This window comes from Acomys russatus, chromosome 8 (assembly GCF_903995435.1).
Source record: "Acomys russatus chromosome 8, mAcoRus1.1, whole genome shotgun sequence".
In the NCBI taxonomy this organism is placed as follows: domain Eukaryota; kingdom Metazoa; phylum Chordata; class Mammalia; order Rodentia; family Muridae; genus Acomys; species Acomys russatus.
Window position 1 is genome coordinate 20,524,700 of NC_067144.1, and position 72,089 is coordinate 20,596,788.

The 72,089-nt window shown below is 44.7% G+C and overlaps 1 protein-coding gene across 1 annotated transcript; it reads right to left on the reverse strand.

The window, feature by feature from the left end:
- Positions 1–16,404: 16,404 nt before the first annotated feature.
- Positions 16,405–56,119, reverse strand: Cd86 (CD86 molecule). Its single transcript, XM_051150546.1, has 6 exons — positions 55,999–56,119; positions 42,332–42,381; positions 33,203–33,538; positions 30,015–30,311; positions 17,177–17,219; positions 16,405–16,549 (listed from the first exon to the last, which is right to left on the reverse strand). Exons 1-6 carry the CDS (start codon positions 56,025–56,027, stop codon positions 16,405–16,407), a joined length of 900 nt encoding a protein of 299 aa, XP_051006503.1. The 5' UTR covers positions 56,028–56,119.
- Between the last annotated feature and the right edge of the window lie 15,970 nt (positions 56,120–72,089).

The following is a 72,089-nucleotide window of genomic DNA, read 5'->3' on the forward strand; positions in this document are numbered from 1 at the left end:
GTAATTATATTTTAATTAAAATACACTTTAATAAAGAAACTTCTCTTAGTAATGTGTAGAATAGCACAATAGCAAAACCCAATAATAACATAAAAAACTTTCTGATATAGTTACCATATGGCACAGGGGACACATGGAGAAGGTGATTTTCAGTGACTGTAGTGCACATTTCTTTTTCAAGCCCATAAATAATACTTTTGATCATATATTGAACCATAAAGAAGTCAGAACAGAACCAAAGTCTAGATCTCATGCAAATCATGTTTCTGACCACAACATGGTTAACCTAGGCCTTGGAGAACTAAACACAACAATGTGAAATCTCTAAGTGTTCACTAAACACACAAAATTCAGTTATAAAAATCCCACGGGTAATACAAAAAAATCACAAGGGACTTTAGAAAATATTTTGAACTGAGTAATAATGAAAAAGCTGTATAACACACCTTTTTGGATACTGTTAAGACAGTTTTTAGTGGGGGGAAATGACACCTTTTTAGTAGAGCAGTATAGATTGTCTGAAAATAAATAGATCCATCAATTTTAAATTGTTAGAAAGGTGGTGGCAGTGCATACCTTTAACCCCAGCACTCAACAGGCAGAGGTGGGTGGATCTCTGAGTTTGAGGACAGACAAAGCTACACAGACTAATGCTTCTTAAAAACCAAAACCAATGTAAGAACATTAGAAAGAGAATAACCATATAAACAAGAGAAAGCTGAAGGACAGAGAATCGTTGCTAAGGAGTGGGGTTGTTGCCGGGATGAACTTGACCAAGAGAATCTTAGGCCTTTGGGATTTTTTTTAAATGGATGGGGATGTGGTAGAGTTTGGAACTTCATCCTAGAAAAGACCTGGATTATTGAAAGCAGAGCTTAATGAGTCATTCTGGTGGGGGCTGAGAAGACAAAAACTCAGAAAGAAAAATGGCTAAAAGAGAAATCCAGCTCATGAGGTTTCAGAGAAGACCAAGGGGCCCACTGGCTAGAGGTAGTTCATGGTATATTCTGGGAAAGACTCTGTCTGCCTTCTGTCTGTGTCCCAAGGACTCGGCTGATTTGTTTGCAAGAGGAAATGTCTAGACAGAATGCCACTAAGGTTGTACGATGGTTTCTGTTTATGTCACGGTTCCTGAAGGCCGCTGGGGCCAGGCAAAGTGTGTCAGGTCCAGACTCACTATAAGGAGACTCTGAGGGGACACTGTGTAAAGTTGTGAGGATGAAGCCTAAGTTTAAATAGAGATTCCAGGATGTCAGAGATGGCAGGGCCATGGGCTATCTGCTGAGGAAAGCTGTGGGCGCAGAGCAGAGCTCGCCCGAGAGGTTATGTGTGCCACAGGAGTCAGAGCTAGAGAGGCAAGGCTTCCCAAACCCCAGATGCCAAACATGGACCTGTTGGGTTTGATGTTTGTCCTCCTGGGTTGTGGCTGGCCTTTTCTTGCTATTTTTCCTATTTTGAATTGGGATTTTATTCCATGCTGTGGCATATTGGAAATGTCCCAGCTTTTTTTTTTTTTTTTTAATTTCATGAGAGATCACAGTTAAGAGGCTGTCCTGAGTGAGTCTCCGGGGAGATTTGGACTTTGGACTGTTAAATGTTGCTGGAACTGTTGAAGGCCATGTTAACTTTTGAGATTGGACTTGAGTACATTTTTGCATTATGAGATGGCCATAAGCCTATGGGGACAAGGGGTGGATGGTCATGACTTAAAAGTGACATGTCTGAGCATCAAAGCTGAGGTTTGCGATGGCTAATGTTGATCACCAGCTTGGCAAAGTCTAGCATCACTTAGGTGACAAATTTCTTTGTATACCCATGAGGGTTTTTCTAAATTGGATCAGTTGACTCATCCTAAATGAGTGGCACAGTTCCATTGCTTGGAGTCCCTGACTGAATAAGAAGAGAAAGCAAGCTGAGCACAGGAGTCCAACACTCAGTGCTTCTGACCACAACGCAATGCTATCAGCTGCCTCATGTTCCTGCAGCCACCCTTTCCTGTGATTGTAGGATGTGGCTTCAAGCCCACAAACTATGAGACAGAACAGACCCTTCTTCCCTATCTGCCTTCTTTCCCTCCCTCCCTCCCTCCTTCTCTCCTTCTTTCCTCTCTCCCTTCCTTCCTTGCATTACCTTTGTGAGGTATTTCGTCACAGTGATGAGAAAATAGCCAACACAGAAAGAAACAATAGATATGCAAGCAGAAATTAAGGAAGTGGGAAACAGATGTACACCGGAGAGATCAACTAATCCAAAAGTTCATAATTTGAAGAGACAAATAAATTGAGAAAGTTCTGTTGGGATTAAGGGCACATATGAGAGAAAGATCAGGAAGAGAGGTAAAGATCAGGAAGGTAAAAATAATTAATGCCATGCATAAGATTCTTGCATGGATTAAAATGATAACAAGATTGCATGAACAAGTTTATGTCCATGCACATGAAAATTCAGATAAAATAGAAACATTCCTAGGAAACCACAACTAAAAATGATCCAAAGAGAGGGAAAAACTTGAATAACCTTGTTGCTGAAGAAATTGAATTAACATTTAAAAACTCTCCTAACAGGAAAACCATACGTGGAACGGGGCTTCATCCGAGGTCTAACTAACAATTATTCAGTGGAAAGTCCAGAATCACCCAAACTCTTCCTGAAGGTACAAGGAGGTATAAGTGCCCACACCTCACTACCAGGAGCAGATGCACCATTGATATCAAGAGTGGACTAACATAGTACAGAGCAAGGGCAAGCGTCAAGCAATGTCTCTTGAAATGGGTGCAAAGACCTGAAACCAAGTCTAAAAACAAAGACAAAGAATAAAGACCAAGTTGATTTTATCTAACACAATTGAAGACCTTCAGGAACACAGTATAATTTATTATGTTTTCAGAATAATATGGAAAATTATACTTAAAAATGACGTGAAAAAGATGAACATACAAAGGTTTTTATTCACATTTGATCTCCATTTATATTAACCACAAAACTCTTCAGCCAGGATTAGTATGAACTTAGCATGATGAAGACCATCTGTAAGGACCTCTACCCACACATGATGTCGACATTGGAAGCATTTCTTCTGAAAACTAAGAGAAACCAATGTTTCCTGTAATCACCACTGTAGTGGTAGCAAGCAAGAAAAAGAAGGAATAAAGCTATCACTCTCTTTGATGACATGTGCACACACACATACCCATGTACACATGGACCTCTTACACACAAGTAAAAAAATAAAATAAAAACAAAACACAAATTTAAAAAATGTTAAACCAGGAGCAGACCTTATGTCTGGGGCCATTGGCAAGTCTGTCAGATAGTTGTACAGGGATGTGCTGTGGATGGATGCAGTCTGAAGATGCTATGAAATGTATCTCATAACACTAACCATCTTTAGTCCATGAGAAAATGGGAGAACATATGGTCTGGTTCTGTTTATATAAAACTAGACTAAACTACTGTTCAGAATTGACGCACAGGCTTTAAAAGAAATAAAACAAGGAGGTTCATAAAAACAAGATGAAGGTAACTTGATGGGCATCCTAGATGTCATCTTGATTTTTCTTTGGTCCTATTCTTGCCCCCAGCTCCCCACGATGATATAATTTTAGCAGAATCCTAATGCGGCCCATTTCCTTGCCCGTAGAAACACGATGCTCCATGAGACTGAAGCTTCCTTGCTTCTGCTTCAAAGTCGCTGTTCACCTCACTGATGATGCCATTTCTGGAACTCAGTTGCTGCCTCTGCCCATAGTATGCCAGGATCTTCTTATTCTCATCGACAATTAAAAGGACCATCTATCAACCACGCCTAATGAGAGCAGAAATTCCTGGATCCTCAACAATGCTTTATTCTCTACCCCCAGTTTGGCCCTTATCAGTTTGGTTAGTAAAGCACCTTTCCTCTAGAGAATGAGCTGCCACTGCAGCATTCCCTAATTCCAATCCCTCTAATCCCCTTTCCCCCTGAGTTCACTGAACCACTCAGGCACTTCTAATTCACTAGCTATGGACATTCTTCTATTCCAGGACTCCAAGAGTTATGCCGAGAGAGTGTTGGAATTGTCACTCAGGGCCCTCTGAAGGGCAAATCCTTCATTCAGACATTTGCTGTCCTGCTTCTGATCCAGCAGCCCCAGGGTTGCACTCCAGACAAGCTTTTCTGGTCCCTGCCTGTGACCTTGAGCCAGAGCTCAAAGCAGCTCTTCAGATGTACTTCCTTAGCATGCCTCCTACTTCTGACAATGACCTCAACAAAGCCCCAGGGAGCCATCTAGGAGCCAGGGGAAACCCCTGAGGAGGGTAGGCTTGTGAAGCTGCCAGATCCAGCAAGTGAAAATACATATGTAAAAGACTAGGGCACTAAAATCTATTCACTGTTTATTGTTTGTCTTGAATTAAAGTTTAACAGGGCGTTCTGCACTTTATCTGGCCCACATAACACTTCCTTAGAGCCTTCAAACAATGGAAAGGTCCTGTTTCCAACAAGAGGAAGCTTGTCTCTTCTGCAGACCCAGAAGAAATTCAAAATTCCCTCAGCCCATCTTTGAGGGTTCCTGCTCTCCCATGGCCGGAGACCAGTGTCCTTAATGCTTGAAGATGTTCAGATTCTGGCATTAGTCTGCTATGATTTTTTTTTCTCTCTCTCTCCAAAGAGTCAGTGGTGGTTACTGACAGCTATCCGATTCCACCGTCTTTTTAGTCAATTTCCTTCCAACTCCTCAAATATATCTTGACTAGATCAAAGCTCCTAAACCTAACAACACAGAGCAACCACCCGGGAGCTCCTAGAGTGCTCATAGCTGAATCCTGCTCCAGGAAAAGTGATGCAGTTGGCCTTGGGCTTAGGCAGTTTTTAAGAGCATCTCAGGTGACTTTAATGGAAGTCATCTGAACCACAGCCCAAGGGCATTACACCAATCACAGCATGCCATCACAGCCCGCTGCAGGGAAGTGTCTATGAAATCCACTACCATGGTGTCTTAGTCTGTTCCTGCTGCTACAACAAAACACCTTAGAGTGGGAAACTTGTAGGTGACAGAGATCCATTGCTTACAGCTCAAGATATGGGGACATTGTAGGTCTGGTGACAGCTTGCTTTCTATTTTCTAATACAGTGCTTTGTCACTGTGTCCCCAAATGGGAGAAGGCAGAATGACAAAAAAGCTATGGCTCTGCCTCAACCTCCTTCCTAGTGCACTGTCCCTGTTCCTGTGGGCAGAACACCTCTGCTTTGGCCACGTCTCACAGATCTCCGCCTCTAGCGGAGTCACTATGGATGGTAGGTTTCCACATATGTGTTTTGGGAGGACACATACCATCCAGGTAACATTAGTTCTGCCATCTAGCTCAAAAGACAATGTCAAAATCCCACCCTTAGCATCTCTTGTAGGTAGGCTGTCTGTAGTGGATGTAAACATGTTTTTGTTTTGATCCCAAGTATGGGATGAGGAACAGACTTGTGAGGGAACTAGAAGAAGAACCAGCTCATGTCGGGGCTTGGTTTTTGCCAGCTAAAACACATCTTAGTACAGACTCTGAGAGGGTGTCTGTATATATATATATATACACATACCCAAAACAGGAGTCGGGGGGGGGGGGCTTTTTGGGTGTTGGTATTGTTTGGCTATTCATTGCTCCACTTAGAGACACTCCTGGAGAGACTGCTCCAGAGAATGCTTTGGGGCTCTGGGTTCCGGGTGCTGTTCCAGGTTCCAGCAGCAACTTTGGTTAAATTGCCGGTCTGCTGAAATCCTGCTGACTACGCCAGGGGAATCTGAGTCTATCTAAAAGACCTACTTCTCCCGTTCTCCTATCTAGGGTAGGTGGGTTGGAAGGGAGGTATAAGGACTGAAGAATCTCAAATGAAGTGGGTTTGGAAAGGGACAAAACCTACAGCTGTCCTGGGCGCGAGCCTACGGGGCTCTCCAAGTGATGTCTGCAGAGCGAACTAAGGAAGAGGGAGTAAAGGGAGGCAGCTAGACAGCAGGGATAAAACTCATCAAGAATGTGGTCCCCACTGGGGACTAGCATTATAGCCTGACTCGGGGCTGGGGAGCTACAGCGCAGCAGCCCTACCTTGAGGCAGAGGGGGTGACCTTTTGTACCCCTACATTAGTTAATCATTGGCTGAGGTCTGTCCCTAGATGGGTGAGAGTAGCTTGAGGCACAGCTCCTTAACCAGGACCAGGCCTAAGGAGGGAACGGCATAAAATCTGGGTGGGTTCTCCAAACCCCCGTAATGACAATGATGTTATTTTAATGTGATGTTTTTGAATAAATCGAATCAATCTGAAAATTTGCGATGAACAAAATCAAATTTTAAAGCAAGACTAAAGGCCTAAGGGAGAAGCTTCCTGTTTGGCCAAGGCCACTTCTCAGAGAGGAGGGAGCTAAGGGTTATCTGTGACCCCTCATAGCTTCTCGGGGACAGCTGCATTGGCCAAGTGAGGCTGGGTGAAAACCAGTGACATTTTGTTTCGGTACTTTCCCCCTATTCTGTATACGTTTGCCTTCATTCCATTCTCCCATGATTCTTTGGAGACAGCTGGGGAGAACAACTATTTAATTTGTATTGATTTAATCTATTTAATAATGTTTAAAAACCTCTGCATCTGGAGACTGCTTCCAGAACTTTGACCCAAGCAAGCTCAAACAGCTTTCTCTTAAGAAGAGTCATGTTGGAACAAACAAACAAACAAACAAACAAACAAACAAACAAACTGCTCAGGGAGACAGAAGCCAGAGTTCTGGAGTCATCTTCCCCAGCTAAGTAACAGCTGTCAGTTTCCTAAATGTCCCCTCCCCCTTGACAACAATTCCTGATCCCTAAGTCAAACACTTAAACAAATTCTCTCTCCCTTTAGGAGGATGCTTCCCAAGCCCCCACCACTTCTCCACCTCTTTCTGACATCACTTCCTGTGCTGGAAGGTTGTATGTCACCCTGACACAGGCTAGAATTATCTAAAAGGAGGGAACCTCAATTGACAACCTGCTTCCATAAGATCCCACCATAGGGCATTTTCCTAATTAGTGATTGATGGGGAGGGCTCCGCAGATTGTGGGTGAGGCCACGCCCTGGCCTGGTGGTCCTGGGTTCTATTAGAAAGCAGGCTGAGCAAGCCAGTAAGCAAACGATTACTCCTCCACAGCCTCTGCATCAGGTCCTGCCTCCAGGTTCCTGGCCTGTGTGAGTTCCTGCCCTCGCTGCTTTTGATGATGAGCTGTTACATGGAACTGTGAGTGAAACAAACCCTTTCCTCACCAAGTTGCTTTTTGCTTATGGAGCTTCATAGGACAACTTCGCACCTCATAATCGCTCACAACTCTCTTAAGGTAGAACCAATTGCCATTTCCTTATCCTGCCCAGACAGCAAACACAAACATTGCCCCTTCGTTCTGCTACACCCAGAAGTTTCCTTCTGCTCTTAGTTACAACAACAACAACAACAACCACCCCTTTCAGTGTAAGGTCAGATATAGGAATTGATACAAGCCAGACAAACACTGTATCACTGAGCTACACTCCAGCCTTCCTTAAGTCCGTTTACTGTCTGATGCCCCTCCTTGACTTTTGTTTCCTTTACTTGTGCTGGCTACTTTTATGTCAACTGGACAAAAGCTCCAGTCATTTGGGAAGATGAAATCTCAATCGAGAAAATGTCCCCACCAGATCAGCCTGTAGGCAAGTCTGGGGTACATTTTCTTGATTAATGATTGAGGGTCCAGCGCACTGTAAGGTGGTGCCCCCCAGGGGTGGTCCTGAATGCTATAAGAAAGCAGGCTTAGCAAGCTATGAGAAGCAAGCCAGTTAGCGGCATTCTTTCCTGGCCTCTGCACCAGCTCCGGCCTTGACTTCCCTTAGTAATGGAGCGTGACTTGAGAGTTGTAAAGCGAATTAAACCATTTCCTTCCTGCTGCTTGTGGTCACAGCAATAGAACCCTAAATATGGCACCTACTCTTCTTAAATGACTTTGAAAGATTCTGAAGGCCAATTCAGGCTTTCTCTATTCACCAAGATACTGTCTATAGAGCTGTTTAAGATTTTTGTAGTTGTGTATGTGTGTGAGTGTATGAGACCCATGTGTGTGCAGGAGCCCACGGTGGCCAGAAGAGGGCACTGGATCCCCAGGAACTGGAGTTACAGGTGCTTATCAGCTGCTATGTGGGTACTAGAAACAAACCCGGGTCCTCTGCAAGAGCTGTTAAGTGTGGTTTCCGGCAAAGAAACGGGCATTTCTCTGGCTTCTTGTAAAGCTGTTTGCACACAGAGTACCGAGCTCTGCCCTGAGCACTGCTGCTGATGACAATGGTGGTGATAGTGACAATGATACTATGTTGTCACTTGGCTTAAACTTGGAAAGGTGTGACAACTGTTTCCAGTGCCCCATCCAAAGATCAAGATTCTCCTCATATTTCACATTTGCTTCCTGCTGCGCATAAACCACTTGAGCACTTTTTAGATATGAGTGCTTCCTTGGGGGAAATGGAAATTCTCAAGACTCACGGATCTGCCCTCTGTTTAATAATTCCCACAACACATTTTTGTCCTCTTTTCCTTCCAACCAGAACACTCTAAGCCCGGAGGACATTCATGCATGTTAATATACATGGCTGCTTTGGACAGGGGCTGTTTTTTAACATTAAAGGTGGCATTCCTTTCCCCTTTTCCTTTGTAATTACCCAGCAAGAGTCTTAAAATATAACCCTTAAACTAAGAGTCTTGGAGTCCAACCTCACACTGAAGGTTGGAGGGGAAAAAATGAGTAGATCACTACAAAGTGCGTGAACTCATTTGTTGCTCTCCCCAGCCCCTTTTCCTTTCAGTAGGACAGACTCGATGTTTCCTCGGCTCTAATATTCTTAATGAGGTTGGAAGGTCTGAAGCCTGGGGGCAAACATGTGAAGTGTGTGGTTAAAAAGTGGCAGGTGGACTGGGGGAAACAGCACGGAACTAGTTTGTGTTACAGTCAATGGAGGGCCATACCCTGACATGTTCTAATAATACGCTTCAGATGCATGTGTGCTTGGCAGTGACGGAAGGAAGTTGGGCCCTGGGCCCTGCTCTGTGCTGTGTGTCTGGTGGTCCGTGCCTGCCGTTTCCCTTGCCCTAGTCCTGTGCTGGATCTGCAATTGACAAGTGATCCTTTTACCTTGTGACTAAGCTAAAGAGTATGGTTTCTAACCCGATTTCCAGTTTGCTGACCTTGCCTGGATTACCCAGACTTTCCAACGCCAGGTTTTAGAGTTTCACCCTTCCTGTTCTGATTTTATGCAGAAAGCTTTGTGATCCCCAATTTCCAGGGCCCTCTGTTTGCATCGATGAAGCCCATCTGTCCCCTTCTCTGGTCTGGCAAACGTAGGTATCCAGATCCGTGTGGATGTGTCAGGGGGCTTGATCTTGTTCATTAACAGGAATTCTGATCTTGTTATGCTAACTGTGCCAGCTTCCTAACTGGTTTCCCTGCCCGCTCTCCCAAACATGACTTCTCTCTAGCCCAGCAAGCAGTTCTTAGCCTATAGGTTGACCTTTCACAGGGGTCACCTGAGACATTTACATTACAATCCATAACAGTAGCAAAATTGCAGTTATGTAGTAGCAACAGAAATAATTATGGTTGGGGGCTACCACAACACGAAGAACTGTATTCAAGGGCTGCAGCATCTGGAAGGCTGAGAGTCATTGCACTAGACCACGGGTTCCTAAAATCTTGCCTGGCAGCTTCTGTCCTTGGGACCCTTTCTCCATTTCCTTCAGCCTAACCACTTAGTTACTAAATATAAATTTACGTTACATTTAGTAAGAACAGAGCATCCTGCCACTGTAACGGAGAAATAGATACTCTCGAAGTCAGGGGGAAAAAAAAAAGAATCAACAAAAGGAAGATAAAGAGATCCTGGGAAGGGGCCTCAGTCAGTGGGGGTGGGGCAGTCCAGAGTGCTCCAAAATTGCATGAGTCATTATCTCTGGTTGAGAGGCTGAGAGGCAGGTGCACTGTGAGACAGATGTGGAAGGGACTGTGAGAGTACTTCTGGCTTTCAGAAGGAGATCCAGAGGCTGGAGGCTCTGGGCTTAGGGTAATAAGAATAAATCTACCCTGAGGGCTGGCTGCTTCCTCCTCCTCCTCCTCCTCCTCCTCCTCCTCCTCCTCCTCCTCCTCCTCCTTCTCTTTCTCCTTCTCATTTTCACTATACTGATGCTTCCCCACCATACCCAACCCCACCCTGCAGAAGCAAAGGATCCAACTGTTCCTTGGATACGGCTCTTCTTGTTTCACTTTCTCTCCCTTTACTTTCTTTTCTCCCTATTTGAACTATAGTGCTCACTTTTTAAAAACTGTTGTTCCCTAGCAGTCCCGAGGATCGAACCCAGGGCCTAGCACATTGCTAGGAAAGCACTTCACTACTTAGTGACACAATCATCCCATCTTTAGGATTACCTTTGATTTCATGAGGTAAGCGGGCATTTTTTTTTAACTATTTAACAAACAAGGAAACAGAGTCAGAGAGACGAAGTTCGCAGCCAGGTCATATGACACGGTCACGTCTGACTGAAAGACCTTGCTAGGATAGACGTACACTTCTTGATGCCCACTTTCTAGCTCACCTAGCTAATAGGAGGAGTGGAGGGACAGACATAGGGCTGATGTAAAGCACCCAACAAAGACAAGGGCTGAGTCCTGCTCATGGCTTCCTTTGCTGCCTGACGATCACTTTCGATTCTTACCTGTTTCTTAAAATAATAGAATGGCTGTCTGGATGCTCCGCACATTTCTTCCATTTCTGATAGACTGTAGGAACAACTTAATGGGTTTTTGCCCTCTACTCTGGGGAATTAGGAACCTCACAAATTCACAGTGTGTAACTGTGGGATCAACAGTCTATGCACAATCAAGTCAAGGGTAGAGAAATCCCAGCTGCATGTGAGCTAGCAGCATGGCCAGGGCAGAGGGCCACTTTTAAGCCAAGCTCATGCCTCTTTTTCAAAGGAATGTTTTCACAATAGTAGCATAATAATTTTTTTTTATCATGTAACACTTGTTTATAAAAATACTCCATTGTATTTGTGGACATATAAATAGGGAAGATGGTTCTAGAATGAGGAATTCAGGGGCACTTTGTTTGTCTTGGAAACATCATTAGTAGACACAGTGTCTATGGTTGACTTAACCTTACCATTTTGAATTAGACACTTCATGTATAGATTCTTAAAAACACTAGAAGGTGTGTCAGGTGTGACTCTTTTCACAGACACCAATAAGAATTTATTAATTACTGTAATTGACATTGTAGATGAATAGGAATTTTTTTTTCAAAAAGTGGGAGCTATTAAGTGCTGATTCGTAACATGCAAAACCTACTGATCTGGGTCTCTTTGCTGTCTCCTTCATCGTCCACACCTTTTCTCTTGAATGTTAGTGCACTGTTCACCAGAGAGTATCTTCTTTAGGATGCATGGAGAGCATTCAGAAATCACCGTCTCCACAAGGAGCTGCAAACCCGTACATTCGGGCCCAGAAATCTTGCTGTAAATGGGTATGTTTCCTTTTCTGTTCCACCCTTGCCATACCCCGCACATCCGTGTGCGTGCCTGTCCATAAATGTTTCCCCATTTCTCTCCAGACCCTGCTTCCCAGTCGCCGTGGTACCTAGCCCTCATCTCCTGAGAGGACAAAGGGCTCTTGGATTCCTTTTTTGACCTCTACAAGTATATGTTACCATGAAATGGAAGTCTTTTTTTTCCTTTTCTTTTCATTAACAAGGACTTTTACCAAAATGGAGTGGTAGCTACATGGTAGAGTGTTCTCCTGAATAGAGGTCTACGTATTCTTTAATCCTGCTGCTACTGGCTGGGAGGAGCCCATCTGCTGTCAATACACACCTCCCTGGAGGCTGAGAAGACTGTTCAGTTGGATCTTGCTTGTGTGCTTGCTTGTGCTCAATTAGGTTCCTCCACTCTTATGTAGCTCAGGAGGCCCTGCCTCGGGACTAGTGCTGCCCACAGTGGGCTGGGTCTTCACATATCAATTATCTTGAGACAGTCCCCCACAGACACACCCACAGGCTAACCCAAAGTGGGCAGTCTCTCCCTCAGATACTTCGCAGGCCACTGTTGAGTTGGTAACTGAAGCTAACCACCACACTAGCACTATGGGCAAAATGGAAATTGATACACTAAAAAGATACACAGGGTCTTGCCGTTACTCCATTTTATGGATGAATAAGTTAGGTAAATCTATCCAAGGCAATTTAGATCCGAATCTAGATCTGTTTGAATCAGGAAGTTATATTAACATGGCACATTCTTTCTTTCTTTCTTTCTTTCTTTCTTTCTTTCTTTCTTTCTTTTTTTTGTTGTTGTTGCCACTTATCTTTTGATTTTATTTGTTTATGCATTTATTTTTAACATAACGAGTCTAACTAGTGCGCCCTATGCACACACCGGTGTGGAACCACCCACTGGGACATGGGAAACCTGCCAATGACCATCCACAAAGAAAAGTGACCAACTGTCCTCCTCCAGCAACCGCCAACTCCAGAAGCTCCTCATATGTGCTGGAATTTTGTGCAGGTGACCACACCACAGTTGCTCAGAGGTCACATGTGAGAATGGATCTTTTTCTGAATTGTAGCAAGAGCGATCTACTTGAATAAAGTCTTCACACATGCATGTACACACACACACACACACACACACACACACACACACACACACACAGTGGTCACATGCACTGTGTGAGAGGGAGGGAGGGAGGAGAGAGAGAGAGAGAGAGAGAGAGAGAGAGAGAGAGAGAGAATGTAAGACTGTGTCTGTGTAAAGTTTTGTAACATCAGAGTGGCATGTCTAGGGAAAACATCATGAACGGGATAACTCTATTCCTTTGGGGCGTTTTAGTTAGGGTACAGTGAGAGAAAGGCTGATCAGTCGCATGGTTCTTGGAATGAGTAGGCAAGGGGCGGGCCCATGCTGGAGGAGTACTTTCCGGACCTGCCCTGGTGATGAGAGGGAGGAAGGAGGTTTGGAAGCGGGTTCTGTGGGCAAAGTCAGAAGGTTGTGTCAAAGATGACTCTTGGCTTTCAAACATAGATTAGGAAATGTGAGGACACTGCGTAGGGGAAACTGCCTCAGAATGACAGAGGGAGGGGAAGGGAGGGAGGGGTTCAAAAGGATAACAACAAATGGCAGTGTGGAGGGGGCCGTGGGAGGTCAGCAGAGTTGTTTCACTTTCCCCATGACCAAACTCCCTTTACTCATCTCATCACGTGCCTCCTTAGCCACATTTCCTGTCTTCTGAAGTCACCACCTCTGGGCGCCGAGAATGTGTAGCACAAGATGTGAAATATGCAGTCAACCCGGGCCGGCAAAATGCTGTTTCTTCTACACCCCACCCCGAGGGAATAGACAGTAGGGTGTCCGTGGGGGTTGCGGGGTGGGGAGACTAAACGGAAGGGTCAGCAACAGATGCTAAATTACTCTCTTATCTCTCTGCTTTGGTTTATTCATGAGCAAAATGGGCACAAGACCCCACAACTATTATCCCATGAGTGTCATTGTGAGGACTGGGCGGGACAGCACCAGGGAAGGTTTTGAAGAGCAGAGCATGTGGCAAACAGGCAGTGTTAGCTAGTGCCTTACCTGATGGACTCCTTTAGCTGGATTTTACCCTGTCCCCTCAAGATGTGGGGCACAACAATAGTAGAAAATTTAATATGCGAAGGACAGATGTTCTCACTAAAGGGTGTGTTAGCATTTCAGTCTTCAAACCAATGTGTATTGAGGCACCGTCTTCAGTGCCTGGGTCCCTCTGGTGAGGAACCTAGACACAGCTCTGTCCCCAACCAAAGTCCAGACAGTTTTCTTCTTCCGAATATTGTTGGCTTTTCTCACATTATTTTTGTGTGGCATATGTTTTTATATTACTATTTTATAATCAGAGTGGCTTTTTTTTTTTTTAGGAAATCTTTTTACATTAAGCATTTGCTTATCATGTGTATATACATAAAGTCTGAAAACTGCTCAGTATGAAAGGTTACAACCTTATTCTGAGGTTTGGTTTCCTACTGGCACTCAGAAAGTCGATTTTACTTGATTTTTAAAGATGTCTCATTATTGAGACATATATTTAGGCAAACACAAGCCTCATTCCTTATATAGTGAGTAGAGAAGACATAAAACATAAAGAAAGAGGATTTGGGAGTAGTCAGAGACTTTTAGCCACAGAAACATGAGGCATGACTGTTACTACTGGCGTGGAAAGGGGAAAAATGTAAACTTGAATAAATGCAAGAAAACTTTATTGAGATCAACTCTGTACAGAACATGTTAGTAACAGGCCAAATCCTAAGAGTCTGCCAGGCAGTCAAAATATACAAAAGGAAACATTAAGCCGTGAGCCTACTCACAGAACAGTCTACAACCCCCAGGGCCCTTTATGTAAACAGTGAAGAACAGTTTTATTTATTTATTTATTTATTTTCTGCTTGCACATCCCCAAGCCCTCTTTAAGTTTGCATGGTGACTGCTCCATGCCTTATCAACACGCCATGTCCTACCATTTTTCTATGAGGCTATTTCTCCCTTGTATACAGTTTTCTTATCTTTGCTTTCTGTTTCCATTGCTCTTAGTCCTTTGAACGGCCAAGCCACGCTCGCTGGAACATCTGCAGGCGAAGGGAGCCTCCAAGTGTTGCGATTTCTGCTTTTCCTATTTCCACTCACACCTTGGCCTGAAAGAGCCTTGGCCTTTCTCTCTGCATCTCATCAGTGTGACTTCCCTTCTCCATAACTTGACATCCAGCTGTATCTGAAACACAGAGATCATTAAAGCACCTGTTGAGCCCGAGGTGACTACTATCTGTGTCCATTAAGACACACTGTCTATCTCTGGCTTCTTGGTCGTCAAAAGACTGGGCGGGGCATTCCTTCCGTGAGCTTCTGTTGGTTGGACTCTATTGGTTTCCCCCTATTTTGGTTGTTTTGCTGGTTTGTCCTTGCGCAGCTGTCCCCAGACCATCACCAGCTTCTCATTTTCTCAAGAGGAGAAATAAACGGAGCATGTCTTGCTTTCTCCTGGGCTGCCTGGTAAGGCTCGTGAATTGCTAGCTGGACAGGTGGATTCTCCCAGTGTCAATGGCAGCCCAGATAGGAGTGGCTCTTGGATCTGGGGATGGCCCATCTCTGTGTTTCTTGATCTCCCAGCATTGAGAATTCTGTGCTGTCACCTGTGCATGACTTAAGGCACGGTATTCATTACTGATCCTGAGAAAGGGACAGCGTTCCTTGTAAGTGCTGGGTCTTTCTCCAGAGTGTTGTGGTTGTGCTAAAATAGTCTACACTCTTTTCTATTTTTCGATATTAACAGAAGCATATCAAATACTATCAAACACAGCACTCCCAGCCCCAACTGAAGAGGCAGTTGTAAAGGCGCATGTATACGAGATGAATTGGGGTGTCACTTTAGAATTCAAGACAGATAAAAGCCAGTATTTCTACAACAAAGAATTCCATATAAAACACTGTGCAAAACGAGGAGACGGCTGATCCAAAATGTTATTCCCGGGAAAGGAGCTGTTTCAGCGCACTTGGCCTATGAAAGTGAACTGGGTTAAGCAAAGCAAGGCAGAGAATTAGTGTCTGCTCCTGGCGTAGGGAGCAGAGGGAGTCTCACAGCACCACCTAACCTGATGACTATGTTATCTTGACTTCCGGGAAATCAAAGAGTTTGCCCCCAAACTTGCAAAGTAAAAGGGATAAAATGTGAACACTGTCATGAATGTTGTCCTTTAGTTAATCAAGCAGGGTGTTCTGGCCATTTGAGGATGCTTTTGGATCGTGGGACGATGCTGGACTTCTCATTTCTGGCACACAGATTTTTTAACTCTGGAAAAACCAAAAACCAAAAACAAGAAGTGGGGTGAGGTTTCCAGTAGGACCACTTTAGGTAGATTTCAGAGATAAGACACAAATTGGAGACCTCTGCAATGTCACCAAATAGAAACAATGTATTGAAACAGAGGAGGAGACAGAAAAAGGAAAGAAAGCCAAGCCCCACTGTCACCCAAGCCAGGCCCCACTGTCACCCAAGCCAGGCCCCACTGTCACCGTCACCCAAGCTTCCCTCAACACCTATCCTTTGCTTCTTCTGCCTGGTGCTGGTCCTCACCCGGCCTTTGTGCTGTCTCCGACACTTTCCCTCTGCACGCCCTTCGAGAACAATCTGAACTCAGCCCTACAAGGTCAGTAGCACCTCAAAACTTCGGCTCTCTACCCACAGTTCCTGGAGTGAGTCTTGTTGCTAGTGCCTGGTAAGTTCCTTATAGACTGGAGTTAAAACTGTCTCTTCAACCAGGCTCTTAACTATTCAGAACCAGGCAGTCAGTGTCTTGGTGTTCTGGAGCTCCCAGCTCCTCAGTAGGGATGGAGAAACGGACAACCCCACTGCGTCATGTTGGCGGAGGACTGGTCACCAGGAATGTTTAGGTACACCAGGCATTGTGCTGGCTTCTGGGGGCAGTAGCGCAGCAATGCTTTCAGCTGCCATGGTTTCTGCCTTCTATGGAAGAAGGTTAATAGTGTGTTTCCTGAGGCAATTTCAGGTGAGTAAGGAGCCTCATGATATTAGAGCAGGTGGACATGAGTAGGTTTAGGCAAAGGTTTTTGAGAAAGTGCTAATTGCCAATAGGGGCAAGAGCTGAGGAATGGGGGAGAAGGAATGGTGGAAGCAGCTTCCAAGAGGTGGACAGAGCAGGTGCAAAGGTACATGTTATTATTCATTGCTTCTTCTTTCTAGTCATCCTGCATCTGAAGGGTGCTCTCTAGTTCAGTCACTTTTAGGAAGCTGTAGTTGACATGGTGAATGGGGCATGGGCTATGCTCACCACACCACAGCACTGTGTTATTGCTTATTCCTTGACCTTGACTGACTCAATGTGGCCTCAGGGCACTGTGCTTTGGCCACTGTCATCTGTTTACAGCCACTTTCCTCCATGTTCTTTCTTCTCTTACTTTCTCCCATGTTCCCCACTAGCTTTGTTTTTTTTTTTGTTTTGTTTTGTTTTGTTTTTGTTTTGTTTTTTTTTTTGTAAGGCCCAGCATGCCTCAGTGCCAGTTACAGGCACTGCAGGGTGGGATGGGGGGTGGATCAAACCTTTCTCAACAGTGTTGCCGAGTCAGGACTCACCTTTCCTCAGTCTCCTCTTCCCCCTTGCTCTCCATTTTCGTTTCTGAAAGAGATTAAAAAAAAAATTACTTCAGAAGCCATACTCCCCATAGAAGTGGGAAGAGGGAACATGAGGCTTTAGAACACTGGCTCTCAGAGAGAAATTATGACTGCGGGCTGGGAAGGAGTTATTTGCACCCCCAAGGTAAAAAAAAAAAGCATCCTTTTGGTGCCTGTGCCTTAAGCTCTAATGTTGGACATAATCCCAGCCTCTCATGGAGGCATCCTCACTGAAATGGAGGGGCATGTGGGTAACCCCCTCAGTTTTACTAGTCATTTAATGACAGAAAAGTGTTGCTTTTTTTTTTTAATTTAAGTAGGTTTAGAAGGTGGAGAAGAGGCAATCAGTCCCAAGGATACAGATGTCTAGGAAGGCTAGCCAGATGGTGCTGCCAAATGCTACCATGTCTGTGTTGTTGCACGGACAGGCTAAAATAGGCAATCCCCAGCCAGCTAGCTCTCCAAAGGCCCAGTTGCAAATTGGGGCTCAAATTCCTCCTGTTTGATTGACAGGTTGTGGTACCACTGTTCCTCTCAGAGTGGTATAGGTTGCTCTCCTGAGCATGCCTAGGAATCATAGGGACCACTCGATAATACCCCGATGGCTTTGTGACTCAACCTTTACTAAAATAGTCTTCCTGTCACTGGTGTTCTCTTTTACGTGGGTGCATATTTAAAAATGACCATCTTTGTGGAGGTATACCCATGAACGAGATTTGAACTTTTGGAGTAGAAAGTTTAACAAATGTATATGGTATGCAACCCTGGGGCAATCAAGACAGAAAGTGTTGTGTAGGTTCCTTTTCTGCATCCCTTCACCCAGCCCCTTTAGTCCATCCTGCTCTTCCATGGCAGTTGGTTTGTTTGGCTTTTTCTTTTCTTGAAGCTCACATAAACAGGATTACGGAATGCAGTCTTCTTTGCCATCATTCAGCATAAAACTTTTGAAATTTGTTGTTTTGCGATTTTTCTCTACGTGACAGTATTCTATTCTTGGCTGGTGGGTCGTCTCTGATTAGTAACATGTAACTGGATGTTATGTATATATTTCCTTTATCAAATGTATATTTTATAAATATTTATATTTTATCCAAGTTTGTGACTCTTTACTTTTTTGACAAAGTCAATGGGCAAATATTTTAATTTTGATGAAGTTTACTATACCCATTGGTTTTTTTTGTTGTTGTGGTGGTGGTTTGTTTATACTGAGTCATACCAAAAAATACTTGCTTAAGCTAAAGATACAAAGATATATTCTTTCAGAAATGTTTTAACTGTAGCTTCTTTCGATACTCTATTATCTACCTTAAGCTATTTTATGTGAATCGGTGTTTTCCTTCTTGAGTTCTAATTATTCCAGTATCAATTATTGAAAACGAGTATCCATTTAGCATGGGATTACTTGCTATTTTTATCAAAAGCATTGACTGATTGATTTTATTTTCTTTTTTGCTCTTTTTCCCCCCTCGTTGACTGATATCTATGTACTTTTCCCAATGACCATTTTTTGGGGAACTGTTTTGTGAAATGTATTGCCAAAACTTTATTATTTTTTGATGATCCTAGAAACTGTAGAAACATTTCTCTGGCCTGGTGGTGGCGGCGCACGCCTTTAACCCAGCACTTGGGAAGCAGAGGCAGGCAGAGCTCTGTGAGTTCGAGACCAGCCTCAAACTCCAGATCCAGATAGCTCCAGTTCCAGGACATCCAGGGATACATAGAGAAACCCTTTCTTGAGAAACAAACAAACAAACAAGCACAAACACATTTTTTTAGTATTTGTTTATTGTTAGTATGTAGAGTATAGTTGTCTTTGTTTTTTGTTTGTTTTTGTTTTTTAATTTTGATTTTTGGGGGGTTTTTTGATTGTTTTGCTTTGTTTTGTTTTGATGTTGCATTGTAAGACTTTGTTACTCTCACTTATCAGTTCTAATAAATGCATTTTGTACTACAGCTTTTAGTCTGATCTCAGCCGTTTGGGACAGCTACTCCTTTGGATGTTTGAGAGTGGGCGCTCTATCCTCCTTAGGTCTTTTCTCGGGTTAAGCATCCATTATTTGATCCTCTGATTTCAATATGGTCTAATAGGCTTTTAATAGCTTTGAAAGGCTTTTCTACAAACATGATCATGTTATCTGCCTGAAAGATGGAGATTTTCCCCCTTTTTGTTCCAAGCTGCAAGCCTTCCTTTGAGTCTTACCGCACTGGCTAGGACTTCCAGCACAATGCTGAACAAAAGCTGTAAATCTGGGCACCCTCACCTTCTCCCGGTCTGAGGGGAGGAGCAATTGTCTTTCCTCAGTGTGATGCCATCAGAATGATTGCTGTAGATATTCGTTGTGGGTTTGAGGAATTACCCTTGAATTCCTCATTGATGAGCATTTTCCTTTCTTTTCTAAAATTATGAATGGGTGTTAATTTTGCCACATGTTTTTCCCATATCCATTGACATGACCACGTGGGGTTTCTCCTGGTCTGTCTTTACGACTGTCACTCCTGTGGTTCTGAATGTTCAATTCTCTCACCTTCCTAGAATATGCTCCACTTCATCTAACTTTGTTAAAATTTTTGGCATCTGTGTATGATAGGAGATTTTTGAAGGATTCTCTTCCTGCTTTGTTTTCCTAGTTTCGGGTATCAGGAATCCTCCTACCTTTAGGACGGTCTGGCTATTGATTACAGTTGGTAAGTTGTGAGCAACCGTAATGATGCTTTTTCTCTGCTCTTAGTTGTACTTCTATTTTTCCTGTAGCTAATGCCCAAGTCTGGAAACAATAGTTTCACACACATTTTGTGTGGTTTCCAGTTGTGTGCTGCAGGGAGCAATTCATGAAGCAGTTGGGAGGAAACAGAAGCCAGCTTCTTACACACAGTTTGAAGAGAACATCAGCTCTTAGACAGGCTGCTTTTCTTCCCTCCTACTTCATAATCTCCCCTTGCTGAGATGCACTTTGGGCTACAATTTCCTGTCTGATCTTTACTGTTGGATACAGCTACTCCTTTGGATGTTTGAGAGTGGGCTCTCTATCCTTCTTAGGCCTTTTCTCGGGTTAAGCATCCATGGTTCATTTGATGCTCTGATTTCAATGAGGTCGAGCCCCTAAGGTTCACATGCTTAAAAGCACATTGTGGGGGGAAGGTGGGTCCTAGTTGGAGGGAATTTGGCCCTGGGGCCTACACTTGGCAGAATGAATATGTATTCCGTGGGAGGGAGTGAGTTGTGTCTCAGGGACTGACACTGTAAAAGCAGGTAGCTATGAAGACCAGCTCCTCACCGTGCTCTCTCCTGCAGACATGCACATCCCCACACGCTGCTCTTACATATGCGCCCTCCACATGATGCCATCAGTCTGTCATGGTGCTGCACCATGTGGCTATCTGACCTTGGTTTCTTCTGCCCCAAACCAAAAACCATGCTAAAGTTTTCCTTTAAGGTATCCAGTATCTGGCATCTTGGTGCAGGCATATTGAAAACACCAAGACATTTGATCTGGTTTTTTGTTTGTTTGTTTGTTTTGGAGTTCCCAAATTCTTTATAAACGTGATTAGATTTTTTTTTTATTGTCCAAATTCCTCTAAAAATCATAGTACCTTGTGGCTGGGTATAGTATCCCAGATAGATATAAAACAGAAAATAATCAAATGGTTTTTTGATACCCATGGCAAAGTCAGCATAATTACAAGAAAGCCCCAGTTTAAAAATGAAAGCAGACAATCAGATGATACAAAGTGTGACCCATACTTTTGGAATGGATGCTAACTTCAGTATTTTGATATGATGAGATCACCAACTTTCAGTTTTTAAACTCTGTGGAGGTTTCTGTTTAAATGCTGATGAAAATGAATCACTTTGGAAAAGACACTTGTACTTTGAGAAATAGTTATAACTAGAACTATTATATACATTTTTTTAGACAAGCAAATTCCCCAAGTGTGCAAACTGATAGGGTAACTTCAGATTAGATGAAGACAATAATTCATAATTACGCATCCTCCTTTAAGAAATTATGATTAGCCAGGTATGGTGGCACAAACTTTTAGTCTCAGCACTCAAGAGACAGAGGCAAGCAGATTTCTATGAGCTCAAATCCATGCTGGCCTATATAGCAAGGTCTGTGCTAGCCTGAGCTATATAGTGAGACCTTGTCTCAAACAAACAAACAAACAAAGCTATGGGAACCAAGACTCTTTGAACTTTGCTGTAGGGAGGCAAACTGTAAAAACTGTTGGCTTCATGAGCACTATTATATACATTTTCTAAGTCAAGCAAATTCCAAAGCATACAAACTGATAGGGTAACGTCAGATTAGATACAGACAATAAATTAATAATAAACTGTCTCAAACTTTTTTTTTTCTTATTAATCCAGAGCAGGGGTAAGAAATCACCTAGAATAGACTTGGTACTTCCTTCTTATTCTTTTCACTGTCCTACATCGGATAATATGCATAACCAAGGCAGAATTAACAAACGAACTCTAGACAGGACTTTTAATGCCAGGGAGTTGCTTTCAAGGCTCTTCCGTCTGAGAAGTGGACTAATGTCATATTTGGAGGAAGTTCCATCTGAGGGTATTTTCCTACTGGTTGTCAATGAGCTTGGGTCTTTGTGGATGGCTCATGCTCGCTCCTTTGGGTCTTTGTGGACGGCTCATGCTCACTCCTTTGGGTCTTTGTGGACGGCTCCTGCTCGCTCCTTTGGGTCTTTGTGGACAGCTCATGCTCGCTCCCGTATTTGTCTTTTGGCAAGATTCAGCTCTCTGAGCTGTAGAGCTGAATGAACTCTTCCTTTCTTAGCTGTCTGTCAAGCGAGGACCATTTCTAGCCTCTAGAAGTGATCCAAATCCCTTGTTCACGGCCTTCTTTTCCAAGGTCCAAAGCCAGCAGTGATAGACCCCAAATCTAATATGCCTCCCACTTCTTCTAGTACAGCTTTCTAACCTGCCTGGGTAAGTTTCTATTGCTCATGTAAACGTTTGCCATATAGGATAACATGTAGAGGGTCTGGAGGGGTGACTCATCGGTTAAGAGCACTTGGTGCTTTTTGCAGAGGACCCTGGTTCAGTTCCCAGCACCCACATGGCAGCTTATGGCTACTCATAACTCTAGTACCAGGGGAGCTGGCACCCTCTTCTGGCTGGTCTCTAAGAGTACCAGCCAGGTGTGCAGTACACATACATGCATGTATGCAAAAATTCTCAGCATATAAAAATAAATAGATATCTTGAAAGATAGCATAAGGTTTTAAGTATAGGAAGCAGACATTTCGAAAGGGGCAGTATTTTACTTATCACAGCCAGCATGAGAAGAATTCACAAAGCAAGGAGGTTGCTACAGAAGTTACAGAACTCAACTTCAGGAACATCTTGTATCTACATGGTTTGGTTGTTCGTGGTGCGTCTCCCTCTTGGAGCTCCAAGGCTTCTTTCTTTGAGCACACTCACTGCCATGTCTAACTGTCTCGCCACATGATTCTTTGCTATGAATAATTTTATCACATTTTGGGGGGGGCACATTTATGTGCTATGCTCTCCTGTTTTCTGCCTTTTGATGACATATCAGTGTCACCGTGTCACGCACACATGTAGCTTCTCTAAACCCCCTTCCAGATTATTTCTTGCATGTTCACATATCGCCCTTGACTTCCTTATCTAGTCACAAATATTTCTGGTTGCCTTATGGGGGGGGAAGAAACCTTTTTCCCCCCCTTTTTTTCTTTTTCTCCATCTCTCCTTTGTTTCAGTTGTGAGCTGATCATTCCATTGTGAAAGGAACTGTAGGGAACTGCTCAGTCACATCTAGACATTGCTTTTACCCCGTGGCTAATTCTCTAAGTGCTATTAGAGACTGAGCCCTCGAAGGAGAGCGGCCCACTAAGCAGTCACCCAAACAAAACCAGAAGTGACGTCCATCCCAGTGGACGCTACACCACAACCAGGAGCAGAAGAAATACGTTAAAGCAAGGTAAGATGGTGCCTCCAAAAGATCACAACTCATTGACTTGTGAACACAAAGATATTGAAATGGTTGGGCAAATATTTGAGAAGTGTACTTACAAAGATGATTTATGACCTCTACGCGGGCATAAACAGCTAGACAAATGAATTAAGGAAACCAATTCAGGATAAGAATGAGAAAGTTAGCAGCATATATGAGAAATTCAACAAATAAACAGGTTTTGAGAGGAGTTGGGGAGAGAACAGAAATGCTGGAAATGAAAATCCAATGAATCAAAATGAAAACGTCCCGTGGAAAGCCACTAGACCAGACAAGGTAGAGACAGCTTAAGGAGAAACATCAGGGGCTAAAGAGATGGCTGGATCAGTGTGTGGAAGTGCGTGCTGTGTAAGCACCAGGACCCGAGTTCGAATCCCTAGGACCCCTGTAAAGCACAGGCGCATGGCAGGAACATCTGTGATCTCAGTGCTTCTGTGGGGATATGCTAGCTGGACTGGAGTGAGGAGAATCCTCATACTTCCATTGGCCAGATAGCCTGGCATACATGGTGGAAAAACAACCAAGAGGCACTGTCTTGCCAGGCATGGTAGTGAAGGCATTTAATCCCAGCACTTGGGAGGCAAAGGTAGGCAGATCTCTGTGACTCTGAGGCCAGCCTGGTCTACATATTAAGCTCAGCTGACCATAGCAACAAACAAAACAAAAAACAAACAAACAAACAAAAAAACTCAAACCAAACAATGACGACAAACCTCGGAATAAGTCTAACTCAGAAGGCGAAGGACCTCAAAATGAGAACATTAAAACATTGAAGAAACAAAGAAATTAAAGGAGACACTGTTCCTGGGTGAGCAGAAAAATTATGAAAAATGGATATATCATCAAAAGCACCAGACAGATTCCATTCAGCCTCACTGAAATTCCAATGACAGTCTACACATAAATAGAAAGAAACACTTATAAAATCGATATAGAAGAAAAAAGGCCCCAAATAGCTGAAACATATCACAATATCTGATCTCAAATTACACTATATAGCCACAGTCACAGAACCAGTGTGCTACTGGCACAAAAGTAGACAGGAGGTCAATGGGACAGAATAGAGGACTTGGAAACCCATGCAGTTACAGGCCTTTTCTCCCTTTCCTTTTCTTTTTTCTTCTTTTTTATAAATGTGCCAAAAACATATATCAGAGAAAAAGGGGACTAAATATTGCCCAGAGAACTACACACACATTGACTACAGCCAGCTCTCTATTTTTCACCTTGTAGAGAAAAATCTACTAAAATGGGTGAAGAACGTAGTTAAGACAAACTGCTTCTTTGACGCTTTAGAGGAAAACATAGGGTAGACACCCAAGATAAGGCCCAGGCCAGGACTTGTTAAAAAGGACTCCTCTAACTCAGGAAGTCATAGCATGACTTGACAAATGGAGCTGCACAAAACTACAAGAGTGCTGAGAGCAAAGCACACAACACGATGAGGAGACAGCCTACTCAACAGGGGAAAATCTTCATCAACTGTACATGGAACAGGAAATACTTGAAGAACACTGTTTTTTTTTTTTCTTTCCCTCCAGGAACACAAGCTTCACAGCCACCTGGACCAAGTAGGGAAGCCTTGGTTCCCTCTAAACATTGTAAACACCTCCCCCTGAAAAAGAAAGGTAACCTGAAGAAAGAGGAGAAGGGAAGAAAGAAAGGGGGAGATTGTGTCAATCAACAAACCACTTTAGATGTAAGAGCCAGAGGATGGGGAAGATGGCTCTGAAATGCTATCTTATAAACATGGCACGGACATGGCTGTTGTACACATAAACTCATAGCTGTGGTGACCTACACAAGACCTATACAAGATCAAACCAGTCAAAATTCCCGTCACTGATGAGGAAGGGCTTGTGAGACCTCACTTCTACATGAGAACCTGTTAGCAGTTGATGGCTCTGAGGGGGGAGAGTTACTCGTTTTTAGGAGTGTGGCACTGGAAGGTTGTCCATGCACCAGCGGAAGACCTCAATGTCTCTGTGTATAATAGGACTCAGTGGGTTAAATAAGTACATTATAAAAAAACAGGCCTGGGGGTGGAGGGTGGGAAGAGTTCTAGGAGAACTGAAGTTAGGGAGTCAAGATTGAATACAATTATGAAACACTACATTGTTTTCAAAAATAAATAAAAATTTAAATATGTATTTCAGTGATTTCACTAAGATCTTATGAAGTCAGAAATTGCTATTTCAATTGTTTTGTTATTCTTCAATAACTAAAAATGACATCAAAAGAATGTCTTGAATAAATGCTGGTTAAATTACTCTTAAAAAAGTAAAAAATAAGAATTTAAATACAAAAGAACCTCCCCAAAGCACACAATTAATAAATGAATTGAGCAGTCACTTCTAAAAGAAACAGATGGCCAATAAATAAATACCCACTTTCCACTACTTAACATACAAGTAAAAACTACAATGAGATCTCAATGGCATCTCAGTCAAGAGTGACCGTCATCAGGAAGGGAAAAAATGATGGAAAGGAGACAAGGAAAAAGAAGGTTTGTAAACTGTTTATGGAAATGCAAATTAAGGCAGCCACTAGTATGGAAGTTCCTCAAAAGACTAAAAATAGAACTGCCATGTGACACAGCTATACTATTCCTGTGTCTATAACCAAGGAGATTTAAGTCTGCATACCACAAAGATATTGACACATAGACCGTGTTTATTATGTCACTACTTACAGTAGCCAAAATACAGAACCATCAACAGGTAAATGAGTAAAGAGAACATGAGATATATACATACATATATATGTACTATAAAGTTTGATTGAACTACCATTAAGAACAAAATTATGTCATCTTAAAGTAAATGAATAGAGATTAACATGCTCAGCAAAATAAGCCAGACTCAAAGATAACTATAATGTGATTTTGCTCATGCAGAATCTAGGTCTAGCAATCACTTTTCTTCTGAGAGTAGAGGGAGGATTATCAGGAAGATAGAGGGTCATTGGGGTGTGTGTGTGTGTGTGTGTGTGTGTGTGCGTGTGTGAACAAGTGACAATATAGGGAGATGAATACATGCAAAATACAGCATAAACATGTGAGTGTCTCAGTGAAACCCATGGTTTCATAGTCTCATGTGAAAACACTTAGCTCAGCACTGGAGACTTGACTTGGCTTGTTGACGCTACATTAACATTGCACCACTGAGCCAGCTCCTCATCTTGTATGCTCATTAAAAGCAGATATTAGGTGGTCATCTTCAGACTGGACAAAGACACTCATCACCTTTCTAAGTGCCTGGCTGCTCCTGCTTCTTACACCGTAATTTTGAACAGATCAGCAGCCCACAGATGAACACAAGGAAACTGGCAGCCACAGCCCAGAGTGTCCATTTCCCTTCAACAGGTGCAGACTCTGGAAGAGCTAGAAATGACCACAAGTTTTCCATTAGTACGAAACTCATTTATGAAAGGTTTAAATTTGCTGCTTGTCTTCCATCCTCCCTCCCTCCCTCCCTCCCTTCCTCCCTCCCTCCCTCCCTCCTTCCCTCCCTCCCTCCCTCCCCGCCTCTAATCTCCTTGGGTTCAAGGGTCACAATCTCCTAATGGATATCTACTTTGAAGTATTTGATTATTATTACTACTGGGGAAGGCCCCGGCTTCCTCAGCCAGCCTTTCAGCACACCTCCTCTGTTAGAAAACCTTTTCTATTTCTTCATCCCGTGAAGAATCAGATCCCCGAAGGGCCAGGAATTATTTCCTAGAATAGAAATGTCTAACTGCAGTCTGGCAAGTTGATAGAAAACTGAATAGCTCACTTCATAGACCTTTAAAGGAACAGTTCTTTTGTTTAATCCTAAATTGTAGGAAAATTTGGATCCAAATCTCCCATAGTTTAGGTACAACTTGTAGGCATGTGCTCTGTCCCTAGAATAGTAAGGAAAAGAACTGTAGGCATTGTGAAGCATATTTAATACCTTGTGGGTGTGTCTCTGTTCATCTCACTTGAATCCATCTGCAGTTTCCAATAGAGGAGGCTATGCTTTTTTTTAATATGAAGACTTCTGCCTTTTGACACTCAAAAAGATTCAGTAGCTGTGGTGGTTTGGATAGAAATGGATCCCAAAGATTCATGCATTTGCATGCTTCACCATAGAGAGCAGCACTGCTAAGTGGCCTCATTGGAGTAGGCGTGGCTTGTAGGAGGAAGTCACTGTGGAGGCAGGCTTTGAGCTCCCCTATGCTCACCACATGGTGGCTCAGGTGGCTCACGACTGTAATGTGTTCTGATGCCCTCTTCTTGCATGCAGGTATGTGCATGCAGACAGAGCACTCATATACACAAAATCAATAACTAAATAAAAATCTTTAAGAGGTCTCTTAGGCTCAAGCTACTCCCAGTGTGGCACAGTCTCCTTCTGCTGCCTTCGGGTTAAGATGTAGAGCTCTCAGCTCTTTCTTCAGTGCCACATCTGCCTGCACGCCGCCATGCCTCCCGCCATGATGATAATGGACTAAACTTCTGAAACTGCAAGCCAGCCTCAATGAAATGTTTTCCTTTATTAGAGTTGCTGCAGCCATGGTGCCGCTTCACAGCAATAAAACTTTCACTAAGACAATAACTAACCTATCTCTGATCAGGGCCCAGATTAAGGACACAGAGATGTAAGCCGTTTGATGAGGTAGCTAGGGCTAAAGCATCAGTGAAGGTGGTACCTGCGGACGTTCTCATATAATCGGTGTGAGTCACAATGAATGTATGGTGTTGACTAGTCCCTGTTCATTTGTAGACAAGGGTGTGGGAAACTAATGCTAGTGGCTGCCTGAAGGTGTTAAGCTTCAGGTACGGCTTAAAGTATCTTCTATGTGACCAGGAGATGTTGCAGTAGAAGCAACTAGGACATCTGGGTGACCCCATCTTTTACTAGGTTCTCGGTGGCTGAGACATCTGAGTAAAAAGGAAAGCAGCACTAGGAGAGGAGTAGGTTCAGTTGCTTAACTGGCTATGGGCACTAGACACGGGGATGTTTCTAGGAATATGTCCATAGTTACTGAGGGAGGCACCAGGCTCAATGAGGAGGCAAAGCCAGGGGATGCAGAAAGGGATGGATGGATGGATGGATGGATGGATGCCGTCAGAAGGAGCAAATCATAGACAGGACTGGAGAAGGGGCGTAGAAGCAGAAGGCAGATGGCTGGGGGCGTGGGATCAGGCTCAGGATAAGCAGTGATGGGGGGGTCAAGTGGGTTCAGAGTGTCTTTATTCTAGGAGGAACGGTTGCCTGTCAGAAGTGGAGTACAGGTGTGGGGCAAAGCTGGGACTGGAGTTTTAACCTGTTCTTTTGTGGGTTCCTTTCTCTGGGAGGCTGGCCTAAAAATCTGGCCCCGGAGTTTTCTTCAGCCTTCTAGAGGCTAGCTAAAAAAGGCTCTGTTCTGAGAACCAGTCGCAAGGAAGGCCTTCTGGGCAGGAAGGGAGCACTGAGCAGCTGTGCTCAGAGGAGTTGAAACAAACAAACAAACAAACAAACAAACAAACAAAAAACCCTGCGTTGAAGGAGGGGGGGGGGTCTCTGGCTTGTAAAAGGCCAGACTACACTTTATTACAGATAAACACAAAAGAGTCAAACAACTACATTTTAATTCACTAAGCTTTAAAAAAGGACAAGGTCAGTGCTATATGGGAGGGATGGGGGTTGCGCTGCCAAACCTTCCAGCCCCTGGGTTTTTAACTAAGCATATTTGAATAGCAGGAGATGCTCCCAGGACACTTCCCTTGTTCCAGGGTACCTTTGATATGTTTTTCTTCAAAGAGCCAGCTTTCACACCTTTTGTGTGGGTTAATACATTTGGGTCTGGTGGGTTGTTACCAACAGGGGGCTCCGCTCACCTATGTCTGAGCTCGAAGCTTATAGGGAGGGAGCGTCTCCTCCGCCTGTAGACAAGGGTCCACATTCTTTCATTATCATGGAAAGCATATAAAAAACGTGCTACAGGGACTCCTTCCCCCAGTCTGTACTGAGCACACTTCCTGCTCTGTATCAGATACAGCTGTTCTCTGTGGTCCTCTCACTGGCTGAGCATGCATGCTATCTCAGCTTTTCTGTGCAGAAAGTCACTGCAAATTTGAGGGTCTTTCATTCAGAGCTCTGTTCCCCCCTCCTTTTAAACCATATTTATTAAGCCCAATAATCTGTTTTACAGTATGATAAGCCCCCCCCCCCCCCGCCTTTAGGAAGAGTTACCTGACTTTAAAGATCTTGCCTGCCTCTGAATGCTCACAGGACTGGTTATCAGCTTGTTTTAATGTGAGGCAATTGTTTCCATGAGCTATAATTTAGATTTGAATTTTATCTTTTTTTAAAAAAATCAGTTTGTCATATGTGTGCATCATGGATTTATTTTTCTGGAGGAGGGGCTCAAGAACTAGATGGCTTCTATCCGAGTTTTCATCCTTATAACCAACAGTAACTGGAACGACTCCGTACACACAGGAAGTACTGTTGGGAAGCAGGTATATACAGAGTACATATGTATGTGTGCATACATTTATGTATGTGTGTGTATGTGTTTTAGGCAATTGAAGGCTTCTTGCTAGGAGGTCTATTTTCTATCTACAACACCTCATCATTCGGCTTCAGGGCTAGGACCATGTGCCTTCAGGTACGGCTCAGGTTCATGGACTCTTAGACCTTGGATTACACAAATGGAGCAGTAGCCTTCTATTCGGGTCCTTCCTGGTGGTCCTGCTAGAGGGTTTTCCAGCAAGCAGTGAACACTGGATGATTGGGCTGAACTGTTTGCATATGATACTGGGTGAAATAAGTCGTCTTGGGAAGCAGCCTTACCTAAATTGTGAGGCCTGGAGGTAATATTCATCGACTCAGTTTCCAGGACACACAAGACAGTCACGTTGTACACACCATCTGGGAACGGGAGCGACAGGCGGATGGAGACGTCAAACAGTTCTGTGACATTGTCTGGTGATATCTGCATGTCTTCACCGTGCTTTTCGGTTGAGTTAGATATCAAAATATACATCTTTGTAGGTTTTGGATAGCCTTGCTTAGATGAGCAGGTCAAATTTATGCCAGAATCTCTGGTTACGTTCTGAGCCAGCTCTATTTTGGGCTCACTGAAGTTAGCTGGAAACAGAATAGAGATGGAAACGGTCGGTCTAAATGAAGGTGTATTTATGAAGGAACAGTCAACAGCTGACATCAGCCCCCCTGATTGGCATACACCAGGTAATCTCAATGTGTATAAAGTGTGCACCCATAGTGAGAGCTACGTAATAAGGCTACATTTATCTTTCAAGACATACACTTACTCCTTATTTAAGTCAAGAGAGTGCTCTCCAGGAGAAGGCTAGCTGAAGTTATCTTGCCAAGGTCCTTGGTGAAGCCACCACTCTAAGAAGTGGGGTCCCAGTGGAGACCTGCTGTAACTATTGGGCCTATAGGAAAGCATTTCAACTTCCTACTCAGGGGTCAAGCTAAAATTACACCAGGAACTCACAGGGTTTACGGCCCTTGCCATGCTCTGGGTCTCATCCTTAAGAACCTAAGAATGTGGGTAATAAGTGGGGTCTTTGTGTTTACAAACCCAGAGTATTGGTTTTTGACATGACTATCATCATGTGCTGTAACAATGGTGGTTCTCTACCTGTGAGTTGCAACCCTTTTTGAGGGGGGGGTCACATATTAGATATCCTGAATATCAGATATTTATGATTCATAAAAGTAGCAAAATTACAGTTATGAAATTAGAAGTGAAATAATTTTATAGTTGGAGGTCACCAGAACATAAGGACTTGTATTAAAGGGTTATAACATTAGGAAGGTTGAGGACCACTGTGGTATAAGAACTCATCCATCTGTGGGCAAATTCAATGCTCCCTCATCTTTCTATCCACTCTTGTTTTTAGGGCTGAAGGGCACTGGCACATGGATCCTGGACCTGACAAATGTGCAGATTTTATATACTAATTGAGAGTTCAGTATGAAAGGCTGGAAAGATGGCTCAGCCATTAAAGGCTGGACTCATAACCAAAAAGATAATACAACGTATTGTTTATAAAAATGGAAGCCATTTGCATGCCACCTTTGTGAGTTTTGCAACAACAATATGCTCCTTGAACATTCTGCTGATGCTTGCTGAGGATTACTAGATTTTTGTTTAGCTTTGTCAACAATACCCTTTGTAGCCATGGGTCATGTTGTAGTACTAATACACATTATAATAAATAGGTAACTGGCTTTCAAAGCTTATCTGTGCCACTCCTAAAACACACAGCTTCTTCTAAGGTGCCTGCCATGCACTGAGAGCATTATTGACTTGGTAGCCCCATCTGAGTCACACTGTGCTCATGGGGAGCAGCACTCCTGTCTATATCTAGTTTTGCCTGTTTTATCCTGTGAGCTCAGAAAATGTTCATTCTAGGAGGAAACGTTGCTTCTCACAAGATGTTGGTCTGCCTTTTCCAAGTTAATGGAGAATTCATCCGATCCAGCAATACCGCAGCTCGGTGTCTACTCTAGAGAAATACAAACTTAGGTCCACACAGAGGCTTACAGTTGTACAGTAGCTTAAAACTGGAAACAACCCAGGTTCTTTCGGTAGTTGACAGTATAATGCAATTCATCAATTAAAAAAAAAAAACCCTTGCAAATTTCTGATTACACTCAATTCAGGTGAAACACAAAAGGCATTTTGCTGATAAAAGAAATAAGTTTTAAAGGTTAAACATATATGCTCAGCTCCATTGTATGCTATTCTTGAAATGACAGAACTCTAGGACCCAAAGTAAGAGCTATGTGTAAACAGAGAATGATTCCGTAAAGGAACTATCCCGGAGGAGATTGTTCCAGTGTGATGGAAGTGTCCTGAATCTTCCCTACCATGGTGTTCCAAAGATCTATACAGTATCTATCAAATTAGTAAATACGGACTCACATGATAGATTCATTTTACTGTGTGCTAGTTACAAAGGTCTGTAGTGACGTGCAGGCTTCTCAAAGCCTGGTGAAACTGAGAGGATGGGTTTTTTTGGTTTGTTCAGTGGGTTGTTTCCCTTCTGTTTCCTGAGCTCATGGTTGGGGTAGCAAAAACTCATAAACAATCTATGGAAAGTTGAAGGGAAAGCCCATCTCAGTTAGCTATCACCACTGGTAGGACCACTGTGTGTGTGTGTGTGTATGTGTGTGTGTGTGTGTGTGTGTATGTGTGTGTGTGTCTGTGTGTGTGTCTGTGTGCATGCTCACATGTGTGTGTTTGTCTCTGGGTGTGTACTCACATGTGTGCTTGTGTGTGTATGTGTATATGCATGTATGTGCGTGTGTACGTGCTGCGTGTGCATCCATGTGTGTTTGTTTGATTCTCTGTGTGTGCTGACATGTTCATGCCTGCATGTGAGCATGTGTGTGTGGTTTTTACACATGTGGAGGTGAATGTCAGATGTCTTGCCTCAATAAGTCTTCACCTTTCTTATTTTTCATCAGCCTTTTCATTGGATCCGAAGCTCGTTGTACCTATTAGGTAACTGGCTGTGAGCTTCAGGGATCCCCTTGTTTCTGCACCCGACTCCCTACCTCCAAGTTCTGAGGTTAGGGGCACATGCACTGCGCTTGGCTTTTTATGTGGGCTCTGGGAATCCCAATTCAGGTCTTGATGCTTGTGCTGAAGGTGTTTTATTCACCGAGCCGTCTTCTCAGCCCCTGGCCTACTGTGGGTGAAAAGACCTAAGACTAAAAGGGTTCAATGCCACTTTGCCCATCGCTTTAATCTGACATTACTTTTGTTCAGTCAGCTCTAGTTTATCTCTAAAGAAAATTCTCACTGATCCTCAAGCAAGTAGAAAGGGCCTTCAGCTCTCCGCTCTCAGATCCCACATTCCCATCAAATGGATTTCCTAGAAGAGGCTCTCTTCAGCCTTCTTTTCCAGTCTCTTTAAATCCCCACCCCCTCCATGTTTCTTTGCTCATTTATGGTCTTCCCCAAGCCAGCCAACAATCTATACACAACATTGACCACATACCAACCACTGTTAGCCTCGTGTCTGTTCGGTGGATTATAGAAGTTTCTCCATGCCTTTTCTTTTGTACATAACAAGTGTACACGCCCATGTCTTTGATCTGCGCATTGTGAAGTCGTAGAACCCAGTCACCCTCATCAAAGCTTGTACGGCCCAGGTACTCAGCATTCACGCTCTTAAACTTCTCTTTGCCCAAAAAGTGCTCGTACAGAACCAAATTTTTCTGGTCCTGCCAAAATACTATCAGCTCACTCAGGCTTAGGTTTTGAGCCTTTGAAGACAAGCAGGGCAGGGATGCAGTCCTATTGAAATATGCTTGGCTCTTCATGGAAACGGCATCTGAAATAGGACAATTGAGAATTAGGGAAGAGGAAGCGAGAAGGAAGAAGCTGCAATCCTCTAGCACAGCACCCAGCCTGCAGCTCATCGGTGAGTGATGAGCCTATAGAGTTGGACGCTAGGGTCTGGAAGCAGTCACGCGTGCTGGACGTCTGGCGCTTCAACCTCTGTTCTTGCTCCATGGTCCACTTGTGCAAGGTGCAACCTTTGTGAGTCTCAGTTTTCTTGCTCGATTAAGGAGGTGATCTGAAGAAATGGGCTATGGGGTTCTGGCATTTTCTAGAGTGGAATAATGACCATCTTCACCGTGGTTGGTCACAGGCCTCCATAATTGCTGTGTCATCCTCCTAAACCCTTCCTGCCCCGTGTTATCTTTTTATCCTTTGGTCGGCTATGGTTAAAAAAAAAAAAAAAAAAAAAGATGGCCGACAATGGTAACACATTTGCTACCATCCTTCTATTATTCTTCATTAGTTGGAAGCTCCATCAAGCAGCCTCTTTGAACTTCAGCTGCTTCCTGCTCCCATGGCTGCTGTTCTCAGGGCCAGAAATAGGGTTTCAAAATGACTCAAGTCGTCAAGCGATGTCTCTATTCTCAGTGACCTCTCTAGGCTCCTTCAGGGACCAGAAAGGAAACTGAGCAAACGTAGATGCTCTTGGGAGATTGTGGTGGTCAGGATATGTAAGGGACATGAGTCAACTGCTGGGAGTGAATTACAGGTGGAAAGGTGACGAAGTGCCTTGTCTTATTGGAGAAATCCCAGAGAAACCCCCCAGGCCACGTTGCCCTGAGATATTTTATAACATTGAAAGGAACGTGCTGGAAAAGTTCAGAGGAAGAACATGCTGGCATAAGGCAACTTGAAGGACTTTTGGTGGCTGCTGTTGGTTCACATGAAGTTGGATGCTGCCACAGGGAGAAGTTTAAAGTTGGTTCTTTGTAAAGAGACGTTTGTCCTTCAGGACTCAGGAAGGGAGGAAAGGGAGGGGTCAGTGGTGAGGGAGAGGAAAGGAATCACCAAGTGTTGGTGGGTCAGGAGAAGTTAAATTGGCTGACCATATGGCTTCCTTTTCAGTGAGAAGTAGACAGGTACAATGGCGCGCACTTGGCAAAGCTGAACTGCCTGCAGACCACCCCATGAGAACCTATGACCACGAAGTTGCCTGCGACACCCCAGTCATCAATGAAGTGCAGCGCGCATGTCTGGGTTGGAGGGAAGAGGGAAATGACTGGGCTCCCACATTAATGAAAATGGGACCTAAGGAAAACGCACTTGGCCTTCTGCCGCACCTTTGCTAAGTGAGAGGCAAGAGTGCCACCTACTGTAAATGTTCACAGCGCTGAGAGGGTTGGGCGCTGGGAAAGAGCAGGACACATTCTGGCTTGGGTCTAATATTTTGCGTGACTCTGAGCAGATGATCTAATAGGGAAAGCAAGCAGGCAGCTCAAGTGCTGGCCAGCTGTTGGTTGGTGTGACGACGTTATTGCTATCCGCCGCGTTTTTCTGGGTGTGGAGGTGAATTCGCCCTGAGTTTCTTACATCCTCTTGACACACATTTTTTTTTCTCCCTATGTGGAGACACACAGTACCTACTTTCCTTCCTATTCACTCTCTCTACTAACGGACAAATACAACGTCACCATCCCAGGCTCTGTCTCCTGAAGAGAACACAGACTTCACCATCCTCTCAGCTCCCTCTGGGAGCTGGTCAGAAACCTAGACTCTCTGGTTCCACCCAGGACTCTGAATCAGAATCTGCGTTTCACCGAGAAACTCATATATAGGAAGCTGAGGGGATCAGAGCGGATGATGGGACACATTCATTTCTACCCCCTCCAAGGCCCTCCCTCTCCCCATGGGATGCAAACCACTGCATAGCCATTCTGAGTGGGACTGAACGTGTTTCGCAGTCTAGACACTTTAGCTCATCACCAGACCCTGGTTTTCTTGATGTTACTCTGAACCAGGCAACCACATCTTCTTAACTTTGACCATATGGGGAAGATTTGACCCAAGGTCTGTTTTTTCCCCAGTGGCTTTAGGCCTTCGCAGTTATGGTCCCCAGAATGTGGGGCCTCTAAGCAAGTGAACTCCCTAGGAGTCCATTGGTGGAAAGCACTGAGAATCCCTCCCTCCTCTAACACTTGGGTAAGAGAAGTGCTTTAGATTTACTTGTGACTGCCTGCTGTGTTGATGCCAGGAGCTAGGCACACGGGAATTCAGCCAAGTCTCTCCCCACCCAGGAAATAGTCATCAAGAATACTAAAGGAACAGTCAGAGTGTCACACGGAGCCCATAGGTTGAGAACCATGTGAGTCTCTGACTCCACCACGTCATTCTTTCCTGGTCACTACCACACACAATTGGGTCATGTTTTAATCATCTCTTCCTCATTTGCTATACTCATTACACTCGAAGCTCTTTCTTCTTTTTGTGAACTCCCTCCAAAGCCTTCCTAGGCCTGCTGAAAGGCCCATTACTCCACTGTACTAGACCCTGCTATAGCTGGACCTTTTCCATAAATATGCCCCCTTCAATGTGCTTTCCATGAAATCTGGATCCACCTCAAGGACCCTGTGTGGCCCACAGGCACTGCTAGCTTCATCACCAAGGACTTGAGAAGCTCCTTTCCACATGGAGGTGTCCTATTTTATGGTTGTGAACCACTAAGTATTGGTCACTACCTCTTCATTCAAGGAGGATTTTGGTATTATATTCAGGGCTGTTCTTTCTAACTAATTTTCAATATAACTGCCAAGATCATCTAACAGTTCATCCACCAACAGTCTTATATCAAAGTTGCTTGACTTCAGCAACCACAGAGACCTTCAAGGACCCAAAGACTGGTCCAGCAGCCTTCTTTTTCCCATGACACAGTCCGGAACAATGTACCAGGAGGCTTAATACCTCAGGTGTCGGCCATAAGCTGTGGTTCCTCCAGTGTTCACTCTCACTTTCTAAATCTACTCTTCAGCTTCATTGAGACTTTAGCTTGCTTAGACCTCAGCCGTGATCTCACAGTGCATTTGTTGTTTCCCCGAGACAATTCTTTTGAGAGGAGAGGATTCTTATCTGGTTTTGAGCAACATGGTAACTAACAGCTCTCAAATCCTTTATAAATAGTAAATGTGACCAAGAAACTGGATTTTTGTTTTTTGGGTTTTTTTTCTAGACAGGGTTTCACTGTGTAGCCATGCCTGTCCTGAATTCACTTTGTAGACCAGGCTGGCCTTGAACTCACAGAGATCCACCTGTCCCTGCCTCCCAGAGTACTGGGGTTAAAGGTGTGCACCACCATGCCTGGCTAAAACTGGGGTATTTTTACAGTGATGGAGACAGAAATTAAAATTTTTCATCTCGTTTAACTTTAATTAATTAAAGCTTAATGAATCATATTAAATGGCTGAGAAACACTTAAAGAAATGCTCAACGTCTTTAGTCATCAGAGAAATGCAAATCAAAATAACTCTGAGATTCCATCTTACACCCATCAGAATGGCTAAGATCAAAAATTCAAGTGACAGCACATGCTGGCAAGGGCATGGAGAAAGAGGAACATTCCTTCATTGCTGGTGAGAATGCAAACTTGTACAACCACTTTGGAAATCTGTCTGGTGCTTTCTCAGAAAACTGGGAATAGGGCTTCCTCAAGACCCAGCTATTCCACTCCTTGGAATATACCCAGAAAATGCTCCACCACACAACAAGGACATGTGCTCAACCATGTTCATAGCAACCTTATTCATAATAGCCAGAACCTGGAAACAGCCTAAATGTCCCTCAGTTGAATAGATAAAGAAACTGTGGTACATTTACACTATAGAATACTACTCAGCTATTAAAAGCAAGGAAAACCTGAAATTTGTGGATAAATGGATGGAGCTAGAAATGATGATAATGAGTGAGTTAACCCAGAAGCAGAAAGACTCACATGATATACACTCACTTATAATTGGGCACTAACCCAAGAGGCATGTCCCATGAAAGTCTTCACTTACCAGGAGATTGGGATAGATGTGAGGACATCCTACTGGGACTCTAGGTAAGAAAAATATAGGAGATGGGGAAATAGAAGGACCCAGAGGGTCCTAGAAACCTACAAAAAGAACACTGTGATGGGTGGATTGGGGCCCAAGGGCATCTGCCCAAACTACTGCACCAACCAAGGACAATACAATAGTAAGCATTGAACCCCTACTCTGACCTACCCAATGGACAGAACACAGTTATGTGGAGAGTGGGCACTGACTCTGACATGAACTCTGGTGCCCCATATTTGACCACATCCCCTTGGTGGGGAGGTCTGATGGCACTCAAAGAAAGAATAAGCAGGCTACCAAGATGAGACTTGATAGCCTATGACCGTATAGTTGGGGAGGAGGTCCCCTCAGTCTTAGACCTAAGGGAGAGGAATAGGGCGAAAGCGGGAGGGAGGGAGGGAGGAATGGGAGGATACAAACGATTGGATAACAATTGAGCTATAATCTGAATAAATTAATTAAATAATTTAAAAAGGCTTAATGAATCACATATGGATAGTGTAGACAGCATAAAAATAACACAGCCTTTTAACCATTTCTCAGCAGTAAAAAGCCAGCAAAGTGCTTGTTTGCCTTAGTAAAAGCCATGCTGAGGAGTCTACTTTGAGTCTACAGATTTGATCTTATAGCTGGGTGGATGACCACCCTGAGAGGAAATGATTTTTGAACAGACAGGTGACATTTGCGATCTGCGATGCTCTACTTGTCTGAACATGTCTCATCACCCTGTCTCAAACAGGCCCCTTCTGCTCTTGCTTTTCATGTTGGTTGAATCCCCGGAGGAGTGAACAGAAACAGCTTCCTCTCCTCCTCATTGCTTACCCCCATCTCCTGTGGAGCTTTCCTGACAAAAGATGCTAGCATCTTCCACCAGTACAGCCCCCACCTGACCATTCCATCCAAAGTAGCACAGCTTTGTCATGCAGCCTGCTTGGAATGAACTTCCTCAGTCTGACGTCCTGGCTCATGTGTCTGTTCTCCCAGTATGGCCATTAACTCAACTGCCGAGAATAAGCTAAAAGATGTTTATTTATTATGGTGTCTGGACTCCTTCATTGGCATCTCAGACACCATATCCAATGGCCTGGTGGATATTTTCACTTATACAGCAAGGGATACATTCTTTTTCCTCTTAAATCTGAAAAGGCCCCAAGACAGTGGCTAAACTAAGTGACTCTATGGGCACAATAGGTTTGAACTGTACCCCAGGTACTTGATTTGGTGACAGTAAACATTGACCAAAAAACAAAAACAAAAACAAAAGCACAAAAACTAGACGCCAAGAGTAAACACATAAATGCTACTTTCATCTGACATCCAAGCTAGAACCTACAAAAACTTAGGGGAAGACAGAAGGCCTTTCCACAGAATGTGGAACGAGTCTGAGGCTATTTATGTACATACTTAAGCGAAGAAGGACTCTTCCACTCCAGGTCTACTGTTGACCAGTGTTGGTCAGGTGGAATGAGAATGCTCGAACCTGGAGACGCCTCAGACAAAAAGAGATCAACTGCCAATGTCCAACCGGACCAGGCATGATGTATGCACCTATTGCCATAGCTACTCGATGGCCAGGCTGGAGGTTCCCTAGAATGAGAGGCCAATGAGATGTCTCACAAGGTTGCTGTACAAGCCTGGTGACTTGAGTTCGACCCTCAGAACCTACATAAAGGTGGAAGAAGAGAACCGACTCTGCAAGGTTGTCCTTTGTCGGACACGGTCACGCCAGCTAGTCTGGGGCAGCAAATGAGGTGTCTAATTTCCAGGCAAAGAGAAGATGTGAAAGGTGCAGGCAGCAGGACAGAACTGTTCTTCTTTATGTCTTATATGCCATCATAAATCACCCAGCCTTGCAATTTTTTTTTCTGTGCCAATTACTACACCTCCTCTCTCTAGATCTTTACTCCCTAGTCAGGAAGCAGGGGTGTCTTGAGAGGAGAGACACATTAACTTCAAATCGACTTTTTGTATGCTTAAAAAAGGGTGGGTTTTAATAAGACACTCTAAGTCCATTTAATGCTGCTCATAAGCACGTGTATGTGGGCTATCCACTGGGGGCAGAGATACCAATGTCCCCACCCCAAGAAAAGTGGGGCTTTCTCCCTCCGTAGCAATCACTTGCCATTAGCATTTCATCTAGAGATGGGGAGCAGCCCCTTGCCACTTCTTGCTGGAACGTTTAACACTCTTGATCTTATGGCTGTCCTGTGCAGATAACCACAACCTCTGTGAAATCACATGTGTAACAGCCATGTCATGTCCTGAGGCCAGTGGTCACAGAACTCCCGCCCATCCTCCGGATCTTACACCCATCCTCTCTACAGTAATGTTCATGGAGCCTCTGGGATTAGGCTTGTGGGCAGGGGTGTTTCATATATGCATATTCAGAGTTGAGGGACGATGGATGGGTGGTATTTTGGGGGGACCAAGGGCTTGGAGAGGAGTGGGGTGGATATGACTAAGATACGTTGTATGCATGTTTGGAATTAAGAAATAAACTAAAGAAGTATACTTATAAGTGGTTATACATGCTTAAGATAGTAAAAAGAATGAAAGGTTGAAAAATGGATGGCAACTGTTTTTATCATTATGTTTATCGGTGAGTGAAGGAGCCGCAAGTTCACTTCCTAGTGGTTGTTGCTGTTTGCCTACCGTCTTTGAGTCTGTTCTTCCCCAACATATATCCTCTCCACACAAATCCCCTCGCTACAATGAAGCCTCAGTTGTCATTCAAGGTTTTTTTTTTTTTCTCATGGTTTCACTTTTATCGTCCCCCTCCCCCCACCCCTTTCAGGAGCTAGGAGTTTCCACATGGTTTCAGAGCAGGTCAAAAGTGAAGTGACACCTGTCCTTGCTTTTGATGGGTCTCTCAGTTTTACTTACTCACTTTCAAAGGGCAGAGCCAGGAAGTTGGGGACAAGGAAGCTGTCTCAGTTAAACTGCTACTGAATATTTGTTTCCAGGGCAGTTCTCTCCCTGGTCATGAAAGCCAGGCTTGCCACTCTGATGGTCAAGGCCTTAGATGTAAGGACAGCAGAGGTGTGGCTGGACATAGAAGGATGTGAAGGGGGCAAATTGTCCACAAGGAAGGACCAAGCTGAAGCTATATCATCCACCACAGCTATTTAACACACACACAAACACACACACACACACACACACACACACACACGCACACGCACACGCAGATGCAGGCAAACGTGCATGCACACACATATACAAACACCACACACACAGAGTTGTAGACACAGGCACACACAGACATACATGCGTGCACACACATAGAGACACATACAGATACACAGACACACAGACACACACAGACATGAGCACACACGCACACATGTGCACACACATGCATACCCACGTAAAGTAAAACCTATCTTTCTCTCCCCCACTCCTGATATTTGTGTGTGCGCAATTTCCCTTTCTGCCTCCCCAGGAGCTGAGGCTCCAGGCCATTGGCCCTGGCAGGTGGAAGTTTCTCCTCTCACCAGCTGGATAGGTGAGCATCTCTGTAGACTTCACACTGGTGGCCTCAGCAAGCCTCAGGAGCAAGCAGAAAAGACAAATAAGGCCTGTCTCTACCTGCTGAGATCTGAGGGACTATCTATCTGTTCACAATGCTCAAAGCCTCCTCACCCTGACAGGGCTGGGGACAGTGACCCAGGGCCTGTTGGGTGCCAGTTATGCAGGAGGTGGTTTTGTAGACTAGCTGGTTAGTCAGCAGCCAGGTGGTCAGGGGTGGCCTGCAGCTGCTGCAGGCATACCACAAGCTTAGCTGCCCTGTCTGCCTGTCACCAAGGCTGAGGTGGCTTTCCTGTCAACACTGAGGTGGAGAAAATGAGTACAGGAAAGGGTGCGCCCCGCAGAAACAGAGGGCTTTGAGTTGCAGGATGCATCTTGGGGGCTCCTGCCAGCTGCTTGTAAGCGCATCCTAGAGGAGGGCAGTGAGCCAGGGAGGGCTGAGTTCAAGGAGACCTCACACTTCTAAACTTTAGGGAGCTATTAAGAAAAAAAAGATCACACAATTCAAATGCAAAATGTCACCCAGCAGGAGAAGACTGTGATGGAGGGAGGGGGTGGGGGATGGGGGATTGAGGTTGGGGGGTTATAGGGGTTAGGGGGGTTGGGGGGAGGCATCATTTGTAGGGGGAAATGTAATTTTAATCTTACCTAATTGGGGTTTTCTTATCTACAGGAAACTCATGAAGCATTAGTGTCCTTGGCTTTAGGGTAAATTGGTTGTGGTGATTAACTGGAGGTCCAGAGTCGCAAAACGTGACTGGTATAAACTAGGGCGCAGGCTAAGGAAGAAGAGTGTGAGTGGTGGGGAACTGGTGCAGCTCAAAGAAACCTTCGAAAGCCCCGCAGCTGTTTCCTAAGGGCTCCAGAAGACTGGAACTAGGGACAGGAAAGGCCAGAGTGTGTATGTGTGGGGTCAAGCAAGAGGCGTTACTGCAGTGGCCTTCCGTAGCCCTCTAGGAGCCCTGGATGGTACACTCCACCTTGTGCTGTGTGTCTGGACCCTGGTGGTTTGTTTGCAGAGGAAGGGTATGCTCAGACTGGAGACACCTGGGCACCATCCTCGTCCTTCTTTAGACTCTAGGAAAGTTATTTGTCATGGAGTCTTGGCAACTCTGGTCAAACATGAGCAAACCCCACCAACCGAGACCTGGGCTTGTGGTGCTCCGACACACGCACAGGAAGACAGCAGAGGGATGCAGACTGGACACAGAAGGGATTCTTACCTGAGAGCACGAAGGCTGTCACCAAGAGAAGGAATCCCAATTCCATGATGCTAGAGTTTAAAAAGACACGAAAAAACTAAGTTAGAACGCGAGACTGTAAACACTTGTTCACTGAAACATGACCTAGGAATAGTATTTGAAATTCATGTGGGTTCACACATTCCCTGAAGTCATTTTTCCCCTCTCAGTTTCACACGCACAGGGCATGTTTCCCGGCCTTCTTTGCAGTGAGGTAGACCGTGCTCCTGGTTTCTGACCAATGAACTTTGAGCAGATAAGATGGCTGCTACATTCAAACATGATGCCAGAGGCTTCCTCCCTTTCCTCCTCCCTCATCCCTTCCCCTCCTCCCTCCTTCCCGTTCCCTCCTCTCTCTTCTTTTTCTTTCTAGACTCAGGGAATCCCAAGAAAAATCCAAGGGCCAATAAGATGGCTAGAGCTCACAAAGGCAGAAAGCTGTTTCCCAGAATGAAGTACTAGAAAGCACTGCTCCCCACCCCTCCACCCCCTCCCCACAACCGATGGGGACTGTGACACTAGCAAGATATATACTTGATATTAGAATGTCCCATGAGGCTGTGGGTCATTCTGCTGTAGAGCATAGCCTTTTCTCGAACAATGTAGGGAATATGCGGAAACACAGAGAGACACTTGAGGGAAATCAAACTTCCTTTGACTTTCCTGTGGTTTCCAAACTTCAGTGTGCATAAAAGTCACCAGGAGAGCATGTGAGATGCTTTCCTGAGCCTCGTGCACAGAGCATTTGACAACAAGTTGAGATGAAGTATGTATGTGTAGCAATTCCCAGGGCTATACTTTGAGAAGAACTGCCTGACGTGCTCACTTTATCTGCAATACAAAAGCGTCACACAGGCCTTTATAACGTCACACCTCCCTTCCTCTCCTCTCTCCACTTCTCTGCTCTTCACTCACCATTGGCCAAAATGACTGTAGGGCTCACGGGAAACACAGGGTAAGGACGAATGTTAGAAACCGGGGCAGGGGGGGGGGGGGGGGGGGAGTGGTGGTGGTGGGGGACAAACCAAGTACAGCAGAGTTTGGAGCGGATCCCAAGACAAGGCCATTGCTAAATGCTTACCATAGACTATGCCACCCTGCATTGGGAGGCACTCAATTGGCTTGTAGCTTTTTAATGACTCCTACGAAAGAAGAAGCCTAGCAGGTGGATTACTACCCAGCTTGGTACATAAAAGGAGACGAGAGCTTTGGGATGAACACACAGCTATTATTCACCGAGCTGCAGAAACGTCTTCCTTGGAGGCTGGAGAGTCTGCGCCATCTTCTGCCTTTCAACTTGTATATCTACCCTTTCTTCTGCTCGTATAAGCGCTTGGCGCAGGGCAATGGCCTCATGTGTGTTGTGTTGTTTTCTTTTTATGCTTTGAGACAGCATTGTTTCATTAAGAAATTTTAGAGGCTATATCTGTACGTAGGACAAACGTTTTAAAGTAAAGGTGATTCTTGGATGTGGTAGCCTATGCAGTTTACTCCCAGCACTCGGGAGGCAGAGGTAGATGTCTGTCTCTCTTTAGTGAGTGAGTCCTAAGCCAGGCTGGCCTATCCAGGGAGTTTTAGACTAACAAGAGTACATAGTGAGGCCTTGTTTAAAGACAAACAAACAGAAAACAAAGTAAAGGTGATGTATTAGTTAATTGTCTTGTTGTTGCAATAAAATATCTGATAAAAGGCGCTTCAGGAAAGAAGAGAGGGCTTATTTTGTCTCAGTTTTGGGGTACAGTCCACCCAGCAAGGAGGTCATGGGACGCAAGCTTGAGGCACCCGGCCACATTGTACCCACGCTGCCTTTTCCTTTTCATTCAGTGTGAGACCCCAGCCCATGGAATGGGGCAACCTATATTTAAGATAGGCTGCCTTGCTTTAATTCACCCAGCCTAGAGGCTCACTCACAGGCATCCCAGAGGCGTCACCTCGGTGAGTCTAGATTGGTGCTTCAAGCTGGCAGCTGCTATTATCTACCACAGTGATAAACAGTAGAAAGGAAATCTCTCTCCAAGAACTCTGGACCCCGGCCTTCTAGCTTTCTTCCAAAGGCGGGCCTGGAATGACCAGCTACCTGTCCCAGTTTCTTGCCTTCACTTAGAGTTATTTTAGACAAAACAAAATAATAACATAGATCCACATGCTACTCTTATTTTATTTTAAAGCACTAAGTATTCAGTACTTAGTTTTGCACATGTACTACCTGCATGGGGATTATTTATACTGGCATTAATTATCACTCTCATACTAACAATTGCATACTATTCTACTGTAGAGTACTTGATGCAAATAGCCAGATAAGTTGCTCTTAATCTCTGGTAAAGAAAAACCCAACTTATACTCTATCTCACACCTGCAGGAGCTGGCTGTTTCCTAGAAGCATGGCCAAAGCCTAAAGGGTAATGTGCTTTTAGTTTTCACAGATACAGAGAGATTATCCTTCCCTGTAATATGTTAAAACTTCCATCAACAGGAGACTGCTTATTTTTCACATACTTTTTGTATGTTTTCTAATTTTTGATCTGTACCATTTTTTTCCTTTTTTAAATTGTAACTTATTCACATTGCACCCCGATTGTTATCCCCTCAGTTATATCTTACCATTTAAAGGTGAATATGGATGGCACTTTATTTTAAGTTTCTGGAAGTGCTTGGGATTGAACCCAGGGCTTTGTGTGTACCAGGCAAGTGCTCCACTGAGTCCTCGAGCCCTCTCTTCATATTTTTTTTTTTTAAAGTTTAGTTTTTTAAAAGTTTATTTGTGGTAACATACATACAAAGTTGACTAGACTGCTCATTTTCAAATGTGCAGCGGCGTTTGTAAAACATTCACACTGCACAACTGTCAACACCACCATCTCTCCTGACAGAAACCCTGGACTCAGGAAACAGTAACCCTCCCTCCTTTTCTCTTCTGTCCCTCTCAAAAACCACCCTCCGTCTCCATGGATCTGACGTCTTTCTACGTGCGCGGGATATTACAATGCTTAGCTTTCTACCGTGGCTTGGCTTCACTTAGCACAGTGCCGTAAGGCCCCGCGTCCGTGGGGGCCTATTCATGTTGCGGCACCTGCCAGCATTTCCACGCCTCTGAAAACTCTCACGCTGTGTTTAGTTTATGCGCTCTGCCGCAGACGGCTGGCTGCTTGAGTCACGCACGCCTTCTGAGGACCGTGAAGAATGCTGCTGTGAACACGAGCGTACACATTTCTCCCCAGTTTTCTGCTTTCACTTCTTTTAGGTACAAACCGAGAAGTGGAAGAGTAGGTCATATGGAAATTCTATTTAAAACTCTCTGAGGAACCACTGTACAACAGCAGGACTCCACACTCCCAGCAGAGGCACCCAATAACTGACTTCTCCATACTCCAAAGCCAACACTTTTCTGATTTATTTTTCAAAGTCTAAGCCAGTCTGTGAGGTGGTTTCCACTCTCATTTCAAAAAAAATTTTTTTTCTCTTATGAATTGGAGTATCCTGCCAAACAATTAAGACGTTCATATCTTTATCCTATGTACTCATCACACATTTATTTTTCCCCATTTTTGAGTCTGGCGTTTTCTTGTTAAGCTGTAGGAACATTTCCCCATCAAGAATATAAACATTTGTGATAATGTTAGGAGTAAGTTCAGTTGCTAAAACTTAAGATGTTCAATGTATGAATTGAATGTCTGGTTCCCAGTAGCTTTTTTCCCCTTTCTCACAGTAACTGTCATGGACTTTAGAGTTTAGCATTATCTGTTGAGTGGGAGCCGACGTGGCATGAGGGCAGAGCCTGGGAACCCATCTCCTCAACCTGAGTCACTCAGAGTGCTCTACTTCTCATGGATCTGAAGGCTGGGGCCTCTTCATGTCTGAATTCCAACATAAATATAAGAGTCTGTATAAGACCTGGAAAATCCCACTCCCCTCTGAGGATGAGTCAAGCGAGTGTGTGTAGTGCACAGAGAAAATGCTGTGCAGCGGGAAACTGCCCTAAAAAACAGAATTGTAACTTTCCATAATTCACATGGGCTAACTTTTTAGAAAATATACTCATTGCTTTTTATAAAGTACTTTAAAATGTCTCCATAACAGATAATGTTGCATAGTCTATGAGTTCTACGTTCTCCCTTGAAGAATTCAAAATAAAGGATATTAGCATGGATGGTTCGGTAATGTAAAAACAAACAAACAAACAAGAAAAAAAAAACCAAAAAACAAACAAACAAACAAACAAACAAAAAAAACAACCAAACAAAAAAGACCCGAAAAATCAACACATCGAACCTAACGGAAGAACTTCTCCCTGCCTGACATGTCACACAGACAGGGACACAAAATCAAATGATGCTATACATTTAATAGATTAGCTTAACTCAAATAAGCACATGAAACTATCAGAGGTTCTCGATCTGTGGGTCGTGACCCCTTTGGGAGTCAAACAACTCTTTCACAGGGATAGCCTAAGACCACGGGAAATATCAGATATTTACAGTCCAATTCCTAACAGTAGCAAAATTACAGTTATGAAGTAGCAGCAAAAATAATTTTACAGATGGGGGGGTCACTGTAACTTGAGGGACTGTTTTAAAGGGTCACAGCATTAGGAAGGCTGAGAACCACTGTATAATGGCCTTTGGAAAGTTTGAACAAATAGTTCCTGTAACTCATCGGGTGGGCGAAGCTCTGGCCCTGCCCAGGAAGTCCATGCTGTTGCAAACTTCTCCGTTTGGAAACTTGCCTTTCCCTGAGCAGAAAGAAGTAACCTCCTTCACTTCCTTGCATTGACTGATAACCAGTTTTGTGAGGTGTTTTGCTTTCTTTTTGCTTTTTTGCAGGATTAGGATTTGATAAGGGGGCGGGGTCCTTGCTCTATAGCTCCTGTTTGCCTCAAACTCATGATCCCCCTGCCTCAGCCTCCCAAGTCGCACAAGCACACCCAGCTTAGCACTGTTTTATCCTCTGAAGCTACCTACAACAAGCCTACCGTAGGTCATCAAAGGCCCTTTAGGGGCTTGAGGACAACAGTCTTCTTCTTCCTCATGCACTTGCCTCACCAGTCAGGCTTGGTTCTCCAGGGCAGAACTAGTGCTCATGTGGAGACTGCACAGCAGCCCGGCAGACACCACAGACATCTGCAGTGTCCATTCCTACAACAGTGACACAGCCCTCCTTTAGTGTATGTGTGTGTGTGTGTGTGTGTGTGTGTGTGTGTGTGTGTGTGTGCGCGTGTGCGTGCGCGTGCGCGCGCCCGTGCTTGTGCGTGTGAGGAAGCCAGTTCCTCCCTCTTGTTGGCTCAGAAGAACAAAGATGTCCCTTCCCCAGGAATGAACCCCGCCCTCCCTCAAACCCAGGCAAGACTTTTACCAGGTGGCCCATGAAATGGAAACCTTTGCTATCAGAGGGAGCAGTGAGCAAAGGTGGTGGGAGAGGAAAGAACCTAAGAGTTTATGGGGGCGGCAGGGGGGTGGGGCGGGCAGCTCTCTGACAGATTTCTGTGACAGGAATCAGAATGAGCTCCGGAAGGTGGGTGAGTTAGTGAGACACCTAAGAAGGAATAGTGTTCACGCAAGAAGAGTTACGTTCTAGAGACCAGTATGTCTGCAAGTCCCATTTTCACTGACCTTATGTACCAGGCCCCTCACAAAATACAAATAAGAGTAGTGGGTGAATGGCCGATTGCCCTGTTGTTTTTCTTGGTGAGATGAGATTGTTCATCTCCATGAGAGAGAGAAAGAACCAGTTTCATAGGGGTGAAGCTATGTTCGAGGTGAGGCCAGACCCCAAGATTGGACAGCAGAATTGAGATGCAAATAGATCCAGCTTTACTTTAAGACAGCGTGGTTCCTTTAAAGGGGCCACAGATTCAGCAGTGCATGGGCAGCACAGTAAGTAATAAAGATTCTGAGCCTGCCCACTGGGGTAAGAGCAGGCAGCATGTTCCCAGGACAGATCCTGAAATCACTACAGGAGCCTTGGGGAGAGCCTGGGGTGGGGTAGGATGGAGTCAAAGCATCCACTTGCATCGTGGGAGGCTTTGCCCTAGTAGGCGAATCGTTCCACAGATGCTGCTTGTTCACCTACTATGTGCTAGGCTGCTCTGCTCCGCCCCTCACAGGCTGTAGCAAGGCACACCTGCAGGGGTTCCCCAAAAAGGAAGAGTGGGGAAGAAAAGGGAGGGAATCAAAAAAGGGGGGCGGGATTTTCTGAGGTCTGGAGGAGTGTATACAGAAAAGGGAAGATGGGGCTACACTCTTCTGACAGTGGAGGTGGGAGACCTGGGAAAATACTTTGTCTTAAATGTAGTGGTAACGGGGCTAGAGAAATGCTACTAAATGGGATATTGTCTTCGCAAAGCTTAAAGACAAAATAATCACCGCCTATCTTCAGCCTTAAAGTCCTTCCAAAGGCTTGGGGAGATGTAAAGATGTGTATGCCTGGGCCCCTCATAGAGCATTAAAAAAGAAAGGCAGAGTATCCACGAGTGAGTCAGACCAAAATACACTGCAGAGAGTGGTAGCATTTAGCTTCTCCCAGAGTGCAGAGTTCTTGCTACAAGCAAAACAGCAGATGCCACACCCACTGAGGCAGGACCGGGTCTGATAGCTCAAGTGCGCTGAGGCCTGGCCACTGCTCTATGTCTGTGTACGCTGATGAATGCACAGACCAACTGTTGGGTGGGTCCATCTGCTGCCTGAGGGACACAAATCCTGAGGACACCCATTGCTGGAGCCTCTGTTTGCCTCTAATGTGACATACTGTGCTGAAGTAACTCACAGCGTCCCAAAAGCCACATGCTTACAGCAGCTAGCATTATCTTTGAGGCTCTGGGACAAATAGGGTGGAGTTATTTCCTTTGATACAAAGTGTCTGAATATAAAAAATGAGATTCCTGTGCCTTTGACCCATAACAAAGCTCTGGCACGGTGACATGTTCTCTGATATCCTCCAGTCACTTCTTCTCATTCCAAGGCTAGCCCAGTCTAATCACTTCTGACTCCAAGGGTAGCCCCATATTTGACTTGTTCGATTATTAGAATGCAGTATTTTAAAAAATGCTCTGGAGTTTCTGAAACTAGATCAGAAAAAGCCTTGTAGCTGTTCCATATCCTTTTCAGAGTGTATCTCCTCAGGATTGAGTCCACCGTGTGTAAAGTCTTCCACTCCCCTCACACCACAGTGGCAGAGAGCACATGTCTAAGTTTGGGCCAAAAATTCTGGCTCAATCCAGCCACATCTGCTAAGCTACCAGATAACTGAATAAAACACCATCCACTGATACCATGGAGGATGGGAGAGTTCCGCCCCCCCCCCCCAGGCCTAATTCTTGACCCATATAACTGTATGAGTGAACTAGTCCTGCTGTACCTCTGGGGAAAGTTTGTAATGTACACATAAAGAAAGCAACTAGGTACCAACTAGGTGAAAGGTTGGGAGGGGTATGGTAAGCTAGGAAGGATTCTGAGTAAAAGTAACATCACAAGGGAAGGCACTGAGGCAGCAGGGCCCTTGAGAAAAGATTAGGGACTGTCTGTGGTTGAAGTGTAGGCAGGCGGGAGACTAGGCCGAGAGTTCAGCACGAGCCAGAACACATTGCCTTATGGCTTAGATAAGATTTTGTCCTGTATCATGACACAAAGGTCTATCCCTAAAGAAATGATCGCAGAGTGACATAATAAAAATGTTACACTGGCCAGGCGTGGTGGTGCACACCTTTAATCCCAGCACTCGGGAGGCAGAGGCAGGCGGATCACTGTGAGTTCAAAGCCAGCCTGGTCTACAAAGCGAGTCCAGGACAGCCAAGGCAACACAGAGAGACCCTGTTTCAAAAAAATTAAAAAAAAAAAAAAAAAAAGAATAGTTAAAAAAATGTTACACTGAAAAAAAAAAAGGGCACAAGAAGCCTACTTCACTACAATTGTTGGAGTAAACATGATGACTATTTGGTCAGGGATAGTTTAAAAAAAAAAAGCAGGAAGAAGTGGGTTGATCAAGAAATAGGACTACAATCAAGAGGATATGCTGATGGATTAAAGTGATGAAAAAGGATCCGTTCATTCATTCATTCGTTCATTCGCTGAATCATTCTCTATGAGCGCCATATCTCTCAGTGGCTTAGTCTGCTTTTTATTGCTGTGGTAAGAACGAAGGCACAGGCAGCTTGGGGAGAAGAGCGTCTGTTTGGTTTACATGCCCCAATCATGGCCAGTCATGAGGGAAGTAAGGGTAGAAACAGGAACCCAGAGCAAAGTCTGAGGTAGAGGGCCTGGGAGGATGCTACTTCCTGGCTTGCTCTTCAGGCTTGCTTTTCTCACTCCCTAGCATCATCTCCCACAGTTGGTTGCATGCTCCCACACCAACCATTAGTCTACCAAGTGCCCCCCCCCACATAAGTCTTGCCTACAGGCCAATTTGATGGACTCATTTTTCTCAATTGAGAGACTCTCTTCCCAGATGACCTAGTTTGTGTCAAGTTGACAAAAAACTAGCCAGCATAACCTGTAAGGTTCAGCACAAAGAGCTAAACTTGGGTGTAAATACAATGGCAAGCACTAGAGAAATACCTGTGTGCAACGAGCTATATGATAACAGTGTGACATAATAAATCAACATAAATTCGGTCCCTTCCATTGGAGGTAAGGGATGGTGGAAACAGCGCCCAGGGCCCAAGGCATGTTAGTCGAGTGCCCCACCTCTGAGCCACACCCCACGCCAAATTAATTCTGTCCGCCCACTGCCATCTGTGAGAATTGGACCACATCACTGTGGTATCTTGTGCATCGAGGTCAGGGTCACACTTGAGCGACACTGACAGAAGTAGAGTATACCAAGTGAAAGGGCAGCAGGATTCACCGGGGGATATTGAAACGATGCCAAATGAGGAACAATGAAAAAGACCCGGATTAAGGAACCAGAAGAAGAGAAGGCTGCAGCGTTTTGATGGCCGAGGGCAAATGGCAAAGGGCCTCCAGTGGGAAGGAAGGTGTGCTGCCCTGTAAGGGCAAGCAGTGCCCGGAGCTAGAAGCCACCGGGAGACAGGTTTCCTCCCCAGGTGGTGAAGAACTTTTAACAAGTCACACCAAAGTCTGGACTTTCTTCTGAGGTCTGTGCACCCTGTCACCAGAGCAGCTCAAACAAAAATAAAAATAGGCTAATAATACAGAAGAGATATTTTGTGGGGATTCTTGAACTGCTGTGCAGTTGAGCTCCATAACTTTGAAATCTCATTACACGCCCAGAAAAAAGAAAATACGAGATGCCTCCCCACCCCCCGACCCTTCCCGCCATCCCATCTCCCTACCTCCTCCCCCATCCCATTCCCCACACCCCGCCCCGGCCGCCATAGCACAGTGGGCAGTATGGTGCCCTCTAACTAAAGAGAGAATCCATGAGCTGGCTACCAGTGATCCTCCAGATGTGGGCAAGAGCAAACACTCTTAAAGACCGGAAAAGAAGAGAGAGAGAGAGAGAGAGAGAGAGAGAGAGAGAGAGAGAGAGAGAGAGAGAGAGAGAGAGAGAGAGAGAGGAGAGAGAGAGAGAGAGAGAGAGAGAGAGAGAGAGAGAGGTGGTGTTAGAACTGGGCCCGGACAGTGGCTGCACCTTGGTCTCCGAGAGTGGCTGCAGCAGCCAATGTCTGTTGGGCCAAATGCAACCCCACCTCGTTTCATCTGCCCGAACGGATGTTGAGCAGTGAGAAATATCAGAACGAGTGGCCAGATGTCGGCTCTCTCGGCACCCATTCTGCTCCTGGTGGCTTCAGGCCTGGCCACTGCATTGTTCAAGAGCTCCCCTCTGAGAGTAGATCTCCTCCTTTCCCACCAACAATGGTTAATTTCCAGAAACTTGATGTGGTTGGCACCCGCTTTGCCCTCAAAAGGCTCTGCAAGCTTCCAATAACTCTTTCCTCCAAGACATTCTATGAAACAGTCCTCACACTAGGCAGCCTACACATCTGCCTAAAGTAAATCAAAGACGCTTGGTCAAGCTGTCAGTGAGCCACTCTTAAACGCTGATGATGTCACAGGGCTAAACATCATATTTATAGTCTTGGTGCACGCATACTGGTTGTTCATACTTTCAGGGAACAATGTGATCTTTTACAATGTTTATACAACAAACTATGGTCAGATCAGAGTAAGTAGTGTACCCATCACCTCAAATCATCTTCATTTCTTTGTCTTGGGAATATTTACATCTAATGCTCTATTGGTTTCATAAGGGTCTGAGATCCAAACAAATAAAATCACTTAAAAGATTTTGTTTTTAAAGTATTGTTTTCTATTTGGGTGTTTGGATGTTTTGCCTGCATGTTTGTCTGTGCAACACATGCAAGCAGTGCCCTCAAAAGCCAGAAGAGGGCATCAGATTCCCTGAACTGAAGTTTCAGGCAGTTGTGAGCCTCCCTGATGGTCCTGGGAATGGAACTAGGGTCCCCTAGAAGAGCAGATAGTGCACTTAATCCCTGAACCCCCTGAAGAATCCTTTCAGTCCCTAGAATAACTTCTAAGGATATTTGGAAACGGATGAGCGACCATATTCCTTTTAACATTTGTTGTTGTTTTGTTGTTTTTTAAACTGATTATACTTGAGGAGAGAGTAGACAAATAATGGGATATTAGTTTCTGTAAATAGTGCAGGAAAGCAGAGTAAGGCTGGAAAGTCAGATAATTAATTCTCATCTGATTCTATAGGAAATTGGAAGTTTCATATTAATGGCTTGAAAAGAAAAAACAAGCAACAACAAAACCAGTGCATGAAAGCTTAACGAAAATAACCCATCAGTGGCTCTGGAAAAGAGTGAGCGTGCTATCAGAGTGACTAGGGAGGCCAATATTATTCCCAGCACTCACTCGGGAGGCAGAGGCAGGTGGGGCTCTTGTGAGTTCGAGGCCAGCCTGATCTACAAAGTGAGTTCAGGACAGCCAGGACTATAAGAGAAACCCTGTCTTGAAAAAGCAAAACCAACCAACCAAACAGCTAAAAGCCTCAAGGATCTGAATGGAGAGCGAAGAAAACCAGTGGAAGTGCAGGGGGGGGGGGGGAGTAGCGGGGGGGGGGGGGGGAGCAGAGTAGGAAGGAGCTGAGCACACAGGATGCTCACTGAGGCTCGACTGCTTCCTGGTATCCTAAGGGCACCTGAGATGGAGACCATTGGCTCTGGCTATGTGTCGCTCAGTCTGAGCTCTGCTTCCTCCCAGCTCCCTCCTGAGCTGTGTCTCCTTCTAGCTCAAACTGCATCATCTGTCTGCCCAGGTCATCTCATACCCCCTGTGGAGCAAACTCCCTTTAGCCTCTTTTCTCACTTAGATTTTCTTTTCCTTTCTTTAGCTGTTCTTTTTTGCTCTCATTCAGGAGCAGGATACATCCACGCATTAGGAACATTAGCAGATTCACAAATAGCAAGAGGATGCCTTGGTTCCCCTTCGATAGAACTAATCTACGAAAATATAGATTACTTCCTCTCCCTGGCCCAGAAGATGCATGGCAACATATTTAGCCTTTTCAGTCTCCTAACAGCAAGTTTGGGTATAAGACGGATGCCCGGTTCCCTTAGTTATATCTATAATCAGGTTTCTCTGTGGTTTTTCGAAGTCAGTTTTCCCTTTTTTTTTTTTTAAACCAAAAAGTACCCACAAGTGAACCCACTCTACAGCTACCTCTCTAGCTCTCTGCCCAGCCCCTCACGAGCTCTACCTGCCAGGAAGGAGAGCCGCAAGATTCACCCAAAGGCCACTCACTGCCCATCCTGGTACCCAGGGGAGTCCCTATCTCCTTGTCTCAGAACTAAAACCATGGTCAAATAGAAAAAACAATGTTGTCAGGGCCCAGTCTGCATGACAGCAGCCCCTTCTTCCCATGATGGGCACTGCGTTATTCTTCAGTGTACTCCAGGCTTTGGAATTTCCTATTACTCATCCCTTGGGGTCAAGGCTGTGTTTGAAAGCCCCATGAAATGCAAGGGCTATGTGGAAGAGAAATGAGAGAGAGAGAGAGAGAGAGAGAGAGAGAGAGAGAGAGAGAGAGAGAGAGAGAGAGAGAGAGAGAGAGAGAGAGAGAGAGAGAGAGAGAGAGAGAGAGAGAGAGAGAGAATCTGCTTTCAGCTGTCGGGAATTACATTCAAGTTAGTTTATCTAAATAGGACATGAAGGGAAGGCCTGGTGTGACAGATGAGGAGTGGAAGGGACACTTGGCATGGCGGTTCAGGTCTCAAAACCTTGACAAGGAGATACAGTGCGCCCAAAGCACACTTGGCTTTCCTTTACTCATGTTTAAAATGGTGCCTATTTCCCACCCTCATTCTAAGAGTACCCCACATGCTGTTCAGAAACAACTTTCTACAGGGGGTAGAGAGGAGGGCAGAGGTCTAATAAAAGGCTGCACTGCTGTCCTTCCTCCTTCTTCCCCTAACACTTGTCTCTGCCTGGCCGTGATTGGCCAGCACTCACCCCAAATCTGGAAGTCCTCCTACGAGCTTCCCCTCTCCTGCTGGACCCCGTCAAACATGTCTCCATGGTGGTCCTTCTGAGTGTTTTCAGCTGCAGTCCCCTGGGCCTGGATCCCTCCCCTAACTCCCACTTCCACCTCATTTTGAAACAGGACTTCTGAACTTCTGAGTTTTCTATTGAATGATCTGGTGTGTTTCAGTAGCTTATCTTTCCCTCTCCCCATCCACGTCAAGTTCATAAAAACCAAATCCCCCTCTCTGCCCACAGGTGATAAAATAGCCAGAATCACTAGACAGGATTTCGGTTCGCGCAGTCACACCATTTCCTTGTTACCTAATGGCTGCGTCCCTTTCTTGCATGCCTTTGATACCCCCTGTGCCTAGGACATAGTAAGAAGCCAGCAAGCATGTACTAGATGCACAAATGAGCTGATAGTCAAGACAGATGTCACTTAAGCTCCTATGAGTCTCACCAATAGTGTGTGCAGCCGCAAAAGGCAGACTCGGCGCAGAACTGCCAGTCTGAGCACAGACAGGCGCTCATTTTAGTCCTGAAAGTTTGACCTAAGGAGAACAGGCCAATTCCTTAATTGTTATAAGCTGAGGGGTGGGACGTTCCCGTGGCCAAAAGTTGTTTCTCACCTGTCTCTCCTGAAGCTTGCATTGCTATTAATGGAAGCAATATTTTGAGCCTATTTGCAAATGCAAATGCGTACGCAGGCAGCCTGGACTCTTTTTTCACCTAACAGCCTCCCCCCCCCCCCCAAATGAGCTAATGGCTTGTAACGTGGCATTAGATCAGGCAGTTAGAGGGAAACCTAGAAGGGAACCCAATTTCTGGGCCTGTCAAAGAAAAGCCGAACAGGCACCCAGAGGTCATAGCAGAGAACCGTTGGAATTCCCTCCTTCCACATTGCCCGGGCATTGGGAGCTCTGGCAGTGCCAGTGTCTGCTATAGAGCACCCAAAAAAATCAAGAGCAGCTACCAACTACTTGGTAAGTGGCACTTTCTATTCCCTGCCTGTCCTGTCTCTTGGTTCACTTACAGCGGACTCATTTCTGTAATGCCCCACATCTGATGTGGACAGGCAGAAGCTCGAATGAGCTAGGCAGAAGGTGTAAGCGTGTGCCCTCTCCCCTCTCTCACCCGCTCCCTCTCCAGCTGACTGCCCACCTCTGCACAGCTGCCCCAGGTGCAGCTTCTGTCTCCCATACTCACCGGGCTGCACATTTCTTGAGGATGCACATGTCACCAGTGCCTCTCCACCGCGACTCTCAGGGACCACACACACAAGCACAGTAGCATTCCCGAGGACTACAGGAACTTGAAAAAAAAAAAAAACAAAAACAAAAACGGAGAAGGTTCGGAAAAAAAAGTAGAAGAAAAAAATGTACTTAAAAAAAAAAAAAAAAAAAAAAAAAACTAGAAAAAGAAGCCTTGTCTGTCTCCCAGGCTGTCTTGTACTCCTTGTACAGCAAGAATAAGCTGCGAACTGAGAAGAGCTCAGATGCAGAAAGGGGAACTGACTAGAGAGACTGACACCACAGACAGGGGCTGTGTCCGTGCTTGGTTCCAGATAACTTCTGCTGGCAGGTGGGCATTTCCACTGACGAGAATGACTACACGTGTGCCCTTGGACAGCCAGCAAGTGTAAAGCCCTGAGGAAAACCCCAAAGACAGCCCCTTCCACAAACACAACAGCCACTTCCCTGACAAACCAAGAGTCCCAGGAGTGAAGTCCGACAACTCCACAGCTAACAGCTATACTCTGTGGGGGGTGCGGGGGGGTGGAGAGATGGCTCAGCGGTTCAATTCCCAGCACCTACCTGGCAGCTCACATGCACATGAAATAAAAATAAAATTGAAAAATTACGCTCTGTGCAGAGCCTCACTCCCAACCAGAGAACAGAACAGTCCTTTGTGAGAGACCTTTCCATAGATCCTTCTAGAAGCCATTTTGCACGCATCACTTTCATTGCTAGATTGTCCTATTCTAATCCTAACTGTTTGACTCCAAAGTGATTCTATTACTTCTGTCTACCATGCCTGGGCAAGGTGGGAGGGGATCTCCTGAGCTAGAGGACAAGTCCCAAGCAGCAGTGTGAAGGTGTGTGAAGGCCCAGTGAGCACTCTGAATCTGGGTCTTTGATAGAGTTTACACATCTGGGTGTATAGCTCCTTCCCTAGGTAGTTGCATCCTTTTCCCTCCAGGCACTGGCTATCTAGCCAGCTGGCTCGGATGGGGCATTTATGTATCTGTGAGGTGAACTCAGGACGGAGGCAGTACCACAGTGTATGCCTTACCAGCTTTCTCCGAGGCTAGCTGTGGCCCTCTGAAGGACTGCAGAAACAGTCAAGGTTGTTTGTTGTCCACTGGTTGAGAGACATGGAGCAGAGGATGGGGTGTAGGTTTGGGGGTTGGTGGTCTCTCATTGAATCCTGACTTGACGGTTGGACTCAGGACAAGTCATTGGACATATTGTAGTCAGACTTCTGGCCTATGAAATGTAGCCCATAATAGGTTTCCTTGCTGCATGGTTAGGCAGAACAAATAAGGGTTGATGGTAAAACTTGCAGGTAGTTCATCTAGTACAGAGTACACCACAAAGTGAATTAGGCTTCACCGTTCCTTCCCTGTTTCTTTTTGAGTCTTTTCCACTTTGTGCGTTGACCTTTTCAACGTCTTCACTCTGTCAATAGAGTTTGCGATGGTTCTTCCCAGACAGATCTGAAAACCCAGTTACCTTCAGGCCAGGGTTGCTCAAATTCATGGGTTCCTGCTGGCTTCTGGTTCCTGACTCACCAGGTCACCACTTCCCTCCAGTGACTCTACGTACTTATTTTAGAAACACTCTCTATTGCATGGGCTCTACAGCGATCAGGGGTGTCCTTTGGATGTTACGATTGTGCTTTTCTTTGATTTTTAAAAAGGTCCGTGTGGTTTTGTTGTTGGGGCACATAAAAAATCACCCACTTATCACAGGACAGGGGAATTCTTTAATATTTCACTTAATTTTCAAGGATTCTTCTTTTCCACGGGCTCGCCAATCAAAATACAAGATGGGAGCCTGGAACGATGGCTCAGCGGTCAAGGGCACTTACTGTTCTTTTGGAGAACTGGAGTTTGGACCGCAGCAGTCATGGCAAGCAGCTCACAACTGCCTGCAAGTCCAACTCCAAGGGATTTAACATTTTCTGCTGGCTTCCATGGACATCCAGACACACAGACAGACAGACAGACAGACACACACACACACACACTCACCTTTAAAACATATATTAAAATACAAGGTAAGTTACATTTAATACGCTGCTATCAAATTCCCCGCGCCCCCTTGGCAAGCATGCACCCACCGAGTTACATCCCAGCTCCATCAGAATATTTTAAATACCAAACTTCTGCCATCCTAGCTGTCCATACTACTTGCCATGTGCAGTTTTCTTTTAACTTATTTTAAGTACATTTAATTTAAACGTTTTTGTTAAAATTGAAGCATTTTTAAGAAAGCAGTTTTATTTACTAGAAATTAAAAAAAAATTGAATAAAAATAACATGTTACACTGGGAATTCCAGAGACCCGGGTTCAGACCCTAGCTGTGCTGCTAATATCTGTGTTATCATTAGAGTTTTAACCTTGCATTTCTCACAGAGGTAATATTGTGTTAAGTATGCTCGCCTTGAGGATTGACCCGGAGAGCATAGACGCGGCACCCAACCCAGACGCTGACAGGGAGGGAGAGGTTGTTCTACTGTTTCCTCCGTCCATATTTCATCTCTTATTTACATGCTCCTGCTTGGACCAGCTTCTCCCCACGTGTATCTTACAGGGAATAAAGGGACGAGCTTGAGTGATAAGGCAGGTGGCCAGGTGAGGGAGGAGTTAGCATCATAGAATTCTCCGACTCTATGATTTAGAGTTGCGAGGCTATGAGGGACGTCAGAGACAGCACTCCAGTCCATTAAGTCAGGATCAGTACACAACAGAGTAGTTCCCACAAATACTTGTAACAGCATTGTTTATTGTGGTTTTATTAGTGTTTGTTTTCTGAGTATTCTTGGTATAGAGATGTGTGCCAAGGCAAGAGGGCACAAAAGGTGAACATCCATGGCATAGGTGATTTTCTTGGTGGCCCCGCAGCGCTAGCATCATCTCCTCCCATTGAACTCCAAGAGAAAGAGAAGACAGGGAAGAGGTGTGTGGGTCGAGGGGGCAGCGAGCACCCAAGCGCCCCTCCCTTCCATGGTGGTGACTTCCTAAGGGGCAGATGACTCACACCTAGAGAGGCAATGCCTTCAGCTCAGGCTTGCAATCTCAGCAGATATACTTATCCTCGGTATGTAAGAGGGAAAGGAGCTATCAGACTCATCAGAGAAGTGTGGGCTCTCATATCCCCATAACAACAAGCACAAGCTAGGATGCTTACAAGGCCCTTCATCAGACATGAGGTGAACTTCCTGGATTCTGCCTGGGCTGAAACAAGGAAAGGAGCCTCTTGGGTAACCTGCAGAGTGGAATCTGCTGTCCAAGGGGCAGAAGGCCAGTTCAGAGGTGGGATTACACTGTGTTAAAAGAAACCAAGAAAACTAGGCTTACTATATATATACATTGGAGGTGGGAGGATGCCAAGTTCAAGGCCTGCCTGGGCTATAGAATGAGTTCAAGACCAGCATGGGCAACTTAGTGGGACCATCTCAAAACAAAAAGTGAAAATAAAATTGAGAGTGTAGTGTAGTGATAAAGTGCTTGCCTAGAATCTGCAAAAAAAAATACTGGGTTCAGTCCCAGTAAAACACACACACACACACACACACACACACACACACACACACACACACACACACTAAAAAATTAGACAGAGTTCAAACCCTGTACAGAATATCACCCACACAAGAGCAATGGAATGTGTTTGTGAATGGAATCACTGAACTGTTCTTTAAAAAAAAAAAAAAGATTTATTTATTTTTATTTTATGTGTGTGTGTTGCCTGAATGTATTTATGTGCACCATATGTGCACTGCCTGCAGAAAGCCAGAAGACAGTATAGGATCCCCCTGGGACCGGAGTTTAAAAAGATGTTTGTGAGCTGCCTTGTGGGTGCTGGGAATTGAAGCACGGTCCTCTGGAAGAGCAACCAATGCTCTTAACCACTGAGCCATCTCTTTGTTGAGAATCGCTGCAGCCCAGAGCTGAGCTGTTCTTTAGTTCTTGGCCCTGCTGTGCAAGCTCTAATAAAGCAGGATCACCGTCAGCATCCCTAGGGCCCAGTGATGTCCTTCGAGTGAAACTCTGACGGGTCCATACTTCCCCGCTACCCTGTGGGACAACATTCAAAGCATTCGCAGTGAGCTTTCCGTTTACTGCTACTGTAAAACTGTACATGCAGATGCCTCCTTCTTAAAGCATAAATACACACTACTAAGAGGGAGAAAATACAAGCCACAGGCCAGGAGGAAAACATTTGCAAAACACCTCTATGATGAAGAAACTCCAATCCAAAATATACAAAGAGTGATTGAAATGTAATGACAAGAGGCTGGAGAGATGGCTCAGTAGATAAGAGCACTGACTGCTCTTCCAGGCATCCTAAATTCAATTCCTAGAAACCACATGGTGGCTCACAGCCATCTCTAAAGGAATCTGGTGATTTTTTTTTTTTTTTTTTTTTTTGTCATGCAGGTGTACATGCAAATAGAGAACATATGTACATAAATAAAGAAAAATATTTAGTAACACGTTAAAAAAAATATGCGACAAGGAAAAACATCCCATTGTGAAATAGACAGAGGATATGATTATGTACCTGGCCAAAGAAAGTAGACAGGCAGTAGATAGTATATGCAAATAAGGCCATCACAGAACTGCACGCCAAAACGGTGACAATATAAATACCAGAGAATATCAACCAGGAATGCTTGCCCATTATCAGCAGGAACACAACTGATACAAGCGATACAAATGTTCCTGAGATACAAATGATACTGAGAGGGCCAGTTAGCAAGCTCTTAAAAACCGCATCTGCTTTACTGTATGAGCTAGCAACCACACTTCAGAGCATAGTGAAGCAGTTGTGTTAAAAACACATACACCCCCACACAAACATTTATGCCAGACTTGTTTATAATTGCTTAAAAACTGGCAATACGCGGACCCAAGTTTTGTTCCCAGCACTGGTGTCAGGCAGTTCACAACTGCCCATCACCCCAGCTGCAGGGGGATCCATTGATTCTGTCCCCTGCTGGCACTGGCACTCATATGCACTTATGGATACACAAGCTACACAAATATAATTAAAACTTAAAGTAAATCTTAAAATAAAAAGTACATAAATAGATTTCTTCAAAGAAGATATTCAAGTGGTCAACATTAAAAAATAAGATAGGACAAAGGCAGGGGATACCCAGACGTCACACGCTGTCATGTACGGTGGCATAACGGCGGTCACGGCAGTCCACATTTAACAAAACCATGAGAAACGCAAAGAGAAAAGCTTAGTCCTACAAAGCATGTGCTTTGTTAATATTAACGTGTTGGCCCCCGTTTACTGGGCCTAACAAATCTACTATCCTGATGAAGATGGTAACAACAGAGGAGGCTGGTGCCCAGCAGATACAAGAAGGGTGGGAATTCTCTGTACTATCTGCTCAATTTTTTAAACTCTAAACTGTTCTAAAAATAAAAGCTAGTAATTCAAAGACACACACACACTAACCACACACACACACACACACACACACACACACACACACTGATTCCTGGCAAAGCTACTAAATTAATGATGTGACATTTTAGAGGGCTCCTGCAGTAGTGGGAAAGTGAATTAGCATTAATTTCACAGTCCAAAGGTTCACTTCCCCATGTTCCACGCTGGCCAGCAAAATGCCATGTGTACAGCAGTGCTGAGAAAAATCTCCAACCTTGTATTTATAGCCTCTCTTTTGATAATTTATGCATTTTTTTGTGTGCAGAGCTATAGGTTTTTCTGTCAGTTCCTTAAGTAAGTGAAAGGACAAAAATCCTTTTATCTATGGGCTGGATAAATTTAAGAAAACCAAAGGGCCCCTTTTTCTTTCTTCCTTTCTCTGAAGGAACATTCTTAGAAATGTGGTGGGTTGTTTTTCTCTTTGAAGGTGTTGGGGGGGGCAGGGGGGAGATGCAATTTTGGTTCTATACCATGAGTGCATCTTAAATAGTTAAAAAGTATCTGAGGTCCCCCCCCTCCCTCTTCCAAATGTTTCTTCAGCCTTTATTTTTGTCATACAAATGAGTCACTGATGTAGGAAGGGACCCTCTTTCTCACAAGCTCCAACAGATTCCACTTGCCCCCCCAGGCTAGCTTTTCTGTTTCCTTAGCTGCCCTGGGGTACCCTTGGTTCACTTTCTCATGATGCAAATTAACACCCATCATTCATGCATGCTAGGAAAGAGGCAGCATCTATGATCTCCTCAGACATATATTATTAGTTTCCGGACATAAAACCTACGACCCAGGGAGGGACACACTTCACCTGCGTGTTCTCAAGACAGAAGTCAGAAGGACAAGAGATGTAGGGTATTTGCCTGATGATTTCAAGTGAGTGCAAAGGCTGTTTTCTTCTCCGCACCACATGATAGCTTCAAAACTATGTCTGAACTTTAACAGCAACCTACATTTATGTGAACCAAAGGTTCATTGTATTAGAAGAGGATTATATGAAAATGTTGTCAAGTAGATAAAAGTTGCCATGGGAGTATTTGCATTCTAGACAGGATGCTGCCGAGCAAGGAGTTATAGGCAACAGAGAATATGAGGAAGGTTGGCCCGGGGCTGGTACTAACTGCTGCAGCAGGTAAGGGGCCCTTGATGCCAACACCTGGGGTCTGAGCTGCAGTCTGGTGAAGACACAGCAAAATGGAATCAGGGGATTCTGGGAAGCGTGAGGTCCAGTAGCAAACTAGATAGATCACAGGTCAGGGAAGCAAGGGTAAGGTGGAGAGGGACCACAATGGAGAACAATGAGGGGGTCACTACTCACCCCAAGGATACCAAAAACCAGGGTATTCCAAGGAGACTTTCCTATCTTGCCTGCCTACTGGATACCCAGACACCTCATGGAAGGAGCTGCGTGGGAGCTGGAGTTAACTGTGGACTCTAGAGGCACACAGAGATGTACACATGTGTGATTCCTCTTCGCTCCCTTGTAGTTCAGCTATATTTTCCATCTCCCAACAATACTTGAAATTAAAGATGTCACTGCACCATTCGAGATTTCTGGCCTTGGGCCCAAGGAGAGCGGGAGAAGAATGGTCCCTGCCCTCTTGGGGACCTGCAGTTGAATGCAGGAAACCTGCACCTATCCAGCAGGGTCGCGCCTGACCACCAGGCTATTGTGAACATGTCCAGCTTTGGTCATGCGCACTATCCTGGAGACTAAATACCGTATTAAGAGCACAAAGTGGAGTCTAACTAGGCTGTACAGGTCACAACTCAGAAGTTTCCCACATTCAAGACCTGGCTTCTCCAGGAGGTGGCTGGGGGAAAGGGGGAAGGAGAGGCCCCCTTCCCAGCACATTTTAAAATGACTGAGGCCATGGATAGCAAAACAGAGAGCATCAGTAGGGCCAGGATAGATGGGAGGAGCCTTAGTGCGCTCTGCGTTTTAACAGCTCTATATTCCAGCTCTGCTGCTCAATAGCGTCTAATATCTTTCAATCCCAGGACTTCCCTGATGATCGGGACAGCCTGGTAGTTAGCAAGTAACATAAAGCCTTTCTGTGACAAATGAAACAAATCAAATGAAAAAAAAATCAGTGTCAATGCACTACCGACATCTGTGAGGTCATTTTCTAGAACTCAAAATAAATACCCGATCCCACGCTCACGTTCCTTTCAACCTCAGTGTTAGCTGAGAAAATTAAATGGGAACTAAGGGGCTCAGGATCTGTATAGCAAGCACCCTGTTGGCTTATACATTCTGAGAAATGGCTGTTTCCCTTAGATGCTCTTTTAGAAAACTCCGAATGAGGTTATATTCTAAATGCCAAAGTTGCTGGAAGGCATCAGTCCATTTTTTTTCCTGTCTTTGCTGAGGAGGGCAGAGCACACAAAGCAAAAGTAACACATTTTAACAAATGGTGGTGTATTTCAAATTTGAGGAAGCCAAGGATTTGTGAAAGTACCTTATGCAAAAAATATTTGTGCAGGAGTCTAAATAGGACATGCATGGTAAAGTAAAATAAAATAGATCGGGGCATATAGAACAGTCTATATGAATGACAATGCTTGTTTGTTTGTTTAAGTTGATTTTTTTAAAGCATCCATTTCACCACAGGGCTGAGAGAAGGACGTCTGTACACTTAAAAGATGTCACTTCTCTGTGACATCTTTGTTACCAGAAGCAATGCACGTGACATTGGTTAGCCCTTGAAATGTGCACTCATATACCTGGATTTAGTTTTCAAGTTAGTGGTGCAGGGCTGCTAAGGTGGTATCTGTCTGTTTGTCTGTCTGTCTGCCCATCTATCTGTCTGTCTATCTATCTGTCTGCCTATCTATTTATTTTTGCGGGTCTTTTCTATTCCCTTCACACCTTTCTATCTAGAAGATCCTAATGGATGATGCCACTTAGCAGACATATTCTTAGTTAAAATCAAACGTCTCTCGTCCTGATTCTAATTTTTGAAAAGGGCCTCACTTTGAGCTTTTTTTAGACTGAAACAATTTGAAACAAGCCTTACACAGAATGGTGCAGTTCTAACATGGAGTTGAGATCTCGAAGGGCATTTATAAACCAGTGTGACCTTTGTGTGTTGTGAACTGGAGACAAATACTGCATCCAAGTCACACTTTCACTCTGCCTGGATTATTTGCATACAAACAAAAGAGGTTATTTTTAAAAAGAGGTGTTCTCTTGTTTTTGTTTTGGTCCCTTGGGGTGGCAGTGGCCAGCAAGAAGTGTGTGGGTCATTTTCATATATTGGATCACATTTATTGTGTTTGCGTCACCATTCCCTCACCGTTCTTCCTCATAATCTGATTCTATTTAATTTGTGGCCAATTTTGGAGAGCTCATCATTCTTTGGTGGACTATGATATCATTATTGGTGGACTATGACTTAATTCCTTGGTGGACTATGACATCATTCCTTGGTGGACTATGACATCATTATTGGTGGACTATGATATCATTCCTTGGTGGACTATGACATCATTCCTTAGTGGACTATGACATCATTCCTTGGTGGACTATGACATCAGTCTCCTGGCTATGAGATTTCCTTCCTTAAATGGCCTGTTCCTTGTTCCTCACAAGCTAGGTCACACTTCTGAGCAACGCTCTTCACTGTCTAAATCCAATTTTACTTTTCTATTTTTGTCACTTATCCTGTGCTGGTTATATTACACGCTTACTCTTTTCTGACTTCCAGGCTCTTTGAAAACTTTTTGCCACCATTAATGTTGCATAAGCTGTCCTTCGTGCCTGGAACCCCTTCCTTGCCTTTTAATGGCAAGTCTCTACTTGACCCCCAAATGAAGGATATTTTACCACCTTTACGTACACTTCCTGCCACCTTTATGGACTCTTTTCTGGATGCCTGTGACTTCCTCGTGTTCAGACAACACCTTTTACTCATCTCTTACGACAGTTTCTCATTGTCCCGAGAGCCATATGGTGGGGACCATATTTCTCTCCCCTTTGTCTTCATGGTACTTGATACATAGTAGCAAGTCCAGAGTGTGGCTCAGTGATCTGCCAAGCAATGAGGTAGCTCCCTGAGGTTACTTTACACCTTCATTTAATCCTCACAATGAATGTAAAACGCTTCAAGGATGACACAGGGTATAGAATTGAATCTATTTTAGCTTCTAGCTGATCTTGCTATAATGACTGTTGTCTGAGCGACAGGTGGAGGTCAGCATACTCTTTAAACTTTTACTTGAATGCTGAATGGCTTGGCACTTTTCGAGTGAGTCCCTTTATTCTGCTTACAATTTGTGTGACCTTGAGCTGGTGACTGAATCACAGTTTTCTCATTCGTTTGCTTTGATGAAAAAGATCTAAGCCATCTGGCCACTGCCAGGATTTGGGCTGGCAACCATGGAAAGTTCTCAGTGTGGACCCTGGCCATGGCAGAAGCAAAGTGCTCCGTCCTACCCTTCCCACACTTGATATTCCTCCTTGGACTGGCTCACGCTTTATTCCCTCAAAGTTTGGAACCCTTCAATGTTCTAACAGACAAAAAACAAAACCAAAACCCAAACCCTATAGCTCAGAGACATTAACAACCCATGTGGAGTTCCCTTAATCTGTGGAAATATTTTTTCTTAGGCCCCCTAGGACTGAGTAAGACCCTCCAAAATTACCCAGTTAAATAATTAGAGACCATGGTGTAAGCTCTTGTACAAATAAATTTATAAACATTTAAAAGGCTGGGTTTTGGCCACCAGCTCACCCCGCTCCTCTTCTCTGATCCCCCCCTCAACCCCCTCCAACGTCCCTGATGGTCATGAACATTTAAGCTAGAGAATTCTGGAAACGGAGCCAGTAATCGACCAGTGGACAAGCACGCTCACTTTTCTGATTTCTTCATTTGTTTCAAATTCTCACCTCCTCCACTAGTTCCTGTCGGCCCTCAAGTGACTTCCTTCTACCCGCCCCTCCTTCCAAGGCACAGGCTTCTGATGAGGAGGCCCTGGCCTCCTTGAGGAGCTGGGAAGACAGGATCCTCGCTTGCATGTGACTGTCTCTGATGGACTTCCTGCGTGCTCTGCCCAGGCTAGTGGTCACTCCTGCTCTCCACACCAAGACTCTCCACCTAGGTCTGGAAAGTTCGGCAAGGGAAGGCAGACAGGTGGGAGAAGGAGCCAGGTCTCCACTGAGGGTGGGTGGCCTCTGCTGACTAGCCAGGTTTTCCGTGGAGAATGTGGCCTCTTGCTACAGATGCTCTAAATTTTCAGAGGAAAATGAGATTTGCGTTTATGTAGATTCTCTAGATTATGCATGCATGCGAGTGCGTGCGCGCACGCACACACACACACACACACACACACACACACACACATGCAATTACTTTTGGTGAAGCTCTTCTTTGATTTGTTCGTTATAGGGACCATTTACGACCTTTAATTTCCAAAATTTTTCTCCAATTTTTGTTCCTGTCCAAGCCTACTGGCTCTCTCCTGGCTCCTGTCTTTATCACCTGGTCACCAGAGCATGTTTTGCACCACTTTCTCTATGGTGTGGGTATATGTGCCCGTGTATGTGAGCACTTGTATTTATGTGTACATGTATGTGAGTGCACATGGAAGCCAGAGGTCAGTCTTGGGTGTATTTTTCAATTGTTTTCCACATAAGTTTTTGAGACAGGGTCTCCTACTGAACCTAGAGGCTACTGTCTCCACTAGACTGATGTCTGTGGAGCCCCTGGGATGTCTGTGGAGCTCCAAGGCTCTAGGATTACCAGTGTGTACCATGACCCTTTACAGGGTCACTGGGGACCGAGTCCAGGTACTCACGCTCATACAGCAGAAAATTTATTCATTCAGCCATTTCCTGAGCCCTGAGTTCAAATCTCCACACATAACCCCAATCTTTTTTTGCTGCAAAAAGTAGCTCCTCAACAAACAAACAAACACACACACAGAGGCACATGCACACACACACATACACACAGAGACATACACAGACACACAGAGACACACATGTGCATGCTGACACACACACACACACACACACACACACACACATCTTCTATAGCATGTAGGTAGACAGTTGTTGAGTGCTAAGGTCTAGAGTCAGGCTGTCTTTGATACTCACTTTGTGATGTTGAAGACTCAATTTTTATTTGTGAAGAATTGGGACTAAGACCATTTATGAAGCTTAAATAACATAACATGATATAATATCATGTAACATGGCTCATGCCAATGAGTAAGAGAGTCTGGCTACGGAGATTTGCCATCCCTATGGTGGCAGTAGCTTCTACACAGAATCCCAATGTGACTCACTCTCATGTCTCCATCATCACTGTGTAAATTAATAAGCAACTAGTCGCAACCTCCTCCTTTCTGGCTCTGGCTCCCCACAGCCTGGCCCCCACCATTCTACTCACGCTTGCTTCATTTGCCTCCACATCCCTGTGACCTAACAGAGGTCAAGAGGTCAAGGTAAAACTGGTATGGGAGGCCAAACCAAACCCTCCCAGACACTGAGCTATCACATAAAATCAAGGCACTTCATCAAATGCTTACAAAGTTTGCCTTTCTGACTCCTGAAGGAGACCGGGCTGTCCTGCCCCGTACTTACACACAGGACGGCAGTGCAGAGAAGAGTCTGGAGAGAGGCTGACTGGCAGGTGCAATGCAGGCCCCACTATACACACCTCCCAGCCTAGACAGAAACCTCAGACCCTTAGCAGTCACCGGCAGCATCTCAGGGTCTCTGACTGCCAGTCCTGTTTAGAAGCTCAACTTCACCACAAGAGTACTTCACATCTTATTTTTTTTTACCTCATTTTATATGTTTGGGTGTTTGGTCCCCATGGATGTCTGTGTACTGTGTGTGCCTGGTGGGGTGGGTGAGGAGGTCAGAAGAGGCCACCTGACCTCCTAGAACTGCAGTTACAGATGACCGGGAGCCACCTATGAGTGCTGGGAGTCGAATCCAGGTCCCATGGACAAGTAGCAAGTGCTCTTCCTGGGTGAGTCAACACTCTAGTCTGACCTCAAGACTGCTTTACATGTCACTGCATTGGGTTTAGCAGGGTGATGCGAGTTTACTGTGGAATTGGCAGGTGCTGTCAAAGAACGCTTTTCCCCCCATAACTGCACAATCTAGAAGGAGCCACTGAGTTGTGATGTGCTTGCTGCTTCTGTCTGTGCTTTATTTTCTTTCTAATCACATGGTCTTGCGTCATCTTCTGTCACTAAAATGTTGCTTTCCGCTTCATGACTACTTTACTGGTCCATCCATTGACTATTAAGCATTATTAACCACTTAGGTTGATCATATGTAACAATGATGTGATATGCATTTCTGTGCATAAATCTGTTTCTGTGTTTCTCATTATTTAATGAGCTTCCATGGATGTGAAATTATAGCAAGATATGAAAGGATTTCTATAGTAAGTAAAATGGCTATTCAAGTATTTCTAGAATTAGAAGATCAAATATGAGTATAGTCATTCATAGAAACTAACACTCAAAAGAAGTCATTACAAGGTAGAGGTAGAGAGCCGAGGCCAATGACACATACCTGTAAGCCTGCAATCTCAGAGTCGTGAAGCCCAAAGGCAGGAAGGCCACAAGTTCAAGACTTGCCTGGGTTACTAGTGAGTTAGAGGCCAGCTTGGCAACTTAGAGGACCCTGTCTCAACATTTATAAAAGGGGCTAGAGATGATAGCTCAGCTGCAGAGCAATGACTCAGCAAGCACAAAGCCCTAGGTTAAATCCTAAAATACCACACAAAGGACTTAGAAGTGGATGTAAATACTTAAGACCAAAGGCTTAAAAGCAGATTGTCATAAAAGCAAGTCTTGAAGATACCTACAGAGTTACCAGTTATGGGGCAGGATTTTGTTGCAAGGTTTCAGGCTGGCCCTCATGGCCGTAATTAGGAAGTCTGCCACCTCAACTTCTAGGTTCTAGGTAAGATTCCATTTCCTGGAACTCACCAGAAAAGATAGAGCTAGGTGCCAGGGAGATGGATCAGCCATTAAAGCTCTTGTTGCTTTTCTAGAGGACCAACATTCCTTCTGGCCTTCTCAGAGTCCAGTGCACACGCACACGCACACACGCATGCACATGCACATGCACGTATATAAAAATAAAAGGGAGGCTGGAGAGAGAGCACTTGCTGCTCTTGCAAAGGGCCTGGGTTCAGTTCCCAGCACCCTCATGGCATCTCACAACTGTTTGTAACACCAGTTCCAGGGCCTCTGACACCTTCTGATTTCTGCAGGCTCTGGACAAGCCTGTGCACAGGCATACACACAGGGAGAACCCTCATACATGTAAAATAAAGATAAAAATAATTTTAATTAAGAAGAATAGAGCTGTTGCTGCTGTGCCTGAGGCTCTGCACCGGCCCACTGGTTTCAGCTCGTTGGCGCGCCCTGGTGCAGGTGATTTCTATCCCTGGGAAAGATCTTGGGTATCACTTGATGTTTGCCTCTTACTTCTGAGTTCATCCTGGTGGTACCTTTTCTTGTTTTATTCGATTTCGTCTGCTGTGTGTATGGATGTTTTGCCTGCATGTGTGTTTATGTATCACGGAGGGCTGGTGCCTGTGGAGGCCAGAGAAGGGTGATGGGTCCCCCTGGAACTGGAGTTACACCATGTGGGTGCAGGGTATTGAGTTCAGAGAGGGCCTGTGGAACAGCAGCCAGGGCTTTTTTTTTCCCTCTCTCGAAGACACAGTGTCTCTGTGTAACAATAGCCTTCCTCGCCTGGGCTCATTTGGACCATTAGATCCAGACATAATCCTAACTACTCAATGGAAGAATTGTTAATAAATATGTTAATCTGTTTTTTTTTAAAGAAGAGGAATAGAGCTAAAGGAAACTTAATTTTCTTATGTTAAATGAATGGTTTAGATTTAAAATGCAGGCAAACGGATGTTAAAGGCTACGCTTTCTAAGACAATTCCCAAACAGCATTATAAAGTACTCTGAGCCTCATTTTACAGAGGAGGGCCCCAAGGTTCAGGAAGCTGGGTGCCTCTTCAAGGTGATGCCAGCTAGGATTTAAGTAGAAGACAGTGTGTGTCTGTTTGACATCAGCTCAGCTGAGTTCAACCCCAACATTTATCTCAGACATGATACTGCCCACAGACAAATGCAAGCGGCCACCTTCACACTCCTGAGGAAACCTACACAGGCCACTTTCCTAAAAAGAGCACTGGGTTTGATCTATTTACCACTAAAGAGCCCCTTGAGGAAAGAAGCATATCTGTCCATCTCTGGTGTCTTTTCAGTGTATACCAAAGTGCCTGGAACCAAGGGGCTGTGTCTTAGTCACTGTTCTATTGCTCTGAAGAGACACCATAACCAAGGCAACTCCTATAAAAGAAAACATTTAATTGGGAGCTCACTTATAGTTTCAGAGGTTTAGCCCATTATCAGCATGGGAACAGGGGGCATGGTGGCTGGCAGGCATGGCAGCAGAGGGCATGGTGGCTGGCAGGCATAAGTCCTGAAGCAGTAACTATGACAGCTATGTGTTTCTTAACAATTAATATCACAGTTATGTCTTGACCCACAGGCAGTGAGAGCAGAACTGGGCCTGGTGTGGGCTTTTGAAACCTCAAATGCCCGCCCCGCTCCCCACCAGTGACACATTTCAACAAGGCTACATCTCCTAGTCCTCCTAATCCCTCCAAACAGTTCCACTCCCTGGTGACTAAGCATTCAAATTCTATGAGCTTATGGGTGCCATTCTTATTCAAACCGCCACAGGTGTAGTGAATTTTTGAAAGCCACTAAGAACAAGAGAAGCAGGCAGTGGCCAGGACAGGCGCCTTCCGGGGTGAGTGAGTACTGGAGACTTTGGATCTATGTTGACACGTATCTCCCTCTCCATGGGGAAGATGCCAATTAATAGTACACAGCCAGCAGCAGCATAGTTTGGCACTGCTAGTGTATACACATTTGCATCCAGACTCTTGCAAACGCCGTAAGTCGATAGCTCAATAAATGGAAATCTCGTGGGAAGGAGTTGGACTGTCATGTGTTCAATACTTAGCAAGGATGAACATGTTTGGTTTTTAAATTACTTTTTAAAGTCCTTTAATTTTACTTTCAAATAATTGTATATCCAAAGGAAATTAGAAAAAATATATGAGGATATTCTGAATACTCTTCCACCAGTTTCCTCTGGTGGTAGTGCCTTGCATAACTGTTTTAGTATGTTAAAGCCAGGAACTCCGCAATGAACACTCCACAAAGTCTATTCCAGTTCCACCAGTGTGTCACGTACTCATCTCTCTCTGTGTGGAGTTGTATGCAATTCTATCACATCTGCAGGCTCATGTAGTGAGTGCCATCACCAAGACGGAGAGCAAGGAGGTGAAGAGCTAAATCAGTGCTCAGTATGTCTATGGCTCTTGCAAGGGATTTGGATGAGGGTCCCACCAGCCATGCCAAGAGGTTCGTAACTGCCTGTAACTCTGGTAACTCTAGCTCCAAGGGATCCAACTTGGTCTTCTGGTCTCCTGCATTTATGTCCACATACTCACACACAGACACACGCACGCACACAATTAAAAATGATGATGATGATGATGATTTAATAGCTACAGAATTGTGCGACCCCTGTGAGTAACCCAGGATGA

Coding starts and splice junctions, on each gene's coding strand:
- Cd86 (XM_051150546.1), bottom strand. CDS start 56,027: ATGTGCATCCTCAAGAAATGTGCAGCCCG. Junction 42,382..55,998: donor CTCAAGAAATGTGCAGCCCG/GTGAGTATGGGA, acceptor TTTAAACTCTAG/CATCATGGAATTGGGATTCC. Junction 30,312..33,202: donor CACGAGGCTAACAGTGGTTG/GTATGTGGTCAA, acceptor TTCTGTTTCCAG/CTAACTTCAGTGAGCCCAAA.